At 42.1% G+C, this 60,948-nt stretch overlaps 1 protein-coding gene and 1 pseudogene across 1 annotated transcript; one reads left to right on the forward strand and one right to left on the reverse strand.

The window, feature by feature from the left end:
- Positions 1-12,855: 12,855 nt before the first annotated feature.
- Positions 12,856-57,857, forward strand: TMED10 (transmembrane p24 trafficking protein 10). The gene is made up of 5 exons (XM_067730017.1): positions 12,856-13,373; positions 31,728-31,839; positions 37,125-37,198; positions 54,149-54,275; positions 54,712-57,857. Exons 1-5 carry the CDS (start codon positions 13,149-13,151, stop codon positions 54,831-54,833), a joined length of 660 nt encoding a protein of 219 aa, XP_067586118.1. The 5' UTR covers positions 12,856-13,148; the 3' UTR covers positions 54,834-57,857.
- On the reverse strand, positions 20,350-20,910 carry LOC137220496 (aurora kinase B pseudogene; annotated as a pseudogene).
- Positions 57,858-60,948: the final 3,091 nt, after the last annotated feature.

Genomic DNA, 60,948 nt, shown 5'->3' on the forward strand with positions numbered 1-60,948 from the left:
CTCAGTTTCTTTATCTGTGGAATGGGGACAATAACACTGTCCCCCATCTCCAAGATTCTGATTCCTTTGGTCCGTGGTGCCTGTGGATTATTGGAATTTTGCTATGAGGATCAAACGTATGAAAAGCCAAGCCTAGTGCCTGGTTCTGAGTCTTGTGTTCCATAAGTGTTCCTTTCCCTTCTCCTCCAACACCCTCTTCCCTAGTAACATCTGTTAATTTCCACTCTGGACCTCTAATCACATTATATACTGGTATATGTACATAAAAACAAGTGATTTTAATATATAAACATATTCTATCTACATATTCATTCATTTGTTCAACAAATAGTTATTGAGAATCCATTTGCGCCAGGCACTGTGATTAAACCAGTTAGACAAGTTCCCTTTTCTCATGGGTCCTACTTTCTAGGAGGGGAGTGATGTGACAGGGAGGCGTAGGTGTGGCGGAGGAGTGCCACGTGGACTGGGCAGGTGAGGGAAGACTTCTCTGAAGAGGGGGCCTGTGAGATCCAGAGGGCAAGGAGGAGCCAACCTGCAACCAGACCAGGGAAGAGCACCCCAGGCAGAGGGCAGAGATGTTGAAGTGGGAAAGGAATAGGATCCGATTTTATGTTTAAAAAGTATCACTCTGGCTGCTGTGTCTCAGTGGATTACAAGAGGCCAGGATGGAAGCAAGTCCACGTGACTACAGCACATCACCCCGGACACGTGGACTCCCAGAGTTAGAAAGGAGGGCAGAGGAGCTCTGGCCCAGAGATGCATATGCAGGAATGACTGGGGGGCTCACCAGCCTGGGGAACACAGGTCCTCATCCCCACCTGCACAATCAGCTGGGGGCATTACTAACAAAATTTCAAGGATCCACAGCCACCACTACAGGCCAAGAGAATCAGAATCTCAAAGATGGGGCCAGGTTAATGGAATATATATATATATTTTTTTTTAACAAAACTCCCCGGGATATATTCAGAGTTGAGAATCATTGTGGCTGGGTGAACTCTCCAGGGCCCAAGCTCTCTCTGCTCCCTGAGACACCTTTCCAGTGTTGGACATCCCATTACTATGATGTTCTTTTTCAGAGCGGGCTAAAAATCAGCCCCTGGGTAGCTTCCCTGTACACCCACTCTTGGGGGGCCAGTCAGCAACTCTCTTTCTTCTACCCAACCCCCACCTTCACCCCCATTGTTGCACGCCACACCCACCATCACCCAAGGCAAATTTTGGCATAGGGGAGTGAAGGAAGTACAGAAACCTTGGATAGGAAAGAAGGAGTTGTCAGGCTTCTGGGCACCCTCCCTTCCCACCCCTGCAGGGGCCCCATCTAACAGGCTCTTGCACCCAGGGATACTGTGTAGGCTGCTCAGAGCCCAGCTTTGTGGCAGCAGTGGCGAACACGTGACCGGGAGGTGAACTGATGACTGTCCTCTCCCACCCAGTCCACACGTGCTACCAGAGAATTTGAGAACTGGAAGGGGCTTTAGCATAAGTAGCTTAATTCTAACTTAACTACCGGTGGGTGGGGGAGGGAGCAGACACTAAATATAGTTAGTTTTGTATTTCTGGGGCATTCCTAGAAGCTTGAGAAGGGGGAAGGGAACTTGATCAACTGCATTCTGGCCGGCTTTGTGTTCTATAATTTACAGTCCTCACAAAAGCTCCATGGAACAGATGCTGTTCTTCTCATTGAGAAATTAGGCAACTGAGGTTCAAAGAGGTAAATAACTTGGCCAAGGTCACACGGCAGATCAGTGCCCAGGGCTCAGCCTTCATCTACCACTGTACCATGCTCCCTCTTGGTGTCCTTCTCTAGAATCTTCCTTCGGTAGACGGATAATCAGCATCACCTTTTCCCCAAGTCACCCCATTTGAGGCCAGGAGCCAGCTCTCCAATTCCTGCTACCTATTGCCCATCACTGTGGCCTCTGCCCCCTGGGTGCCCTCTACCAGTGCCCAGCCTCTTCTGGCCCCTCTTTCCTCTTCCTCGACCATATTTCCAGAGCACGAAGAAGCCCTAAAGTATTCAGAAAAAACCCAAACATGGAGGTTGAAAATTTGTCCATTTTGCTTGCATGTTTTGAAGCAAGGGCTTAGGGAGGGAACTGCTTTCACTCCTGTTTTGACATGTAGCCCATCGCTTTACCAGCATTGCTATGATTTTGCATGCTGGCTCCTCAGCCGTGGGAAATTTCCCAGCTGCTCCAGGCCTCCAATGATCTCTCCTTTAAAGGCTCTGCCCACAGTATTAGCACTTACCTAGGAAATCAGCTTATCCTGTAATGTTCTCTTTCTTTTTTCTTCTAATTTATTTATTGAATTTATTTATTTTTGGCTGCGTTGGGTCTTCGTTGCTGCGCGCTGGCTTTCTCTAGTTGCGGCGAGCAGAGGCTACTCTTTGTTGTGGCACGCGGTCTTCTCATTACGGTGGCTTCTCTTGTTGTGGAGCACGGGCTCTAGGCGCGTGGGCCTCAGTAGGTGTGGCATGCGGTCTCAGTAGTTGTGGCTCTCGGGCTCTAGAGCACAGGCTCAGTAGTTGTGGCTTGCAGGCTCTATAGCGCAGGCTCAGTAGTTGCGGCACACAGGCTTAGTTGCTCCACAGCCTGTGGGATCTTCCAGGACAAGGGCTCGAACCCGTGCTCCCTGCATTGGCAGGCGGATTTTTAACCACTGCGCCACCAGGGAAGCCCCTGTAATGTTCTCTTGTCGTTGCATATGGACATGTTATGACCAACCACTGCCACCAACTCATGTTAAACTGAGGGAGGATGTTCTATACTCCATCTGTGTTCCCCAACATCTGAGTTACTATTGAGTTCTTGTTGACTAACTGATTGGCTGATCTGTATACCAGGACCACTCAAATGAAACCTGAAATGTAGCACCACACCTATTCCTAGACCTCAAAAGAGCAGGGACTAGAGAAAGAAGCCATTCTTTATGCTGTTTTGCTTTCACCGCAGAACTCAGTGCCTGGAGGAAGCCATTCCTATAACCACGATCCTCTCCCACCTGAAGGAAGCCTCCTCCAGCTCCTGGCAGAGCCTTTTCACCTCCCGCAAGATCTCAGGAGCTAACGTCATTATCTCAGGGGCTCTGCCAGGCCTTTTTATCTTAGTTAATTCCCACAGCCAGCCTAGGCAGCATTATTCCCATTTCACAGCTAAGAAAACTCAGGATCACAAAGGGTAAGTAGCTCACTCCAAGGTACGTAAGGACAGCTAGTAAAGAGCAGAAAAGGGATCAGAATCCAGGTGTGCCGGGCCACAAAGCATCAGGGCACCTGATGCTCCTCTGTGTGCTTCATCTTGACCAGATTCACAGCTCTTCAAGGTGGAGACCAGGTTGGGGTTCCCCACAAGCCTTAGCATAGAGCAGGGGCGTAGTGAGTGTTTGCTCAGTAAATTGTCAGAGGAAGTTTACCCTGATTACCTATTGTGTGAGAAACAGCATTGGGGGAAAGAGGAAGTGTTTGCGTAGTGATAAGGCCTGTGTGCCTGATGGTAGCCCCAGGCCCTGGGCCAGGGACAAGAAGTGGACGGGTGGGCAGCAGAGTGGAGCCTGGCGAGAGGCGCCTCCCTGACAGCGGCTGAAGGGAGTACTGGGGGGGAGGCCAGAGACCTAGGATTTAGTGGAGGACGGGAGCAGCATCCCAAATGTTGACTGGCTTTGCTTCCCTGGCATCCAGGTCTACAGGTTTCCACCACCTAAAGGGGCTACAGAGACAGGGAGGGAAGAGGGAGGCATGCTCTCAGTGGACACCAGGGCCACCTGGGGGTTGAGGGAGTGGCTGTGTGTGAGGCAAGGGATTTGGGTTTGGGAGCTGCTGGGGGCAGATATAATGCTTTGAAGGTACTCCCCAGGAAGATGCAGGAGAAATATGGTTTGATCCAACACCTCTGAGGAGAAGATATTTTCTTGGAGGACCCCAGACCAAGGAGGCAAAGCATGCAAAACCATGGTTTGGAGGGATCAGAAAAGGTGGAGCTTGATATGGGGAGCTGGTTCCGAGAGATAGCTGGGCCTGATGAGGGTACAGGGTGTGCCTTCGGGGGGACCACAAAAGTAGAGGTGCAGGGGAGCAGAGGGACTGGGGACCCGAGCGGATGCTGCACATCCTGGCCTCACCGTTCACTGACTGTGGGACTTTGGGCAAGTTACATAACCCGCCTGACCCTCAGTTTCCTTATCCATAAAACGGGAGATAATAGTACCATCTGCCTTATACCATTGTTGAGGGGGTAAAATGAGATATGTACTGAGTTTAGCACTGTGCCCAGAAAAGAAAAAGATTCAATAAATGTTAGCAGTAGTCGGTGATGGTGAGGTATGTTCCCGGGAGGGAGGAAGCTAGGAATACAGTGAAAAAGTAAGCCACTGCCAGCCTATTCTGTTTCATGACAACTTAAATTTACTGAGTGCGTACTATGTGCCAGAAACTATTCTCCATGCTGTAAATATTTTATTTCATTTCATCCTCATCACAGGCTTAGGAGATAGACACTATACTTTTCCTCATTTACATGAGGAAGCAGAAGCACAGAGAGTTTGGGTAATTAGACTGAAGTCACACAGTTAATGGGTAACAGAACTCGGGAATTCTGATTCCAGGACCACACACTTACATCCTGCCTCTCATCTGCTTAAATAAATGTAAGACATCTAGAGATACAGCAGACAACTGGTCATGGAGTACACAGCAAGGCATGGGGCTTCTCAAACCTCTGCTGTGCCAAAATCTCCCAGGGAGGTGATCTAAATTGTGCACACCGGGGCGCCATGCCCAGAAAACCTGACTCTGGCAGCAGTGAGAGTGGTAGGGCTGGGGCAAGGGAGACTCCGTAGGTGATTCTGATGCAGGTGGTCTAGAGGCGGGAGGGGAGCGCATAGACAGTGCAGCGAGTGACGTGGTGGCTTCACCTTTGCGAGCCTGCGAGTTCTCCACTACGTTTTGGACGCATGCTTATAAGAAGTCAAAGAAAGGCTCTGTTCTCAGTCTCTGGCTTCACATTTTACAAAGGATGAAGTCAACACCTAGATGGTGTAATTTCTAGCCCCAGGTCGCCCAGTGAGTGGGTGGCAGGGCAGAGCCAGGACCCCTATCTAGAGCACACACCTCTCGTGGGAAGCCCAGTTCATGGCTCTCAGTGTGGGCTTGCCAGGAAGCCCTGGTTATTGTAATGCTGGAATGTTGTTACTTTAATTTCACTCCAAAAGAGTCGATTCTCTCTAATGATTTTGCTTGGTGGTCAGTCTCTTTGCCCCTGACCAACATGTAGGTAGTGGCTTTTGACCTCTGGCTTAGAGACTCTGATGGTTCCCTTCCACACTGCTGGGTCTTCTGCTTTAGGGATGCAAGTTGAGCTATCTTCAGAAGCTGCTATCTGAAATTGCAGAAGTTGGCCATCTGTAGAACTGACAGCACTGGCTGTGGTCTGTGAAACACCAAATCTTGGAGAAGTACCTCTTTAGAAAGGTTATTAATACTTCCTTTGCCCACGTGCCACAATGATTTTGTGCAAGAAAGAAAAAATAAGAGCCTCCCTCATGTGCCTGCGGAGAGAGCTTCCTCCTCATCTGAAGCCCTGGCTTCCCATTCCTCCCTCTTTGCTAACACTTGAGCTGGCAGAACGTGGCTGGCCCAGGAATGAACCTTGTCCCCAAGCTGGTGTTCCAGATACTCTCCTTACCAGAGGTCTAATTTCGTGTCATGTTCCAGGAGAAAGGGCAGCAGTGCTTGAGCAGGAGAAACAGGGATGTAAGTCAGACTGAGAAACATTTATTGAGTGCACGCTGCTTGGAAGGCGTGGAAAGGTTAGGTATTGAAATAGGAATGGCCACGGGTTAGGTGGAGCATCAGTTTTCAACTCGGGATGCAGGTTGGATCACAGAGAAGTTTTAAAAAATCCAAATGCCCAGGTTGCACCCATACCATTTACATCAGAATGTCTGGGAGGGTGTAGTGGAAGTAGCCAGACATCAGTGTTTATTAAAGATCCCCAGATGGTTCCAGTGTGCAGCAAAGTTAGGGAACCACTGAAATACGCTATTGCCCTGGACAAGACCCAGATATTCTGTTTTCAGTGGTCTGCATTGGGTCCTAGGTGGGTCCTAGGCACTGGCAGTCTTTAAAAAGCTGCCAGGTGATTTCAGTGTGCAAAGGTGATTCAAGTAAATAATAAAGGGAAAGGCATGTGGGCATTATCAAGATGCCCACAGCTGGTGGTCTTTCCCCATCTATATGGTCTGTAATCGCTCACAAGATGGAGATTTTGCGGAGGGAGAAAGAGTTTTGGTGGATTTCAGAGACAGCTGGTGATGGTAGACACCAGATGCTGACCACTTAGTAGCCTATCAAGGAAAATGCACTGGAGAGAAAACAAAATTTCCTTAGAACCAGGAGTGAAGGCCAAAAATGGTGTAATCCTCTGCTCTAGGTTACCAGGCTTTAAGGTCTCAAAACAGTTTTGAAGTAATCCCAAGTGCTCTTAGGATCTGCATGTGTACAGGCTTCAGGCATGGCTGTTTCCAGGGGTTTGGGGGTAGATGCCATTTGGCTCTCTATTAATCCTCCTTTGGAGAGCCTCAACTCTGAGGCTACTTCCACAAAGCACTGAGCAATTTCCCCATTTCTTTCTTTCCTTCTCAATACTTTTATTTCTTCTCAGAAGCATAAGTGGCTACAGACATAAGGTAAACATGGGGTCCCTGCAGTTCCCATCTTACCTCCCTGAACCTACCTCCTTCCCCCACTAGAGTCTCATCTTCACAGCTCTTCTTTTTTTGTGCCTAGGTTCTTCCACTCCAACTGGTCCAGTAGATTTCTTTTCATCTCATTCCTGTCTTGGGATTCTGCCTTCCTGGCCTCCAGGACTTCATCTCTCTGCCCTGGGCTCTGGGGCTGGTGTTCTCCATAAGCAAACAGTGCTGATGGCGCAGAGGTGACACCTACCTTCTATTCCTGTTCTTTTCAGCTTTGGTTTGCTCTCAAGACATGTGGGTAGTGGTGACAGTTCATGTCATGGTTCTTATGTTTTCTGGAACTTCTTCTTTGGGGACATATTTTTTATCTTTTGCTTACATCATTTCTAAAATTCTTCCTCGTAATTTTTTATTAAATCCAGACTTAATGTTCTCAGCTCATATATATCACTAGAAGAACTTTGATCCTGGCAATAAGGATTTACAGGCTGTAACTTAAAGGCTGGGTCCTGATAGTTTAACTCGACAATGTTCTAGAGACAACACTGATGAAGGGCATTAATTGTGATGGAGGGTTGGTGAGGAGGTCATGCTTCCTACTAGGAAGATAAAAATTCAGCATCATGGGAATCTGGAGAGGAAGATAAATCTTGTTTTTTCAAGCAAAGTGAATTGAGGGGAGACGCTAATTGATGCTACAAGTTTTGCATTAACTATTAACATCTTTATGGATTTTCTGAAAGACTTAAGTTTACTTAAACCCCACAAAAGTTGTATTTTGAATATAAGTGAGGGTAGAAAAAGAGAATCCAGAAGAATCTAAAACTTCTTAGTAGAGTGGGAACTAAATAACAAAGATCATGTTTTATCAAATGTAATTATGTCTGAAAACCGGTCTGCAGTTAGGAGCTCTCATTTCTATTCTCAGCTCTAACACTGACTCATCATATGGCTTGAAGCAAGTCACTAAACAGCTTTGGACCTCAGCTTCTCCAGATGAAAAAATGACAATTAAAGTACTAGATAGAGGAACTAGCATTTATGGAGCAACTGCTCTATGTCAATGTGCTAAGTGCTTTATATTATGTTGCAGTATTTCATTCAGCAAATATTTGTTGACCACCCAGTGTGTACAGGACATTGTGCCTGGCCTCAGGGAACAAAGCAAAGACCTTGCTCTCTTAGAGCTTAAGTTCCATTCGGGTTGGGTGATAATAAACGAAAAAGAAAGAAAGAAAGAAAGGAGGAAAGAAAGAAAGAAAGAAAAGAAAGAGAGAGAGAGAAAGAAAGAAAGAAAGAAAGAAAGAAAGAAAGAAAGAAAGAAAAAAGAAAGAAAGAAAGAAAGAAAAAAGAAAGAAAGAAAGAAAGAAAGAAAGAAAGGGAGAAAGAGAGAAAAAGAAAAGAAGGACAAGATACTCTCAAATAGTCACAAGTGCTATATAGATAATAACACCAGATCATGTGATAGAAAGTAACCTGGGGACAGGGTTACTTATGTAAGGTGGGAGGTGACATTGGAATTGGGACCTGAACAGCAGAAGCAGTTTGCAGAGCCCAGAATCCATGGGACAAGATGTGGAGAAGAGAGTTCCAGGTAGGCATTAAGTGCGAAGGCCCGATGCAGGTAGGAGCTTACATTGTTTGGAAGGCCAGGTGACTGTAGGAGAGTGAATGGGTGGGTGGTAGGAAGAAGTGATCACTGGGTAAGATGAGATTAGAGAGGTAGGCAGGAGCCCGACTGCAGTGGCTTTGGGGCTGTGGAAAGGTATTTGAGCTTTATTCTGATTGGCCTGATTTATATTTTTTAAAGAAAATCACTTGAGGTGTATTAAGGAACATGATTATAGTGGTGCAAGAATGGAAACAGAGACAACAGTAAGTAGGGAGGCTGTTGTCTTATCTAGGTGAGAGAAGAAACGTTTCTGTAAAGGGTCAGATGGTACATATGTTAAGCTCTCTTGCACACATTCTGTTTCTCTTCCTCACTCTCCTGATCCTCCTCCTTTTTTTTTTTTTTTGCGGTACGCGGGCCTCTCACTGTTGTGGTCTCTCCCGTTGCGGAGCACAAGCTCCAGACGCGCAGGCTCAGTGGCCATGACTCACGGGCCCAGCCGCTCCGCGGCATGCGGGATCTTCCCGGACCGGGACACGAACCTGTGTCCCCTGCATCAGCAGGTGGACCCTCAACCACTGCGCCACCAGGGAAGCCCCTCCTCCTTCTTTTTTAACAACCCTCTGCAAATGTAGAAACCATTCTTGGCTCTTGGGTGATACAAAAACAGGAGGTTGCCTGCTGGATTAGGCCTGACCAGCTGGGCAGTAGTATGCCGACCCCTAGCTTAGAGAGAAGTAGAAACTGATCAGCATATATTTAGGACACAGAACTGGTAGGACTTGCTGATGAACTGCTCTGTGTGGGGTAGGGTTAAGAGAAAGAGGAAACAAGGATGGCCTCAGTGAAGTAGTAGAAAGTGGTGTCATTTACTAAGATGGGGAAGCAGCAGATTTGGGAATAGGGGGAGAGGGGATATCAAGAGTTAAGTATGAGTTGCCTATTAGTCATTCAAGTGGAGATGTCAAGTAGGGAGCCTGATATAGACTCTGGAGTTTAGGGGAGAGGTCAGGGCTGGATATTCACATTTGGGAGTTATCGGTCTATGGATGCATTTAAAGTCATGGACTGGATGAGATCACACAGAGTGCAGTGCAGAGGTTCCAGAACCAGCTCCTGGGGGACTCTAGAACTTAGAGGACCCATAGAAAAGGTCCTTGGAATCACTCTCTGGGTCAAAGAGTATGACACATGACAAATTGTTTTCCAAAAGGGTCTTTTGCCTCTTCACAGAATGCATCTTGTTTTAGTTATTTAAATACACCCTGTGAGTGGGACTGTACCAACGAATGGACGGGGGCACTGGAGTTAGGAATCCTTGACAGCTTTTGCGTTGGAGCTGGGGATCCTCAAGCCACACCAGAGGATTAGGCTGGTTAAAGGAGGCATCAAAGGGCCATAGCTCTTCCAGGGACTTCCAACCACAGAATTGCCCAGCAAGGTTATTACAAATGCAGATTTTTAATAAGAGCTTCTGATTCACTGTCTGGAGTGAGGTGTGTTTTAAACAAACTCCCTCTCATACAAACAAAAGTTTGCGAAACTTGTGGCTTAAGGATAGACTGGGTGGAGGGTGTGTCCTAGTGACATCTCTTCACGTCCACAGTCTGGGGGGTGGGGGGGTGGGGGTTCAGGAATCTTAGGTGAGACTGGCTGGGGAAGTTTCAGGATGATGAGATGGCAGAGGACTGTTAGGCCAGGAAAAAACAGTTTCTCTAGTTGAGGGACACTTTCCATTTGCTCTCCAATTCAGAATGAGGCCTTTTCCCCAAACAGATGTAAAATGGTACCTTGTTTAATGCTGATGCAGAGTTCAAAAATTCTAGTTCCCTAGGAATATCTACTCTGCCCTCTAGTTACACAGCACAGAGGGTAGATTTTTTTTTCCTCTGTCCTTATATGGAAACAAGATCACATTTTTTCAATTAAAAAAAAAAAGATATGAGGACTTTCCTGGTGGCGCAGTGGTTAAGAATCTGCCTGCCAATGCAGGGGACACAGGTTCTAGCCCTAGTCCGGGAAGATCCCACAACTAAGCCCGTGTGCCACAACTACTGAGCCTGCACTCTAGAGCCCACAAGCCACAACTACTGAGCCCACATGCTGCAACTACTGAAGCGCGTGTGCCTACAGCCCTTGCTCCATAACAAAGAGAAGCCACCGCAACAAGAAGCCCGTGCATGGCAATGAAGAGTAGCCTCCACTCGCCGCAGCTCGAGAAAGCCCGCACGCAGCAATGAAGACTCTACGCAGCCAAAAGTAAGAAAATAAAAAAATTTATTTAAAAAAAAATGCTCATTGTTGGTGAAACTGAATTAGTACCTACATTTTGGATACATTATGGATTAAATAAATTTGTTTGAAAACAGCTAAGGAATAATGGAAGAAATTTGCTGTTAGACCTTCTGCTAGGAGCTAAGGAATTAATCTTGCATTCATTGAACCATTATTTATTGTGCCTTCTAAGTGCCAGGCACTATTTTAGATTCAGGAAATAAAGCAATGAATAAAATAGACAAAAATTCCTGCCCCTGACAAAACAGATATCCTAGTTAGGGAGACAGATCAATAAGTGTGATAAATAAGTAAAATGTATGCAGAAACTAGATAGTGATGAGTACGAAGGAGAAAAATATAAAGGAGGGAATGGGGGACAGGAAAGAGCTGGGGGCCAGGATAAGCGAGAATATAGAACAGGAAAGGACTTAAGAGCTGTGACTGCGGAAAGTAACTCAATTTCCCTAAGTCTCAGTTTCTTCATCTGTAAAATAATATGTAATAGCACCTTTCTGAAGATGGTTCAGGCCCTCAGACTGACTCTGTCACTTTTAAACTATGGGACTTTGGGTACAAAATTTCTCTGGCCTCTCAGAACCTCAGTTTCCTCATCTGTAAAATCAACAGATTTCCCCAGCCTATGTCCCATGGGTTTTGAAAATGCCAAATGAGATCATTAATATTTGTGAAAATATTTTAAAACATATAAGCTATTATTTAAATGTAAGAAATTTAAAGAAAACACACACACAGGTATTTTATGGGTTGCAGATCTCTTGCTGATGGTCAGCAGAGCCTCAGGACTGAGAGTAAACAATGAATTAGATAACGGCTTGGTTCTGATTCCCTGCACTGGCAGGGAAAAGGCCAGTGCAGATTATCAGGATGTAGTGAGTAGATGAACAATCATATCTTAGATCAGGGATAAAATAATCAAACTAAATGTTCGTAAGTAGACACCTCATAAGGTAATTATTATATGACATTTGTCAAATTTTAAAATGCTTTACAGCTCCTTTATGTTTGTTCTTGTTTTGTTTGTGGGACTTCAGTTCCAGGAAAAGACTGAAAGAAGTTATAAATACAGAACAATTATTTAATTTACTAAGAACAGACAGTCCATCTTCTGGGTATTTCTGTAGATGCTCAATAAACATGAATCAAAGTAGATAATTCTAAACATAGGCTGTGGAGTACTCCTTTTTTAGCTTCCTATTTTCTTCAGCCCTGAATATTTGATAGCATCCCCATAATGGTTTGTTAAATCAATAAACATGTCGGTATGCATGCATGCTATAGTGTCTGGCACACAGTAGGTAGTCAATAAATATGTGTTAAATGAAAGCATGAATGATTACCATGTAAATTTTCTTACTATAGACTAGTCAATTTGATCCCTAAAGTAATTTAAACATTTAAAACACACCAATACTTGCTTTCCCTGCATAACGCTTATCTGGTAAACTGCATTAGGTTCATCTCCCACAGTGGGCTAAAACAAGGTTTTATTCAATTTAAATACAGAATCCAAATTTAGCTTGAATAGTACCTAGCAGAGTAGGTGCTCAATGTTTGCTAACTAAGATGCACATTCAGAAATCAGTTATTCCAGGGGGACTTCCCTGGTGGCGCAGTGGTTGAGAACCTGCCTGCCAATGCAGGGAACCCTGGTCTGGTTCGAGCCCTGGTCTGGGAAGATCCCACATGCCGCGGAGCAACTGGGCCCGTGAGCCACAACTACTGAGCCTGCGCGTCTGGAGCCTGTGCTCCGCAACGAGAGGCCGAGACAGTGAAAGGCCCGCGCACCGCGATGAATAGTGGCCCCCGCTCGCCGCAACTAGAGAAAGCCCTCGCACAGAAACGACGACCCAACACAGCCAAAAATAAATAAATAAATTTATTTTTAAAAAAAGAAAAGAAATCAGTTATTCCAGCCCAAATACCCGGCTCAGGAGCATGAACTGGACACCTCCAGCTCACATTCACCAGGTGACCTCTACCCCTTCTCTGAGGTTCTGGCCCCCGCTCGCCTAATAGCCAAATTAGAATCTTTTCTCAGCCTCTCGAAGTCTTCCTCTCAAGTGCTCAATGTCCCAGATGTCACCAAAGCGCTGGGACAACGCACCCTCTGCCCCACGTCCGGTGCGCCTGGGAGGTTGGTGGGCGGGCCCAGCGATGGGCTTTGTGGCTGTTTCCTATTGGGGCTTGGTTGCTATGGTATCACCGACCTTAAAACTCGCGGGCGCTACTTCCGGATGTTCAAGGAGAATTGCTTCCTGGGCTGCCCGTACTTGCTATGGTCGACTGGGCGGTCACAGAGCTTAAAAAAATGAAACTTTTTCCGGAAGCTTCTAGAAAACCTCATTTAACCACTTTAATTTGAAGGCATTACATGGTATCATACGCCTTCTTCCCTTTAAAAAGATTCACTATACATTTTTCATCTATTTGCCAGCCTCCAAAATGGCGCCGGCGGCATTAGAAGGTCAGAGGTGAGCTACGTGATCCCTCCCGGTTCCGGCGCGATAGAGGCCCAGGGTGGTGAACAGTCTCCGGCACGATGTCTGGTTTCTCTGGCCCACAGGCCCAGCGTGGCCCTTGCCCGTTAGCGTTGCTGCTTTTACTCCTGCTTGGCCCCACCTCGGTCCTCGCCATCTCCTTCCATCTGCCTGTTAACTCCCGCAAGTGCCTCCGCGAAGAGATCCACAAGGACCTGCTGGTGACGGGCGCGTACGAGATCACCGACCAGTCTGGGGGCGCCGGCGGCCTACGCACCCATCTTAAGGTGAGGTACTGGGTGGGGCGGGGAGAGAAGACTGAAGGCGTCGGCGAGTAGCTGAGGACCCGAGAGTCCGGCGGGCGGAGGCCTGGAGGGCGGTCTGGCCTCCCGGAGCGCGGTCTGGCCTCCCGGAGCGCTAAAGGGCGAGCTGTCGAGACCGCCCCCTCACCCCGCTTGTTGGCTGTCGCGGGGCGGGGCTGGGCGCCAAAGCTGGGAGCCCATTGAAGGGCCGCCCGGCCTTGGCGGATGTGGTGACAGCTGAGCGGCGACGGCCTTGACTTTGGGTCCTTGTCACGGTCCTATACCTGTTTTGGTCTTAGGTACCTTGAACTGTAACTAGGGTCTCCAAAGAAGTCTTTGGATGCTGATTATGTGTAGGGACCGGCATCTTAAGACACATGGATGCCTGCAGGAAAACGACGGAAGCACTGAAGCTTACTGCGAATAACAAAAAGCTGTTATTTCTTGAGCATCAGCTGTGTGTCAGGTCCTGTGCTACTGTACACATATTACCATTTAGTTCATACACTACCCTACGAAGTAGATACTGTTAGCCTCATTTTACACACGAGGAGACTGAGGCTCATAGAGGTAATAGAACATATTGGTGTCAGAGCTGGAATTGATTCTTAGTTTGGGAGTTAAGTAAGGTGACAGAAAAGTGCTGCAATCTTATTCTCTTTTTGTTTTTTATTTGTAATTCCTGTGATTGATTAAAGTCGATTACTGGTCACAAAACGGTTTCAGTCTCTAGTCCTTTCCTTTTTGGTACCCCAGAGTCTGGACTTGGCCAAGTTTTCAGTAAATTTCAGTGATATTCTTGGATGGTGACAACTACTACTATAGTGCCGTTTGGTCCCATATTACATTTAGGATGACCGGGCCTGATCTTTGAAACGTTAATATAATTTGATATGTGTCAAGATTCGATTGTATTTTAGGTAATTTTATTCATTCACTATAAGCACGTGGTTTTTGTTTTTAACAGAATGGGTCTTGAACTAAACAGGAAGAAACATTTTTACATTTTAATAGAGCTTCAGGTATAATAAGACCATAGTTTATTTTTAAGGTATTGGAACCCAGTAGTGGTAACAGATGCAGTTTATATAAACTTTATTTGAGAGATACAAACTATTTTCAGTGCTGTTGCACCATGAGCCAGCCTTTTGTTATTCTCTTCAGATACCAAACACCTTTGGCCAAGAAAGAGATGATGGCATAATTTTATATGCTTAGATACAACATTTTGGGGGTCGTGCTTCTGGCTCTTCAAAGGATGTGTAGTGCATAGAATCAGAGAATTTGAGCAATGAGAGTTTACTCTCATCTTTAGTGTTGCCCCCTCTGATTTGTACTTATGTTTTAAAACCCTCCCGTGGCTGACTATTCTTCATCTGGTAAAATGTAAATTTCCCAGCGTACTCTGTAGCGTTCTTCATGACCTGTTCCTGAAGCTTTGTATGCTTTGTCACTCCTCACTTTGCATTTTACATATGAACCTCCCTGAACGGTACCCTAAACTCACTTATTTTCATCATATATTGTAATTACTTATATTTATATCTTGTCTTCCTCATTAGACTGTTAGTATCCTGAGGGCAGGAATTATTTTCATGTTTGTATTTTTCAGAATGTCAGGCATACTGCCTTGCTTCTAGTAAGCACTGAATACAGAAAGCATATAGTGTAGCATAGTCTTATGGGAATTACATCTGTATCCAAGGCTGCTGAAGGGACCTTGACAGCAGGACTCTGCATCTACGCACTAGCATTTTACCATCACACAGTTGCTCTCCCCATGTCTGCTCTGTTCTCTTGCCACTAGCCAGCTTAATCGGACTACTCCTGGGGTCCTTAACCTAAACGCCAAGTAGGTGATGTAAATGAATGAATTGGGCCAGCTATAAGAAAAACAGTGGTGATGTTAAATGGGAGATAATTGGGAGTAGTGGAAACTGTCAGTTTGAAGTAGCCAGTACTCATCTCTTGATGAGGGCCTGTTGCCACATCTGATTTTTCAAATGAAGTCAGAAATCCAGATTTTTATGTGAAAGCTCCTGATTTTAAAATGTCACCAACTAATTCAAATCAATTTTGGCATTTGTTTATTTTCAGTTTTATAGAGAAGAGTGCAGTCAGTCCAGTGTGTACACATTACCCAGATTCAACAGTTATCAGGTTTTTGTCACACTTGTTTCATCTTAACTATTTCTCCCTTCTCATTTTATGCTGAACTGTTTTAAAGTAAATCCTAGATATCTGGTATTTCAGTCCTTCATACTTCAGGATGAATCTCTTAAAAATTATGAACTTAATCACAATGTTATGTGACTATAATATACCTCGCAAAGGTAACAATAATTCCATAATACCATCTAATAATACCCAATTCATATTCAAATTTCTCCACTTGTCTCAAAAATATCTATTTAAAATTAATTTGTTGTATCACTCAAGTCTCTTTAATCTATAGCAGTCCACTCTCCCTCCCCGCCCCCGCCTTTTTTATATGCTTGAAATTGTATTGTTGGAGTCAGAGGTCCTTAAATCACGTCCTACATTTTGGATTTGTCTCTGCTTCCTTGAGGTGTCATTTAACGAGTTCTTTCCCCCATATTTCTTGTAAAAGGAATCAGCTGTAAAGATGTAACTAGATTCAGGTTTATCTTTTGGTGAGGTTACTTTAAGGGTGGTATTGTGTACCTCATGTGGCATCACGGCAGAGCACACAGTACTTTTTGTGCCCCTTAGTGCTGCGAAGATAGATCAGTGGGTTCAGTTGGGTGTATTAGTGTCCAACTGCTGCTATAACAAATTACCATGAACTTAGTGGCTCACAACACACATTTATCTTACAGTTCTAGAGGTCAGAAGTCCTAAAATCAAGGTGTCAGCAGGACTGTGTTCCTTCTGAAGGTTCTAGGGGAGAATCCATTTACTTGCCTTTTCCAACTTCTAGAGACCACCTGCATTCTTTGGCTGGTGACCCCTTCCTCCGTCTTGAAAGCCAGCAGCATAGTATCTCCAAAACTTTCTCTTCCTTTCTCCCACCCAAACCTGTCTCCCTCCTCAGCTTCCATCATCTCATCTACTCTGACTCTGCTGCTTCCCTCTTTCCCTTATAATGACCCTTAATTTAATCCACATCTGCAAAACCCCTTTTGCCACGTAAGGTAACATATTCACAGGTCTGGAAATTAGGCTATGGACATTGCCTGGGGGGTGGGGACATTATCCTGCCTACCAAGATGGTAACAGCCCGAAGCCTCCAATGTAAAACTTCCAATTAATCTTTCACTTAGGAAGCCATTGATGACTTATGTAAATTACTTGTTTCATTAAGGTTGTGAAATGATGATTTTCTAATTGTTGTTCCTTTCATATTTATTAGCTGGAATTATTAAAGAATTCATCACTTGAGGCCATTTGGTTACCCTAAAATTTATAATTCAGGAAGGAAAGTCGGGGTAAGTGCAGAGTTTATTCCTTCTTATTGACAGTTTTCAGAGTAAGGAAGTTGCCCGTGTCATTTCCAGTGTAGTCTGAAGAAGGTTGTTTTAAGTATTATACTGAGATCATTTTTTATTGTTGTTTATTTCAATTTTTGGAGTCACTGTTTCAGTCATTTGCATTCGTTCTCTATGCTCACTTGTCTCTTCGGCTCCTGTATCCTTTTGACACAATCCTATTAGACTTTGATAGCTGCCCTGTTGTGTGGAACAACTAGGTGCCGAAGGCTCATCTTTTGTATGTCAAACCCCTGACCTGGATGCAGCTATTCCTCCAAGAAGTTGTGGTCCCTTTTTGTGAGAAATGGTATTTTAGAGACCGTTAAGTTGGGTGTCATTTTTAACAGTTTAATATATTGTGCAGGCCACAGACCTATCTGTGGTTTGATCCCACTCCTTAGCATAGTTTGCAACTTTTTCATAGCCTCTGTCCACTTAGTTCTGCTTTGTCTTAAATTTTGACCACTCGTGGCCCAGACTCTGCCTCAAGGATTCTCTCTATGCATCATTTCAGCTTCTGAGGTGTGACTCCAGAGTGCAAGGATCTCATTGGTTCAGCTCCTTTTTTATATCTAAGTCTCTGAACAGCCTGTTGCTTATCTTCTCTTTGGTCATATATCCACCCCTGGTTTAAGCAGCTGTGGTTTGGGTTGAGGTTTGGAGAACTGGACACTTTCTGAAGTGCAAAACTTGGCCAACTGGGCTTGGCATTTAGTTATTGCTCTAATTGAGGCAGTCTCTCTTAGAAGGATCTTTGTGAGTGTAGTGCCTTGATAGACCTGTCTCGTTCATCATCTTCCTATCAAGGAGCACCTTAATGTCCAGTGAATACATCAGTGTTATCATGTATCACACTGTGTTGTAGTTTTGTATTTACCCATCTCCTCAGGTAGACTTTAAGCTCCTTGAGCAGAGGCTGTGTCTCAATCATCACTGAAATGCCTGTGTCTAATACAGTGCCTGGTACATAGTAGGACTTCAACTTAAGGAATGAATGAACAAATGAATTGACACTGTCCTAGCCTCATCTCTGATCTTTACCTCTTCCTTCCTCTTCACCTCTCTCCTCCTGCCTCTAGCTGTTCTGAATACCTTGCAGTTCTTTGAACACAGTGTTCTCTTAACCTGGACCAGTCTTTGCCTGTACACCCCTCTTGTGTGCTTCCATTACATCCTGTTTGTCACAGCTTACTTTGTGAACTCCTTGCTGTCTTATTCATCTTTGTGTCTTCGGTTTAATATACTACGTAGGCATTGTTGTACAACTGAGTTAAATATCTTAGTCTTATTGACCCTGCATCTGGAGTCAGACAGATTTGGGTTCAGATCCCATCAGCTCCACCATTTAAAGGGTGTATGGTCTTAGGGGAATTACTTAACCTTTCTCTTTGGGTCTCTTATATGTAAGATGGGGATGATAGACTTCATAGAATTGTTAGAAGGGCTAATGGAGGTGGTTTCTTTAATTGTTCAGGGCCCATTGTGGTGGGCCATAGATGTTGGTACTCTTCTTTCCTGTCTAGTGAATGAAAATTGAATTGCTTATCTGACTCCCCCACCCTATGTCATTGCAGTGACCAGATAAAGAATATTTTAATGAGAGGAATTCTGAGTTTTTGTGATTCTCGCATTCATTCAATAAATATTTATTTAATACTTAGTATATGCCATACATAGCTGGGGTTATAGCAATGAATTGCAGACAAGGTCCTTGAGCTCTAGTGGAGAACAAAGACAAAATACAAGTTAAAAAAAATACACACAATGTCAGGTAGTGATAAGTACTATAATGAAAAATCAAGCAGTAGGTGGTAAGGCGTGATTAATGGCGTAAAGTATTTGAGTGGCCAGCGAAGGCCTTTCTGAATAGAGAGAGAAATGGATTGAAATGATGGGTGGGACTCTTTCCGCAAAGATTTCTCCTTCAGGCCCATGTTGGGATGTGTTTTGTGTTAAGATTTCCAATTGAGGTTATCCCTTCCCTACTCATTTCATAAAATGAGGCTAAACCAGGCTAAATAGTTTCAGATTTAAAGACTGCTGCACAGAATTGAAGCAGGAAGTACCAACTCATCATTCATAGTGAATGTAGTTTCCTCATTACTTCAGGTCCATAATAAAAGCCCGTTGTAGGGACTCAGAATCTGTGAATTGAAAACCACATTTTCATAAAGACTAGATGATACCATAATAATTTAATAGATTCCAGTACCATTTATTATTTAGAATGCTTGTTAATGGTGAAAATTGGAGGATGAATTAATTTTAGGGGATGAGATGAGTTAGTTATTGCCTAAGGGTGATTTATGTTTTGGAAATACAGAAAGAGAGAAAGCAATTGTGAGGAGATGTCATAATCATCACTGGAAAGGAAAGAAAAGCCTACTGGTAATTTAGATCACTTATACTTTTTTTAACCTCTTCCAAATAATCTTATTGGTCTAAGGTTTATTTTCATTGTCATTCTTCAAGAGTGCTGTTGCTATTAATAATTCATTTTGCTAAATGAGATTATCTTTTATTTGGATATTACACTCAGTTATGGTCCCTGTGTTTCCCAACTAGCTTACAGATGAGAAAGCCAAACAAGATCATTTGGAGAGTTCAGCCTTGAGTCGTACGCTTATCACAATTTAAGCATAAAAATTATCAAGAAGGATCTTGGCAGTTGGGAAACCATTGGCTTATAACATTTTTTCACACTAAAAGCTGTATGAAAAGAGTGTTTGTGTGTGTGTATGCTATAGCTTTTTATTAAATATAAATTTATTTACTTATTTTTGGCTGCACTGGGTCTTTGTTGCTGCACGCGGGCTTTCTTTAGTTGCGGCGAGCGGGCTTCTGATTGTGGTAGCTTCTCTTGTTGTGGAGCACGGCCTCTAGGCACGTGGGCTTCAGTAGTTGTGGCACACGGGCTCAGTAGTTGTGGCTTGTGGGCTCTAGAGCGCAGGTTCAGTAGTTGTGGTGCACAGGCTTTGTTGTTCTGTGGCATGTGGGATATTCCCGGACCAGGGATTGAACCCATGTCCCCTGTATTGGCAGGTGGATTCTTAACCACTGCACCACCAGGGAAGTCCCTATGCTATAGCTTTAATTGATTTTATTTGGAACAGTTACACTTCAGCTCATGATTGCTGTTGTCTGTACTGAGGGCTGATCTTTTTCTGTTAGGAAAAATATGTCTTTTTCAAATTTACATTTGATGTGACTGTTGTCCAGTGGGTTAGAAACAGGTCAATAAATAGATGGTTTAGTACAGAAGGCTAATTGGTACATTAAAATTTAATAATATTAAAATCTAGTTTATTTTTGTATTATATACAGATTTCTAGCTTTAAATTAAAACCTGACTGTGTTTCCTTCTCCATAAAAGTTAAACAATATGTTACTTTATTTATTTATTTAGTACAAAAAGCTTCAGCGTTTATTAAATAAAGGGGAGGTAGAAGATAGATGTGGGAACAGGCCAGGATCCCCTCCTCCTAACTACACATATGCAGACATACAGACACAACTGAGAAAATGACAGGGACAATTCAGGGGACAGACTGAAGGGCAGAGGGAAACAGCACCCTCCGAGAGTGGGCCCGGACCCAAAGGTGGGCTGAGGCCTGGGCCAGCGGTAGGCGTTCTGAGGGTTTATGCTTGAGCAGCTTGTAGATGAGCTCCTGGGCTCCTGCAGGCATGGAAGGGGGGAACCTCAGGTCCACCTTGACGATGCACCGATGCATCTCGTTGTGGGAAGCACTCTCGAAGGGGGGGTTTCCCACCAGCAGCTCATAGCAGAACACTCTGATGCACCACAGATCCACCTTTTCATTGTGCATGCGCCCCTCAGTCATCTCTGGGGGCATGTAGTCCAGAGTGCCACACATTGTCTTCCTCCTTAGGGAGGGGGCGTGCACAGACCAGCCGAAGTCGGCAACCTTCGGCTCTCCGTGGAGCCCCAAGAGCAGATTCTGTGGCTTTATGTCTCTGTGAATCACCTTCTCCCTGTGGCAGTATATCAGAGCATCTGCCAGCTCCTCCATGGTCGTGGCTGTACACTGCTCAAAAGTGCAGCTCTGGGGGCTTCCCTGGTGGTGCAGTGGTTGGGAGTCCTGCCAATGCAGGAGACGCGGGTTCGTGCCCCGGTCCGGGAGGATCCCACATGCCGCGGAGCGGCTGGGCTCGTGAGCCATGGCCGCTGAGCCTGCGCGTCCGGAGCCTATGCTCCGCAACGGGAGAGGCCACAACAGTGAGAGGCCCGCATACCGCAAAAGAAAAAAAAAAAAGTGCAGCTCTTCTGCATGTTCTTGTAGAGCTCCCACCGGGAGGGCATACTCCAGAATCAAGGAGATCCTTGCCAGTCATAGAAGTAGCTGTAGAGACGCAAGATGTTGGGGTGCTGCAGTTGGGCCTGGATTTCAGTCTCCCTGCGTAGCTGGTGCTCCACACCCTCCTTCTGTACCTGAGACTTGAAGAGGACTTGGAGCGCCACGATGATATGGCTTTTCTTCTCCCAAGCCCAGTACACATTTCCAAACTTGCCTTTGCCCAGAGGACTCCCAGTCTCAAAGTCGTCAATTGGGAAGGAACGCATTGAGAAGTGTGGGGTCCCACTGCTGTTCTCCACCACCTTCTGGACAGGGGCACCTGTGGGCTGGGCGTTGGAGCGGCTCATGAGGACAAGTGCAGATGGGGTTACAGGCTCCTTCCGGAGGACTCTCTGAGGCCAGACTGAGCTATCTGCTGGCCGTAGGGCCATGCATAGACAGTCTCCTTATGGATCCTTAGAGGGAAAAGGGGAGGGAACTGGAGCCCATGGCACAGCCCACGCCCCTGGCCACTGGCAAACTGGCAAATGACTGAACCTGCCTCTGTTACTTCATTTAAATTTCTCTTGTTCAACAGTTGTCCCCAGCCTTCTCTCTTTTCAACTGGTCTAGAGAAGGGGGCTGCTTAGAATTTGAAATTGCTATACATATCTTTATGATGACTTCTGAAGACTGAGCCTAGTTTCTAGGAAAAGGGAACAGATTTATAAAGGTAATCTAGTGAGGTGCAGTGACTTCTGTGTTGTTTCTTGTGTGAATTGCTAACTGGTGGTTGATCCTGAGCCATGGCCCCCAAATGCATATGCAGCCTGGCATCCTGGACAGTAGAGCCCTCTGTGAAATCAGCCAGCTGGCCACAGACCAGAATTCGGGCTCTGAAACAAGCCTCCGACTTGAGGGAGTTTGATGTCATCTGCTTTATTCTGTGCCCCCAACCTCATTGTTCAACACAACGTGTGGGAAATCAAGGGACTAGTTGTTAAGAAAGAACAAGGCTTTGTTTGTGCCTGAAAGGGTCACGCTGGAGGTTTTACCGTAAATAACTTTGGAACAGTATGAAAAAAAACATTTGATCTGGCTTCACCCCCGCAGCAGTATTGTTAGGGCAGCAACTGGTCTTTCCTTCTCATTCCCCTCCCTTCCTCCCTCTCTTTCTCCAGCTTTCTCCCCCCGCCCACCCCCACAACCCCCCAGTTCCCACCCCCCCAGTCAAGTATGACGTATTGCCTATGTTGAGTTAATGTCGTAAATGCTGATAGAAGCAGGAGGAGAGCATCTATCCTTTATCATACCAGTACCTGGAAATCTTCCATGTCTAGTTTTCAGTACTTCTATAAGCCTTCTTAAACTACTTCTGCTCTGTGCTCTGCCATTGCTGAATTGTGTTGGAAATTTGAAAGAATTTAGTGTTGCTAAATGCTGCTTATGGCCTTTCTAAGTTTGACTTTGTTCTGGGTAAAATCTAGATGTGATCCTTTGATTTCAGGGGTGCTGTTGGTAGACTTGGTACTTGCTCTTGTTTGAAAGATCAGAGTAAATTTGTTTTCTGCCCATTAAATATAGCTTCTGGGCTGACAGAGTCGTCCATGTTCTTAGTGTGTAGTACTTGTGGTAGTCTCTTGCAAGTATTCTGATGCTATTTTTCTAGTGTAAAACTACAGCATCTTCAGTGATTTGGTGTTCTTTCTGATTGGACCCCACAGTTTAAGATTCACCGTGAACTATTACCAAATGAAGCGTATAGACCCACAACCCCTGATCATTATATATGCACCCACAGTCCTCTCTTCTCCTCTCCCCACACTTAATGTTATTGGGTCCTTCATGTAGTTTATTACTTATCGGGTAAAACGCTTGCAGGAATTGCTGAAGTCATCTGGTATTTCTTTCTATCCCCTGTTAGCAGCTAAAATGATTCGTTGAATACCTGCTTTGTTAGGCATTTTGTATCTCTTCAGTTTCTAAATCTTACTGCTGCTTCCTTAAGGTTTACCTGTCTGTCTTTTCCTGTCTCCAACCATTTAGGCCCTAGTCACCCCTGGGTTTAGTCGATGCAGACTACTTTTATCTAGTTTGCCATCTATTAGCACTTTTAGATTGAAAGTGTGGTTAGTGACCTAATTGTTTGTGGAGTTCTGAGTTATCACTGACAAGCAGTTACCATAATAGCAAAAATGCTAACAGTAACAACAACGATGCTAATAATTACACTTACTGAGTGCTTGCCAGCTGCCAAACACTGTTCTAGGCACTTTACCTTTATTAAATTTAATTTTCACAATAACCTTGTAAAGTACATACTCTTGTTCTTATTTTACATATGAGGCACAGAGAGGTTAAGGAACATATCCAAGGCCTTACAGCTAGTAAGTGGCCCAACTGTGATTTGAACACCAACCTGAGGCCTGACTCTAGAACCTTCAGCCTAACTACTATGCTGTACTATCTCTCAAAAGGAGAAAAGGGTAGGTGTTTCTGTTTTGGTTCATTTTTGTTCAATGTATAGAGCTTCTCCAAGGGACTTGGCTGTTTCTGAATTCCTGAGTTAGTCATTCAGGAGTTACAAGGTTTATGGTTAGCCTTAAAATAATATGTACACATTGTATACTCAGTATTATACCCCAGATTGGTCATAAACCTGAGGAAGACAGAGTGCAGGTAGGAGCCTGTGTGAAGGAAATTACATCTTCAGAGTTTCACTGAAGCTGCAAGCTGATTGACCTCTGCTGCTATGGTAGCACACCCAGAAAGACGTGGATTTGGCTTTTGGTTTTTAACATATTCTTGGACTGGTGGGGTATGGAGCTGATTCAGCAAATGAAAGCAATGTGTGACCTGTGACATTAGAAATACACAGACTTGCCACCTCCCCCGTAGATCGTATGTCATTTTATAAGGGTAGGTGTAGACTTGTCCAAATTAACTATTTGTATTTACAACATAAAAAGTATATGAAAATGTTTATTTACTTGCTTGGCTTTGATTATAAATTTCTTGAGAATCTGGAGGTGTATATGTGTGTGTGTGCGTGTGTGTGTGTGTGTATGTATGTGTATGTATGTGTTTGACTTCATCTTTCTGAATAGTATTTTTTTACATAAGCTTTTTATCTTAGAACAGTTTTAGATTTACAGAAGAACAGTGAAGATAATACAGTTCCCATATACCCCACAGCCAGTTTCCCCTATTGTTAATATCTTATGTTAGTATGATACATTTTGTCTGTCACAATGAACAAGTATTTATACATTATTATTAACTAAAGTCTATACTTTATTCAGATTCCCTTAGTTTTTACCTAATGTCCTTTTTCCCTGTCCCAGGATCCCATCCTGGATATATTAAATTTAGTCGTATTTCTTTGGGCTCCTCTAGATTATGACAGTTTCTCAGATATTCCTTGTTTTTGACAGCCGTTTGAGTTTTGAGGAGTACTGGTCAAGTATTTTGTAGGATACCCCTGTATTGGGATTTGTCTGATGTTTTCCTCATGATGAAACTGGAATTAAGGGTTTTGGGGAGGAAGACCACAAAGGTAAAGGGTCATTTTCATCATATCATGCCAAGGGAGCATATTGTCAACATGAATTATCACTGTTATATTGACCTTGATCATCTGGCAGAGGTAGTGTTTGTCAGGTTTGTCCACTGTAAAGTTACTCTCCCCCCCGCCTTTCTATGCTGTGCTCTTTGGAAGTCACTATGTGCAGCCCACACTTGAGTGGGGAGTATGCTTGACCTCCTTGAGGGTGCTTTTTCTAAAATCTCATAAGTTAGCTGAGAGTGTTCAGCATGGGAGATTTTCTTCTCTCCCAGCTTGTTTGTTTGTTTGCTTGTTTAATCATTTATATTATTATGGATTCCTGGGTATTTATATATTGAATTACAATCCAATACTGCTGTATTTTGTTGCTCAAATTGTTACAGCTTTGGCTGTCGGGAGCTCTTTCATTTGGCTCCTGTGTCCCTTTGACAAACCCCTGTTGTTTTTTGTCTTGTTTTGTTTTCCAGCGCTTCTTTACTTTCTGGCACTACAAGATGCCCCAGGCTCATCTTGTGTATTTCTTGTCCCAGTCCTGGGGTCAGCCATTTCTCCAAGGAGCCCTGGTTCCCTTTTATTGGAGAATGGTATTAGAAACCAAGATCTGGATGGGTAGTATTATTTTTAAGGTATCTTTTCCTGACACTTTTTTTTTTTTTTTCAAACACACTTGTGGTAGCAGCAAGTGGCCAAAAGTAGTCCCAGCCTTCTTGCAACTTTAGAGTAAGGCTGAGAATTCCCTGAGCAGCAAGAGGAGCTAGGATGGGGAGAGAAGTGGTGCTAAAGAGCAGAGGCCCGCGGTTCGCGAGCGTTCATCCAGTTCCTTCAGGTCCCACCTCTGCGTTATTAGGTCAGGCAGATTGTTATGGAGGGTCACTAAAAGCATCCATGTGAATTGTATTTCTATCTTTAGCAAGGCTGTGGTTGAAAGTGGAGAGTCTAATATTGGTCACAGTCCTTTCACAAGAACCTTCCTGATAAACTGTTCTTGTTTAGTTCCAGGAAAATTATCTCTGAAGATAAATTTGTGAGCTTTCATCAGGAAACAAATGATGTGTAACCCAACTTGTTTCTGTCTTAGTCTCGGCTTCCAGAAAACTGAGAGCCAAATTTATTATGCACATACCATTTGCTTAGTTCAGGTTCTTGATAGTGCCTATTAGTTTCTTCCTCCAGGTGAACTGTATTCCTTAATTCCTAATTGCTTTATTTGCCTAGTGTTTGGGCCTAAGCTACTTAAAGATCCTTTTGAAGTAGGCAGGGTATTACCTTGAATGTGTGGTCAAGGAAGGGGGGCAGGCTTCAGGAGCAGAAGAACTGCTCAAGAACCTGTTTTCTCTGGCCACTGCCTAGAATCGTCCAAGAAAATCCAATTCTAAATAAGTCTTGTTTTCCCAGTGGACCTGTATTCTCACTTATTTGATGGTTTTGGTGTGAGTATTCACATATTCTTGACATCAGCTACTGTGCATATACATACAATTAACACTTTCTTCCCTACTTTGTAAGTTGTGAACTTTGGTTTGCTTTTCTTCAGAAGGTGTTATCTAGAAAGAAGTCTTTATTACTTCCCATTCCTTGATGTCATATGGGCAAATTTTATGCCTTGATATTACCTTTGGTTAAGAACTTTACAGTAAGTTTTATGTTTTTATTGTTAAGGGGGAATCCTTTAAGGGTTTGCTGTTATAGTAGGTGAAAGTGGCAGTTATCATATTACCAAGGTGGTTCTGTAGTAGAATTTAAGAAGAAAAAATAAAATCTCTTAATTTTTGAGAAACCAGATGATCTTTTAAAGTGATCTGTAATCAGAACATTTTAATTAAAGAAATTTAAAACCATTATTTTGGCCTATTAGACTTTGCCGGCTCTGGCTAGTCACTGAGATTTGCCCAGTTTTTTTTTTTTTTTTGCGGTACGCGCTCCTCTCACTGTTGTGGCCTCTCCTGTTGCGAAGCAAGAACCCGTGTCCCCTGCATCAGCAGGCGGACTCTCAACCACTGCGCCACCGGGGAAGCCCTTTTCTTTCTTTTTTAAGGTCAGTGGCTTGGCTGCTTAATAACTGCAAAGTTATGAACTACGTGGGAAACCTACTGATTTTCAGAAAAATTCTGGGATCTGTTAGAATCCCCAACTGTCTATAAGAGCCTAACATGAAGGTTAAATTGTCAAGTTGCCTGTCTGGATTTCCAGATATCTGGATAGATACCCTTATATAGTTGTGTCATCTGAAGGTCATAGGGAGTATAGAAATGTGGAGACACTGATGGAAATGTGATCATTATCACACACTATTTCCAGGAGGTAAATTTCATGCTGATAAATGGTATAGGCAGTGATGGGTGTTTTGCCTTCAGCCTCTTGTAAAATATTTGCGTCTTTAATACATTTTCAGATGTCATAGAAAGAACCAGCAATGCAAGTGGTTCTACCATGACTATAGTTCCTCAGTACAGTGTAGAAGAAGACAATTTAAACAATTTTTACTCCTTCCGAGAACCAGTTGGAAGTGTGGATTGTATTCGAGTCTTTCAGAAAAACATGGCAGACTTCTTAATTCATTTTGCAAAGTACTCAATGAAGGATTTTTGCCACTGCTTAATAAGAGTTTTCTGACCTGTACCTAGGATCCTTTGTCATCTAAAGAGGCTCCTGTCCTTAAATAATTTTTTTTGAAGAACCCTTTTAAAATCTTAGGAGAGGGGCTTCCCTGGTGGCTTAGTGGTTGAGAATCTGCCTGCCAATGCAGGGGACACAGGTTCGAGCCCTGGTCTGGGAAGATCCCACATGCCGCGGAGCAACTAGGCCCATGAGCCACAACCACTGAGCCTGCGCGTCTGGAGCCTGTGCTCCGCAACAAGAGAGGCCACCATAGTGAGAGGCCCGCGCACCGTGATGAAGAGTGGCCCCCGCTTGCCACAACTAGAGAAAGCCCTCGCACTGAAACGAAGACCCAACACAGCCAAAAAATAAAAATATATAAAAATAAATAAATAAATTTAAAATAAAAAATAAATAAAAGTATTCTAGGGCACAGGTATTAAAAAAAAATCTGAGGAGAATGCAAAGAGATCATAAGCTATTATTCTAGGAAATAACCTGTTTGGGCAAATTTATGCCAAGTCTTGTAAGTCTGATTAAGTTGAATTGTCCTTTGTTTGGCTTTTTCTTTTAGTTGATAATTCAGGAAAAGTATCACATGAACAAGAGGCCTTTAGGAATTTCCAGGGCTGAATATTCCCATGCAGATTGTTTATTTATTGCTGACTTCAAGGCCTCTACCTTGTGGCTGCCTGCTAATCCCTCTGAGGTGGAGAATGCAGACTGAACAGTGCCATGTCCCACTCAAGAGGACTCTCAGACTCTCTGACTTGCCCCAACCCAAAGAATCCATCAGATTCTGTTAGTCTTTCTTGGCTTCTGTGCATTTCACTTCCTTCAGCCATTCCTGCTGTGGGGCTGCAACATGGAATGTGGAAAGAGCATAGGTTTTAGACCCTGTCTTCAAATCTACCTACACAATTTATTAGCTCTGTGATAATGAACAAGTTACTAAGTTTCTGCCTCAGTAAAATGGGGATAATAAGACTGGCCTCTCTGGGATTGTTGTGAGGATTAAAGACTATGTAGGTAAAGTTTATAACATAATTCCTTAATCCCCGTATCCTTCCAAACCACTCAGTTGTAGACCCCAGACCTAAATCATATAATACTTTTCTTTGCTCCTGCATCCTGGCTGCTAGGTGCGGCCACTAGAAATCCATGGTCCCTGATCTCAGCTCTCACCTCAGTGCTGCCCAACAGTTCTTTTGTGTGATTTTAGCCAGCTTTCTGCCCGTCCTATGCAGAGGTCAGATATCGGTGGCCCAGAAGTTGTTTCTATAGACATTTTTTTTTGGCGGTACGCAGGCCTCTCACTGCTGTGGCCTCTCCCGTTGCAGAGCACAGGCTCGGGACGCGCAGGCTCAGCAGCCATGGCTCACGGGCCCAGCCACTCCGCGGCATGTGGGATCCTCCCAGACTGGGGCACAAACCCGTGTCCCCTGCATTAGCAGGCGGACTCTCAACCACTGCGCCACCAGGGAAGCCCCTATAGACATTTTTTGTTTGGCCTTGAGATAGTTTTTCAAATGTTGGGATTGGTTGTGAGGATTTAAAAACTAGGAGATTTCAAATAACAGTTAAAATGTTTAGGTTCTTTTGGAGAATTAGATTGTCTGAAAAGCTGGCATGCCATGGTAGTAATTGGTTTCTCCCTTGAGACCGGCCTGTCTCCTGTCTGCCACATTGTTCACCACACCCCGTGGACTTGTGCTGGCCCGTTAGACTCAGTGTATGCTGCTTGCTTGGTCTTTGTGGGCATTCACTTTTTGGTCTTGTCCTGTGGGCTCTCCGGTTTTTTTGTTTGTTTGTTTTTAAGTATTTATTTAGTTATTTAGCTTGCGCCAGGTCTTAGTTGAGGCGTGCGGGATCTTCGTTGCGGTATGCATACGGGATCTAGTTCCCCGACCAGGGATCAAACCCGGGCCCCCTGCATTAGGGGCGCAGAGTCTTACCCACTGGACCACCAGGAAAGTCCCTGGGCTCTCTGTTTTTATTTTATTTATTTATTTATTTATTTATTTTAATTTATTTTTTTTCTCCATTTTTAAAATTCCTCAGATGTGGCCCCTTCTCTCCATACACAAAGCCTTCATCATCTCTAACCTGGAGTACTGGGTTAGTGTCCTAACACATCTTCTTATCTCTAGTATTGTCCCTCTTGAGTCTGTCTTCACAGTGTTATCAGATTTATCTTTCTAAACTGCAAGTTGAATCGCATCACTCTGATTTCAAATTCTTCATTGCCTTTTCCACTTTGTGCGCAATAAACTCCTTAGCATGATGTTGTAGTTCTACATGATCTGGCTAGTATCTCTCCAGCCACTTAACCTCTCTGTGCGTCAGTTTCCTCCTGTGGAACATGGGAGAAAAAATACTTGTTACCTGTAGGGTTATAGTGAAGATCAAGTAAAAAATGCATATAAAGGCCTTGGCACAGTGCTCAGCATTTAGTAAGTGCTTAATAAATATTAGCTATTAGTGTTACGATGATACCATGTTTTTGTTCTGTTTCGTTTTTCTGGACCTAAGCCTTCATATTTGCTGTCTCTTCTACCCTGAATGTCTTTACTCCTATTCTTCCCTTGATTGCAACTCATCCTTCATGACTCAGCTCCTGTGTCACCTCCTCCACGATACACTCTGTGACCCTCCATAATCCCATGGCACAGACGCACTCTCCACACTGCAGCGAAGTTGTCTCATTTCTCATTCTTCTCCTATTTATACTCTTAAGCCCTTCGAAGATGGGAACCATCTTCCACATCCTATTTCTCCAGTGACCAGTGCAGATCCAGGCATCTTAAATGTTTGACAAATTAATGAATGATCAACATCATTCATGGCAGAAGATACTTGGTTAATATTACTGCTGTTACTCTTAGGGAATTTAGATGTGCCATGAAACCTTTTTTATTAACCCATCATTTCAAATTTGTCTATCAGTGGTAACTATTCTTTTGTTATGTTTTTCTTCACAAAACTGAAATAACTTTATTTCTGACCATAAGTGATACATGCCTTTGTAGAAAAAAAAATTATAAAGAAATCTCACTGCTCAGAAATAACTAGTGTTATTAAAGTGCTTTAAATATATAGGTTTATATGTATACTATTCAATTTTTATATTTAAAATCTCATCTATAATTGAATCTTGTTTTACAAACATCATTAGAACGTCCAGTTTAATGTAATTAATCCACTATTTTTGTGTTCTACATTTCAAGTAGCTTCCTGTCTTAGGTCATGAAATGTGCCTTCTGCCAAGACAACCATGTGCTCTAGAAAAGAAGCCTGAGACCCGGTCTGTCATATTACTGTGTCAAGCCCTTGCTTTATATGCGACCGTTCACTTACCAATATATGCCGCTTCGTCTGTGCTTACAGGCCATTCTGTAGGAATGGAGCGGTTTAAGTTTGGAAAACTAGAGGCAACAACCTGGAAGACAGGAATTATCATTTGTGGAAGCCAAAGATGTCTTTTTTAGGAGTAACTTCTTGTTTATCCCCCTGCCTTCCCCCACCCCTTGTAGCCATTAACATAATCCACATAAAATCTGCAGGAATAGCTCTGCCAGATTTTTCCTCCAGGCATGCCTTCTTTTCCTTCACTCCTTGTGTCAGGTGCTCCATTTCCACTCTCCACCCCTCCCCCCAACCGTGTGTCAAGATTTGTTTTAAACAGGAAATGTGTTCTTATGTATCTTTCTCCTTTTTGTATATTCTTTCAGTAATTATCCACTTCCATTTTCCCTTTCTAGGAAATGATACTGATCTACATTCTATAAAGTGAACTTTTGCTAATAAACCCACTTTATATCAACTATTATCAACTGTGTGAAATTTGCTGTATTTGGGTTTCACCTTCTAATCCAATTCCTGTCTTTGGGAATGGTTGGACCATAGTGATCATAACAGACTGTCTTTTTTTTTTTTTTTTTGATAAATTTATTTATGTTATTTATTTGGCTGCATTGGGTCTTTGCTGTGCACGGGCTTTCTCTAGTTGCGGCGAGCGGGGGCTACTCTTCTTTGTGATGCATGGGCTTCTCATTGTCGTGGTTTCTCTTGTTGCAGAGCACGAGCTCTAGGCGCGCGGACTTCAGTAGTTCTGGCACGTGGGCTTCAGTAGTGTGGCTCGCGGGCTCTAGAGCGCAGGCTCAGTAGTTGTGGCGCACGAGCTTAGTTGCTCTGCGGCATGTGGGATCTTCCCAGACCAGGGCTCGAACCTGTGTCCCCTGCATTGGCAGGCGGATTCTTAACCACTGCGCCACCAGGGAAGCCCTAGACTGTCTTTTATAGACAGTGTTTCTTTCCATTTCTCCAATTTCTATAAGTTCTCTTCCCAAGTATTATTTGCTGCCTGTTCTTACTTACTTTTTACTTTTAGATTACAGATTCTGCTGGCCATATTCTGTACTCCAAGGAGGATGCAACCAAGGGGAAATTTGCCTTTACCACTGAAGATTATGACATGTTCGAAGTGTGTTTTGAGAGCAAGGGTAAGTAAATCAGAGTATTTTCCCTGAATTAAGCATCATCTTCTAAGCAAGTTAGAGCATGAACTTTCTCTCTTGGTCTGGGCAAGAAGAGGAAATGAAAACTACATTTGCTGGAGTGCACACACATATAAGTGAAAGTTGGCGCATTGGTAGAGTTTTTCATGTGCAGGAGAAGGCATTTCTTGAATCCTGTGATATACTTGTCTTGAATGATAGAGTTGAATTTGGTATAGATGCTAGAAAATAGTGCATTTATATGCTAGTGACATGTTTTCTTTGGGATTAGAAGTAGGGTCTGTCTGACAAATAATGTATCGTCAGAAGCAGTTTCGATCTCCAGGGCACTTGCTGTTTCCTAGCCCTGATAACTTGCTGTGGCTTCTTCTGTGCATCTCCAGGCCAAGAGTCCTTAGTAACTTTTAGGCTGATTGATTACCTGATGGCTTCTGTGCTCAGTGGTTGGGGACTTTTTCACTCCCTATTCTTCAGCTTCAAGGACACCAGACTCTAAAAGCTGTATGCATTTATACCTGTTATATTACTTGGGACCCTTTGGGGCTGCAGGACACAAAAACATAACTCAAACTGGCTTAAAGAGGAAGAAGAGAAAGACCATGTGACTCTCTGAACAGGGAGGTCTGCAGTGTGGTACTGACTTCAGGCAGGGCTGTATCTTGGGGTTTTAACGGTATCATTGGAACCTTACATTGTTTTTAGTGCTTCCTCTTTTTGCCTCCATTTGACTATTCTCAGGCTTTCTCCGTATGGTAGCAAAGGGACTCCTGGCAATTTTACATTTATAGAATGCTCAGAACATACGATCCTAGAAGAAAAGCAAGCACCTTTGCCAACACCTCCAACATATTCCCAGGAATAGCAAAAGAACCAGCTGCTTTTAACAGTTAACCAGAAATTGACCCCTGATCTAAAGTGGGTCAGTTTAGCCTAAAAGCTAAGGGAGTTTGCCTGAAGTAAATGGAATAATAGGTTAAGAATAGAAAATTAAAAGACTGTAATAGTGATTTCATGACTGATACCCTTCTTCCTGCCCCCACCCCTGCCAGTTCCAGGATGTCTCAACAGTATTCTAGACATTTCCACATGGTTGTGCTATTCTTACCTCAAAACTCAGATATCTAAGACTGTATTCATGACCTACTCTTTCAAATTAGTTCCCCTCACTCATCAGTATTAACACCATCCTTCCAGTTACTTGGGCTCACATATTTGAAATTACATACTTTTGTCTTTTCCAGTCTGTCATCAAGTTATGCTGATACTTCTTTCAAAATACCTCCTGTATCTGCCACCACACAGATCTGAACTCTAATCTCTCAAATCATGGATCTTGTCATTAGCCTTCTAACTGATATCCCTGCTTTTAATATATCCAAATACTGCCACCAGATTTATCTCCTAAAACACATCTTTCATTATGTCAGTCCTTTTTCAAAAGCTTTCCCTTCTTTGTAGTGGCAGTAATATTCCTGTTCTATAGAATGAAACACAGAATCATGAAATTTTCAAGCTAGAAGGGATTTTAGGCATCATGGCTTTTAATAGTCTTTATACTCTTGCTCCATCCAACCTTATCTTCCTCTGCCCATCAGGCCCCAGTCATTCTGGTTTGCTCTGCCTTCTAAACATGTCACATTTATTCATTTGTTGGAATGCTCTCTTCCCATATGAACATAGGTTTACCTTTAGTTTTGGGGTTTTTTTGTTTCTCTTTTTTAATATTTATTTATTTGTTTGTTTCGGCTGTGCCAAGTCTTAGTTGCCCCACGTGGGATCTTTGTTGGGGCGTGTTTAGTTGTGGCATGCAGACTTCTTAGTTGCAGCATGTGGACTCTTAGGTGCGGCATGCATGTGGGACCTAGTTCCCCTACCAGGGATCGAACCCGGGCCCCCTGCATTGGGAGTGTGGAGTCTTACCCACTGGACCAAAGGGAAGTCCCTACCTTTAGTTCTTTTAGAATGCATCCCTCAGCCGTTCTAGTCTGCTTGATATCTCAGTCAATTGATTGATTCATCCATCACTGTTCTAGGTGTTGGGGATATAGCAGTGAATAAAACAGAAGTCTCTGTTCTCAGTGGAGCTTACATTTTCATTGGAGCAAGCAGACAATAGACAAATATAAGTCAAATGGGGGCTTCCCTGGTGGCACAGTGGTTAAGAATCCATCTGCCAATGCGGGAGACACAGGTTTGAGCCCTGGTCCAGGAAGCTCCCACATGCCGCGGAGCAACTAAGCCTGCGCGCCACAACTACTGAGCCTGTGCTCTAGAGCCCGCGAGCCACAACTGCTGAAGCCTGTGCGCCTAGAGCCCATGCTCCGCGATAAGAGAGGCCTTGCGCACCACAACAAAGAGTTGCTGCAACTAGAGAAAAGCCCGCGTGCAGCAACGAAGACCCAATGCAGCCATAAATTTATTTATTTATTTATTTAAAAAAAAAAGAAGTCAGATGGTAATGAGGGCTTTGGAGAGAAAGCAAACACCTTAAGATGCTGAGCATGTCTCAGAAACAGCAAGGAGGTCAGTGTGGCTTCCTCTGAATAGTGCATCACTTACTGATTGGATTGTTTATTTAAGTATTTGAATATATATATATCTCACACACACAGCCTTGTGTTGTTTAAGTGTCTCGTGTCTATATCTTACATTCCCAATTTTGAACTCTTTGAAGGCAGAGATTATCCTTTGTTCTGAATTTCTTATATGCTGATGCCGTGCATGTAAATGCCTAGGAACTAGTTCAAAAATGTCTGTGTATATATGTATAAATGTATGTGTACACACACACGTTATAGCCAGCGCTCAATTTCTAGTTTCATTTGTGTTTATTCAGCTGTTTATTCTGATGTGGAGACCTGATACCTTATAGTCTTTGGAGCACCTTTAAAAGACTGTCTATTTGTCAGGCAGAGAGAAATTTCAAAGGGTGTTTTTACGAAGGAGACCCTTTATGGCCATGATGTCAATTAAGGGGATGGGCTGGCTGTTCTGTGCAAGAAATTGTATGGTCTGGACTCAGATGGTCTGTGGTTTTGTGGTTTCATTCGTGTTTGAATAATGCTAAAGCTGTGCTGTGGCAAACAGAGATAGCGAGAAGAGTCTGTTAGGAAGAGAATATCTTGATCATTCCGACCAGGCGGAGCTGTGAGCTGCTTGGATTTCACAACTTTTCAAGTGAGGAAGGAGAAGCAAATATTTGCATTGAATCTCTTACGGGCAGTGCTGTGATCAAGATTGCACATTAGATTTGGGAGAAGATACCTCTCTGGGTGTCACTTTTTGTTTTGCTTTCTTTTTTGGAAAGCTAATTGGTTTAATGCTCAGAAGGTATCTGTGACTTGGCTTAGTTTCTTTCTTTTTCTTTTTTTTCTTTTTTAAATAAATGTATTTATTTATTTTTGGCTGCGTTGGGTTTCCATTGCTGCATGCGGGCTTTCTCTAGTTGCAGCAGGCGGGGGCTACCCTTTATTGCATGTGCAGACTTCTCATTGCGGGGGCTTCTCTTTGCTGCAGAGCACGGGCTCTAGGTACGCGGGCTTCAGTAGTCGGGGCGCACGGGCTTAGTTGCTCTGCGGCATGTGGGATCTTCCCGGACCAGGGCTCGAACCGGTGTCCCCTGCATTGGCAGGCGGATTCTTAACCACTGCGCCACCAGGGAAGTCCTTGGCTTAGTTTCTTGATCCTACCTATTCAGTCTTATAAGCTTTCAAATTGATCTTTCTAGTCTATCCAAAAGAACTTCTTTACTGTCTTTTAAACATGCCACAATCCTTTCAATAGCTGTCTTTGTTCATGTGTTCCCTTCTGTCCAGATAACTTTGTCTGCCGTCAGGTGCTAGCTCTCAAGTGAAGTCTGTCCACAACTAATCTCTTCCCTCTTCTAACCTTTGCTCCATAGCTGGGATTGTCTGAACCATTTTTGTTTTTTCCTTAAAGTTTTATATGCTTTGCATTTTTACTGTAGCTGGTATGCATATTTATGTCTTAGATGCCCATAGAATTATTTGAAGGCAGAGATTGCAATCTCTGTTCTAGCGCCTTGTGAGTTCTCAATGAGTAGTTTTTGAATTGACGTTTCAGAAAATCTCCAGTGTTTCTCAGGGTACAGTACCATTCTCTATGGCTTGTGGTCTCAGGAACCACGATGCTTAACTGGCAATATTTCCCAAAACTCCTAATTTCATGCAGGCAGTTTTTAATTATACAAGTAATCAGGTGAATTCCAGGAGATTGAGACTGAGCAGTTTTCTGGGCCTCTTTTGAATCTTTCCCTTTCTCCTACTTGATGATGTAAGAATAGAATTAATTCCTTTTTTTTTTTTTTTTTTTTTTTGCGGTACGCGGGCCTCTCACTGTTGTGGCCTCTCCCATGGCGGAGTACAGCCTCTGGACGCGCAGGCTCAGCGGCCATGGCTCACAGGCCCAGCCGCTCCTCGGCATGTGGGATCTTCCCAGACCGGGGCAGTGGACTCTCAACCACTGCGCCACCAGGGAAGCCTGAGTAGAATTCCTTTCGATCAAGCTGAATCAGATTATCTTTTCTAATATGAACATTGCTCTGTTGGTCCTACTATCCCAAATGGACTTTTCTGTTTGTAAGAAGTATCCCTGAGAATTTTACTCTTACTGTTAAGTTTCTTCTTGGGCTCTTCTAAAGGCTTTGTGGGAATAGTCCCATAACACTTTATTTACCTATTGAAATGGCCTTACATTGACCAAAATGTTTGAAATAAGTGGAATAGTAGACAAATCCTGTGTACTTTTCAGTACTCATATTTGTATTAAGTAAATTCAAGCTTAGCGTATACCGAGTAATCCTTCTCTCAGAATTTCACAGGTCAGCCTTTTCAGATGTGGAAATGTTCCTTTTCAGCCTAAGTTGGTGCCCTCTACCTATTGGTCTATATGCCACTCAACTGTATGCTGTTGTGACTTTCATTTCCTAATCCAGTGAGCCTGTGTGTTTTCTCTTCCCCTGTTCTGTTCCTCTGTAGTACCAGCTGCAGTATCTTCTGTCCTGCTCCCTCAGAGATGTTTGCCAGCAGCATGTTCTTGTCACTTTCTGGCACCCCACACAGATAGAGGCTTTGTCTGGAATGCTTGTGATTTTTAGCCAGAGCCAGGAATTTTCTGCAGCTGAGTAGGGGGAGGAGTTGCCGCTGTTTCCCTCTATTGAGAGGGTAGGGCTTAGGGAGAGGGAGGGTGGGTGGGTGATTTCCCGGAATTTTAAACATTCCGCACAATGAATCCTTTGATTTCTTTCTCAGGAACAGGGCGGATACCTGACCAACTCGTGATCCTAGACATGAAGCATGGAGTGGAGGCGAAAAATTACGAAGAGGTATGTCCTGCTGTAACAGCCAGTAGAGGCAGTAGCTTGCTGTTCTGTGAGGTTTCTGTGACCTAGTCAGGCCAACAGGCTGTGCTTTGCCCAGGAGGCTGTGGTTTTCTCAGCAGTCATGTGATAACCAGCTTGATATAAAAAGTTATGTTAACAGCCTTGAATAATAATTCTGGCTGTGCTGTCAGCCAAATGACTGGACCAACTGTCCCGTAGAAATGTTGGTGTGATAAAATCCAAGCATATGCCATTAGTGCTTTTGAGTCGTCTGAAACCAGATATATGTTTATAATTTTTAAAAGCTGGAATTCATTTATGTTAATGTTCAAGGTTAAGAAAAGTGATTTTTAAAAAAATTCCTATGGCTTTTATTCCCCGACTGACAGCTATGTATATAGCTAGGGCATAGATTCAGTGCTGTTTTAGACTTGAACAGTTGTGCTGTCTTTGAGAAACACAATAATCAAAAGTAGCTTTTAGTTAAAATAATTTCAAAGAGAGAGCAAGATGGAAGAAAAAACTGCAAGAGACTAGCAGTTTTGCTGACAGGAAGTGTTGTAGAGAATAAAAATAGGCATTTATTTGGGTGGTAGGGAGGTGGAAGTGTGCATAGAATTAGGGGAAGGGAGACCAAGCCCTTTTAATCTCAATTATTGTGAGAGACTCTGGGGGCAGCACAAAATGGTTCTTCAAATGAAGAGCACCCTTGAAAAACCACAAGAACTATTTAAGACTGGAGGATTGATCTTTACAGAAAGATAAGAGTGTTTGTACCGAGATCAGTCTTTTTACAGCAGTACCTGAAGGCATGAAGAAGAGGTGGGGTACAGGAAATGTAAATGGCTTTTGAAGAATGTAAACTGAATAAACAAAGGAAAGTTGTTTTAAGTGATTTAAGAGAATTTTCTAGGAATGTTGGAACAGGAGAAGTTATTCTATCTTTGGTCAGAACTTGGAAGGGAAATATCCTAAAATGGAAGATTGGAAGCGACTGGCTGGTTCTACCACAGGAAGTAGTACTACAATGATTGCAGCTCTCCAGGTCTTTCCTCTTTTTTTCCTAGTTCATGTGTGTGTTCAACTGAACAAAACTAGACTGAGTTATTGGTAGGGAATAAACAGGAGCAAGTGATGCAGTTGTGAATGGAAGACAATTCCTAGTGGAGACTTTGATTTGCTTGTTTCTGTCTCCAGGCTAGTTTAAGTAAAAGAAATAAAGCAAGAGCTTCTTTGTTTGATGAACTTAAGAGTAAACTGAAAAATCCAAGAATCCTAATTATATCTAAATAAGATCATGTAAGTTAAAGCACTGTTGTACGGTATAAAACACTAAGAAAAATGTTGTATTATCTTGAGGTAGAAGAATAGGTAAAATGATTTTCAGTTTTTGAGTACTGCTGCTATATTCTCAACCTCAGATTGCATATTAGACATAGCTTGTTTTTCTCTAAAACAGATGGTATTATTGTGAGTTTACATATAGAATGATGTGGACGTCACTATCGTATGGCATTTAACTTTTTTATTATTTTTTTAATATATCTTTATTGGAGTATAGCTGCTCCACAATACTGCGCTAGCCTCTGTCACACAACAAAGTGAATCAGCCACATGCGTGCATACATCCCCACGTCCCCACCCTCTTGAGCCTCCCTCCCACCCTCCCTATCCCACCCCTCTAGGTCATCACAAAGCACCGAGCTGATCTCCTGTGCTCTGCAACTGCTTCCCACTAGCTATTTTACATTCGGTGGTGTAGATATGTTGATGCTACTCTCACTTCGCCCCAGCTTCCCCCTCCACCCCGTGTCCTCAAGTCCATTCTCTATGTCTACGTCTTTATTCCTGCCCTGCCACTAGGTTCATTAGTACCATTTTTTTCTTAGATTCCATATATATGTGTTAACATACAGTATTTGTTTTTCTCTCTCTGACTTACTTCACTCTGTATGACAGTCTCTAGGTCCATCCACCTCACTACAAATAACTCAATTTCGCTTCTTTTTATGGCTGAGTAATATTCCATTGTATATGTGTCACATCTTCTTTATCCATTCATCTGTTGATGCACATTTAGGTTGCTTCCATGTCCTGGCTATTGTAAATAGAGCTGCAACGAACATTGTGGTACATGTCTTTTTTTGAATTATGTTTTTCTTAGTATATGCCCAGTAGTGGGATTGCTGGGTCATATGGTAGTTCTATTTTTAGTTTTTTAAAAAACCTCCATACTGTTCGCCATAGTGGTTGTATCAATTTACATTCCCACCAACAGTGCAGGAGGGTTCCCTTTTTACCGCACCCTTTCCAGCATTTATTGTTTGTAGATTTTTTGGTGCTGGCCATTCTGACTGTTGTGAGGTGATACCCCATTGTAGTTTTGATTTGCATTTCTCTAATAGTGATGTTGAGCATCTTTTCATATTGCCTCTTGGCCATCTGTATGTCTTCTTTGGTGAAATGTCTATTTAGGTCTTCCACCCATTTATTTTTCTTTTTTTTTTTTTTTTTAAGCAGAGGTCTTCTTAGAAGCCCATATGATTTAAATTTATTTATTTATGGCTGTGTTGGGTCTTCGTTTCTGTGTGAGGGCTTTCTCTAGTTATGGCAAGCGGGGGCCACTCTTCATTGCGGTGTGCGGGCCTCTCACTATCACGGCCTTTCTTGTTGCGGAGCACAGGCTCCAGACGCGCAGGCTCAGTAATTGTGGCTCATGGGCCCAGTTGCTCTGCGGCATGCGGAATCTTCCCAGACCAGGGCTTGAACCTGTGTCCCCTGCATTGGCAGGCAGATTCTCAACCACTGCACCACCAGGGAAGCCCCTTCCACCCATTTTTTTTAAAATTTATTTATTTATTTTATTTAGTTATTTTTGGCCGTGTTGGGTCTTCGTTTCGATGTGTGGGCTTTCTCTAGTTGCGGTGAGTGGGGACCACTCCTCATCGCGGTGTGCGGGCCTCTCGCTGTCGCGGCCTCTCTTGTTGCGGAGCACAAGCTCCAGACGCGCAGGCTCAGTAATTGTGGCTCACGGGCCTAGTTGCTCCGTGGCATGTGGGATCTTCCCAGACCAGGGCTCAAACCTGTGTCCCCTGCATTGGCAGGCAGATTCTCAACCACTGCGCCACCAGGGAAGCCCCCTTCCACCCATTTTTTAATTGGATTGTTTGTTTTTTTGATATTGAGCTCCATGAGCTGTTTGTATATTTTGGAGATTAATCCTTTGTCCGTTGTTTCATTTGCACATATTTTCTGCCATTCTGAGGGTTGTCTTTTCGTCTTGTTTATGTTTCCTTTGCTGTGCAAAAGCTTTTGAGTTTCATTAGGTCCCATTTGTTTATTTTTGTTTTTATTTGCATTACTCTAGGAGGTGGGTCAAAAAAAGACCTTGCTATGGTTTATGTCAAAGAGTGTTCTTCCTATGTTTTCCTCTTAAGCGTTTTATAGTGTCTGGTCTTACTTTTAGGTCTTTAATCCATTTTGAGATTATTTTTGTGTATGGTGTTAGGTAGTGTTCTAAATTCATTCTTTTACATGTAGCTGTCCAGTTTTCCCAGCACCAGTTATCGAAGAGGCTGTCTTTTCTCTTTTGTATGTTCTTGCCTCCTTTGTTGTAAATTAGGTGGCCATATGTTCGTGGGTTTATCTCTGGGCTTTCTATCTTGTACCATTGATCTATATTTCTGTTTTCGTGCCAGTACCATACTGTCTTTTTTTTTTTAATTTATTTTTTTATACAGCAGGTTCTTATTAGTTATCCATTTTATACATATTAGTGTATATATGTCAATCCCAATCTCCCAATTCATCACACCACCACCACCACCACCACCCCCGCCACTTTCCCCACTTGGTGTCCATACGTTTGTTCTCTATATCTGTGTCTCTATTTCTGCCCTGAAAACCGGTTCATACTGTCTTGAATACTGTAGCTTTGTAGTATAGTTTGAAGTTGGGGAGCCTGATTCCTCCAGCTCCGTTTTTCTTTCTCAAGATTGCTTTAGCTATTTGGGGTCTTGTGTGTTTCCATATGAATTGTAAAAATTTTTTTCTAATTCTGTGAAGAATGCCATTGGTAATTTGATAAGGATTGTATTGAATCTGTAGGTTGCTTTGAGTAGTATAGTCATTTCCACAATACTGAGTCTTCCAATCCAGGAACATCGTCTGTCTCTCCATCTGTTTATGTCATCTTTGATTGCTTTCATCAGTGTTTTTAGTTTTCTGAGTACACGTCTTTCACCTCCTTAGATAGGTTTATTCCTAGGTATTTTATTCTTTTTGTTGTGATGGTAAATGGGATTGTTTCCTTAATTTCCCTTTCTGTTGTTAGTGTATAGGAATGCAAGAGATTTCTGTGCATTAATTTTGTATCCTGCAACCTTACCAAATTCATTGATTAGTTCTAGTAGTTTTCTGGTGGTATCTTTAGGATTTTCTACGTATGGTATCATGTCATCTGCAAATAGTGACAGTTTTACTTCTTCTTTTCCAATCTGTATTCCTTTTATTTCTTTTTCTTCTATGATTGCCGTGGCTAGGATTTCCAAAACTATGTTGAATAAGAGTGGCTAGAGTGGACACCCTTGTCTTGTTCCTGATCTTAGTGGAAATGCTTTCAGTTTTTCACCATTGAGTATGATGTTTGCTGTGGGTTTGTCATATAAGGCCTTTATTATGTTGAGGTAGGTTCCCTCTATGCCCATTTTCTGGAGAGTTTTTATCATAAATGGGTGTTTAATTTTGTCAAAAGCTTTTTCTGCATCTATTGAGATGATCATATAGTTTTTATTCCTCAGTTTGTTAATGTGGTGTATCACACTGATTTGTGTATATTGAAGAATCTTTGCATCCCTGGGATAAATCCCACTCGATCATGTTGTATGATCCTTTTGATATGTTGTTGGATTCTGTTTGCTAGTATTTTGTTCAGGAACTTTGCATCTCTGTTCATCAGTGATATTGGTCTCCAATTTTCTTTTTTTGTGGTATCTTTTTCTGGTTTTGATATCAGGGTGATGGTGGCTTCATAGAATGGATTTGGGAGTGTTCCTCCCTCTGCAATTTTTTGGAAGAGTTTGAGAAGGATCGGTATTAGCTCTTCTCTAAATGTTTGGTAGGATTTGCCTGTGAAGCTATCTGGTCCTGGACTTTTGTTTGTTGGAAGATTTTAAATTACAGTTTCAATTGGGAGATTGGGACTGACATGTATACACTGATGTGTATAAAATGGATGACTAATAAGAAAAAAATAAATAAACAACAAAAAATTACAGTTTCAATTTCATTGCTTGTGATAGGTCTGTTTATATTTTCTAATTCTTTCTGGTTCAGTCTTGGAAAATTGCACCTTTCCAAGAATTTGTCCATTTCTTTGTGATTGTCCATTTTATTGGCATATTGTTGTTTGTAGTAGTCTCTTATAATCCTTTGTATTTCTGCAGTGTTGGTTGTGATTTCTCCTTTTTCATTTCTAATTTTATTGATTTGCGTCCTCTCCCTTTTTTTCTTGATGAGTCTGGCTAACGGTTTATCAACTTTGCTTATCTTCTCAAAGAACCAGCTTTTAGTTTTACTGAACTTTGCTATTGTTTCCTTTATTTCTATTTCATTTATTTCTGCTCTGATCTTTATGATTTCTTTCCTTCTACTGACTTCGGGTTTTCTTTGTTCTTCTTTCTCTAGTTGCTTTAGGTGTAGGGTTAGATTGTTTATTTGCAGTTTCTCTTGTTTCTTGAGGTGAGATTGAATTGCTATAAACTTCCCTCTTAGAACTGCTTTTGCTGCATCCCATAGGTTTTGGGTTGTCGTGTTTTCATTGTCATTGGTTTCTATGTATTTTTTGATTTCTTCTGTGATCTCTTGGTTATTCAGTAGTGCACTGTTTAGCCTCCATGTATTTGTGGGTTTTTGGGGGTTTTTTTTGGCTGCATTGGGTCTTTGTTGCTGCGTGCAGCTTTCTCTCGTTGCAGCGAGCAGGGGCTACTCTTCGTTGCGGTGTGCGGGCTTCTCATTGTGGTGGCTTCTCTTGTTGCAGAGCACAGGCAGGCTTCAGTAGTTGTGGCATGAGGGTTCAGTAGTTGTGGCTCACGGACTCTAGAGCACAGGCTCAGTAGTTGTGGCACACGGGCTTAATTGCTCCACGGCATGTGGGATCTTCCTGGACCAGGGCTTGAACCCATGTCCCCTGCGTTGGCGGGTGGATTCTTAACCACTGCGCCACCAGGAAGTCCCTGTATTTGTGTTTTTTACAGTTTTTTTCCTGTAATTGATTTCCAATCTCATGGCATTGTGGTCAGAAAAGATGCTTGATACGATTTCAGTTTTCTTAAATTTTCCGAGGCTTGATTTGTGACCCAAGATGTGACCTATCCTGGAGAATATTCTGTGTGCACTTGAGAAGAAAGTGTATTCCACTTTTGGGTGGAATGTTCTATGAATATCAATTAAATCTGTCTGGTCTGTTGTGTCATTTAAAGCTTGTGTTTCCTTATTTATTTTCTGTTTGGATGATCTGTCCATTGGTATAAGAGGGGTGTTAAAGTCCCCTGCTATCATTGTGTTACTGTCAGTTTCCCCTTTCATGGTTGTTAGCATTTGCCTTATATATTGAGGTGCTCCTATGTTGGGTGCATAAACATTTATAATTGTTATATCTTCTTCTTGGATTGATCCCTTGATCATTATGTAGTGTCCTTCGTTATCTCTTGTAACAGTCTTTATTTTAAAGTCTATTTTATCTGATACGAGTATTGCTACTCCAGCTTTCTTTAGATTTCCATGGAATATCTTTTTCCACCCCTTCATTTTCAGTCTGTATGTGTCCGTAGGTCTGAAGTGAGTCTCTTGTAGACAGCATATATATGGGTCTTGTTTTTGTATCTATTTGGCCAGTCTGTGTCTTTTGGTTGAGGCATTTAATCCATTTTACATTCAAGGTTATTATTGATATGTATATTTGTATTACCATTTTCCTAATTGTTTTGGGTTTGTTTGGTTTGTTTTTTGTGGGTCTTTTTCTTCTCTGTGTTTCCCACCTAGAGAAGTTTCTTTAGCATTTGTTGTAAAGCTGGTTTGGTGGTGCTGAATTCTCTTAGCTTTTGCTTGTCTGAAAAGCTTTTGATTTCTCTGTAGAATCTGAATGAGATCCTTGCTGGATAGAGTAATCTTGGTTGTAGGTTTTTCTCTTTCATCACTTTAAGTATATCCTGCCACTCCCTTCTGGCCTGCAGAGTTTCTGCTGAAAAGTCAGCTGATAACCTTATGGGGTGTCCTTTGTATGTTATTTTTTGTTTTTCCCTCACTGCTTTTAATATTTTTTCTTTGAATTTAATTTTTGTTAGCTTGATTAATATGTGTCTTTGTCTTTTTCTCCTGGGGTTTATCCTGGATGGGACTCTCTGTGCTTCTTGGACTTGGTGACTGTTTCCTTTCCCATGTTAGGGAAGTTTTCCACTATAATCTCTTCAGATATTTTCTCAGACCCATTCTTTTTCTCTTCTTCTGGGACCCCTATAATTCAAATGTTGGTGCGTTTAGTGTTGTCCCAGAGGTCTGTGAGATTGTCTTCAGTTCTTTTCATTCTTTTTTCTTTATTCTGCCCCTCGGCAGTTATTTCCACGATTATGTTTTCCAGCTCACTTATTCGTTCTTCTGCCTCAGTTATTGATTCCTTCTACTGTATTTTTCATTTCAGTTATTGTGTTGTTCTTCTCTGTTTGTTCTTTAGTTCTTCTAGGTCTTTGCTAAACATTTCTTGTATTTTCTCAATCCGTGCTTCCATCCTATTTCCAAGATTCTGGATCATCTTTACTATAATTACTCTGAATTCTTTTTCAGGTAGATTGCCTGTTTCCTCTTCATTTATTTGATCTTTTAGGCTTCTACCTTGATCATTCATCTGTGACATATTTTTTTGCTGTTTCCTTCTTTTTTTTTTTTTTTTTTTTTTTTTGGGTGAGTGGGATTGTGTTCCTGTCTTACTGGTTGAGGCTTTCAGCACTGGACTTTGTACACTGTTGGGTAAAGTTGGGTCTTGGTGCTGAGATGAGGACCTCTGGGAGACCTCACTCCGATGAATATTCCCTGGGGTCTGAGGTTCTCTGTTAGTCTGGTGGTTTGGACTCGGAGTTCCCACCACAGGAGCTTTGGCCTGACCCCTGGCTCGTGAACCAAGATCCTGCAAGCCATGCAGAGTGGCAAAAAAAAGGGGAGGGGGGAGAATGATGACAAAGAAAAAAAATAAAATTAGACTAGGAAACTAGCAGATATGTTAGAAAGAATATAAAAATTAAAATATAGTTGAAACAACCAGAAGGTAAAACAGAACCACAGTAGTAAGAAAGGAGGAGAGGAAAAAAAAAAAGAAAGGTGGAAAAGGCCTTGGCTGTGGAGGGTGGGACCTAAGCAGGGGTGGGGTTTGGGTGGTGGGTGGGACTTATGCTTAGGACTTATGCTTAGGGCTGGAAAAGGCCCTGGGGGGGGGGGGCGCTTAGGCTCAAGGAACAGAAGGGGCTCAGAGGGTGGGGGACCCCACCTGGGAGCTCAGCAGGTCTCCGGGCTCAAGTGGGCAGGGCCATCCCAGAGGGCCCCCTCCCACCTGCCTCTCCTGATCTCCCTGGCCTCCCTTCTATGCCCCCAGGACCCTCGCAGCCCCGAGGGGGCCTCTGAGGGCGTAGGACCCAGCCCGAGAGCCAGGCAGACTTCTGCCGATTGGGCAGGGGATAGCATGCTCCCCGCTGATCCGAGCCCCCAAAGGTCCCACCAGGCGTGGGAAACCCTCCCCCCTCAGCCACCCCTCAGGAGCGCTGGTCCTATCTGGCCTCCACTTCTCCTCCCCTCTCAGTCCCCCCACATCCTACCAGTTCGCTTGGGGTTTCCTCCCGTCACCTTGGGCGTGGAGGTCCCCCACCAGCATCCTGCAGGCACCCTAGTTTTGGGGAGACGCAGACTCCACGTCTTCCCACACTGCCGTCTTGACTCCGCCCCGCCCCCCCCCCCCACGTGGCATTTTAGAATCCCCATACCTCCTGGAATTTCCATCATCCTTGGACTTTGTTGACACTGGGAAAGGGCCTTTATCTTTCCTGACCTTTTACTTAACCCAAGAGGGGAATCCCTAGCAGAAAGGAAACCACAGTGCTTCCTTTGCCTGCTTCCTGCTTCGGAAGTCTGGCACGTCCTAAGCCTTTCTTTACGCACATGGTTACAACACAACTCTAAATTCTCTTTCTTAACCAAGAAACTCCTCCCACTGCTTTCTTCGGTGGTCTACCTCCCCACTCCCCCACCCCACAAAAAACAGATCAGACTGAGACAGAGGAGGACAAGTGGTTATTACACAGGCCAAAGACTAGCCCTTTTCTCAGTCTGTGGCTAGACTGCCTTAAACCTTGCTCAGAAATAGCTATTAGTTGTCTCTGGGCTAATGCCTGTGACAAGAACATGGATAATAGAAGCACTTATTGAGTGGTTAATTACCAGAGAGCACTGAGCCTATGTAGAGGTTTTGAGGCATTTAATTTCAGGCCCTTGAGACAAGGGAGAGACTTTATCTCCAGAGGATTGCGGCCCTTCAGCATCAGTATTTAGATTCAGGAAGGTGGCACATTTCTTTTAATGTTTTTTTCACATCACAGCTCTCCCTCACATTTGCGGACTTCATAATTCTGAAATCCCATGTGGTCCTGTAAGATTCAGTAGTGATCGCTGTCTAAATAGCTGGACAGAGTACCACACTACCTACTAAATTGTTATGGAGGATTAGTTAATGCATGTGAATTGCTATGTAAACACGATACAAATGTAAGGTGACATTATTTGAAGGCAGAATGGTTGCCATTTTGTAAAGAAGCATAAGCTTGTAGTTTGAATTCTTTAAAGAGAAAGAATGTGTATTTCCTCAGAAATAAAGCACTTTTGATTCCCTCCATTGTATTTTAAGGACCTCTCACCCCTATCAGAGGGTGGCATTTGCCCCTCAGAGGGTGGCATTTTTGTAGAATCAGTATGTGAATTGAGCCATTTCTTTTTAGTTTGTGGTCTGTGAACTAGAACAGCGGTTTGGAGGGACTTACTGTCTAATCTTACAGTTGTGGGAATGAAGGCAATTATCCCACCAAGAACGAGCTGTCTGACATATCCTCTTAACTCTTGGGCTGTGTATGTCCCCTCTTGCTTGGATGTCCACATTTTCAACTCAACTAAAGTCATGTTTTGCCTAGGGGTCTATTAGTATGCCATTTGCTACCAACAAATACACCAAAAACACAGTTGCACTTGTTGGAGCAACAGCTGAAGGCTTTCCAAAGGTTCTGTTTCTCTGAATGCCCTCATGAAGGAGGAACTCTGGTTTTATATACTTGATCCAAAATCCGTTTCTTGACATAAGTTAAATGAAATAACATGGGTAAGGCACCTGACACATAGGTGATCAGTTCAGTAGATTTTAGTTCCCTTCTCCTACCCCTTCTAGAAACTGCCAAATGGCTAAGACCGAGTAAATAGGATCTTTCTAAATTTCATTCATTTAGCCCTAAGGTTGGCAGTATTAGCGGGACTTATTTTGCACATTGTTGACCTTTTGACCTTCGTTGAAGAAGCCTGTGATTCACATGCCCCCATGTATAAGTAGACTTGCCTTTGGGTGTACAACTGTCTTCATTATCTTGATTGTGTTAGACTGGATGGTCTCCACTTTTATTGCTATGCTTCTAAAATTTGCAGGGGCTGTGGAGTGGGGTGTGGAGATAACAGAGTCATTTGTCTGAATCTGGCTCTCCTCAAGAAGCTTCTCTCTTGAGTTTCTCAGTGTTCCACCAAGGGAAAGAATCTAGTGATTCTCTAGAGGCTGGTTTCACATGTGTGTTTGAAGAAGCAGTCTTTCAGATTTAATACCTTTCCTTGGTACAATTACATAGAACTCTGAACTCTTTAGATTCAGATCATCATTAGAGGAATGGAAGATTTAGATATGGTTTAAGAAGAGTAATTTTACGGTTATTTTGGACGTGTCGTAGGTACACAGGGAAAGCTTTTCCAAGCAATACCTACCATTACAGATGAAGAGTGATAGATATTGTGGTAGAGAGAACTTTTTCCTAGGCAGTGTGCCTGGTGAAGATGAATGCTGAGTGAAAGTAAATGCAGAGTGCTCTTAACATACAGGGAGTGTGTGCTTCAGGGGACCAGCAGCACATAGCTGCTATGAGAAAGTTGGCTCCTTAAAGAAGGCATAGAATGGACCTAATGGGTTAGCTACAAGTGTGTACCATGTATCAGGCATATGGGACTACACAAGGTATATATCATTCTAATTCTGTTGAGTTCAAGATCCAAACTAGTGTGGGGGAAAAGGATAAAATGCAAAAACAATGTGAATATGACAGTATATGATTGAGTGTTAATTGTGTGACACAGTCTGAGTGTTGTAGGGCATTAGGGAAGAGGGAATCAGTGTTAACAGTGGTGGTTAAAGGAGGCTTCATGGTTAAGGCTGGAAAGATAGGTACGATTTGGATACACCGAGTGTGTACGCTTTTGGAAGTCAGGGATTCATTTCTGCTTACATTTTACAGCAGAGCTTTGCAGTTTTGATGCTAAATGCTTTGGTGACCCTGGTAGGGAGTCAAGAGACCGTGGTACTGCTAGTCTTGGTCTTCCCCTCAAAGGACTGAATAACTTTATGGAATCATGAGTTTCCTCATTTGTAAAATGATGTCTCTGGTAGCTCTGATATTTTTGATTATTTAATGGTTAAATGCAGCCTACAAGGGGAATGCTACCTCCTAGTGGAGAACCTATGGTACACATTGTCAAATAGGGTTTGCTTTTATCAGACTGTTGGCAAAACACACATCATCCTTCCAACCTTGGAAGAGAAAAGTAGACCAGAATAATGGCCTGCCTTCGTGAGATGTGTAATTTCACATTCTTACAGACACTTTGAACATTGAATCAGATGTTTTGAATAGCAGAACAACAGTCAGTGGGGATATTGATAGAGGTTTTCTTATTAGCTTTTTGTACTGACTGATATAAAGTCTTGATGATACTCTTATTATTATTATTTATTTGGCTGCATTGGGTCTTAGTCGCAGCATGTGGGATCTTCGTTGTGACGCTCAGGCTTCTCTCTAGTTGTGTGCAGGCTCCAGAGTGCGTGGGCTTGGTAGTTGCAGCGCGTGGGCTCTCTAGTTGTGGCGCACAGGCTCAGTAGTTGTGGTGCACGGGCTTAGTTGCCCCGCAGCGTATGGGATCTTAGCTCCCTGACCAGGGATCGAACCCGCGTCCCCTGCATTGGAAGGCGCATTCTTAACCACTGGACCACCAGGGAAGTCCCTTGATGATACTCTTTGAATGCTTAGTCCTGGGCAAGCGAAGAGGGTCTACTTTAAAATACTTAGGATAATTTGTTTTAAAATTTTATTCTATTAGTTATAAAAATTAGAGTAATGCAGTATGAAACCTATGGAGCTTGACTGATAAACTGGACAACTTACCCAGATCCTTGTGGCCTACTATAGCACATTCACTTCACTTTTGATCCAGATAAAACTTAGTCTAGTCATCTGGTTTTCTTCACCAAATTTTTTGTTCCTACAGAATAAAATATAAACTCATACTTGGATTGCAATTCTAGCTCAACCAAGCTCTGAGACCTTGGGCAAGTTATTTAACACTCTGAGCCTTAATTTCCTCATCTGAGAAATTTAGGAATAATAATATTCACCATATATAGGATTATGTTATGAGGATTAAGTGAGTATAAGATATAAAATACGGATCACATTCTGGGTATATAGTAATAGGTCTAATTCATTATATTACCTTCTTCATCCTCATCCTCAATTTAGCTCCAGCCTAACTTTTTTTTTTTTTTTTTTGTGGTACGCGGGCCTCTAACTGCTGTGGCCTCTCCCGCTGCGGAGCACAGGCTCCGGACACGCAGGCTCAGCGGCCATGGCTCACAGACCCAGCCGCTCCGCGGCATGTGGGATCCTCCCGGACCGGGGCACGAACCCGCGTCCCCTGCATCGGCAGGCAGACCCCCCAACCACTACGCCACCAGGGAAGCCCCAGCCTAACTTTTGAGGCTTATATTTGCTGTTACCCATCACCCACCCACAAGCTCGCATGCGCGCACACACACGCACATCTACCTACTTTATGGCTACTCATGGCCTCCTAAGCAGGGCCTGCACTTTCTTCCCTACATGTTTTGGTTTGCAGGTTCCCCTCAGCCTTAAATATCTGTCTCTCCCATCTCTTAAAATCCTGTACACCTTGTATGACCCAACTCCCCCACTTCCTGTTAAGCTTTCCTTTATTCTTACAATTGTAATTAAGTTCGCGCTACTTTCTTTGCATTCCACTTTCAATGTGTACCTTTGTTGTAGAAGTTAATACATAGTGCTTTATATTATGGTTGTAGCTTTTTAGGTGAGCCTCTCCACGAGACTGTGAGCTTCTTAGGAGCAGAGATCATAATTTATCTTGGTGCCTTGCACATAATAAGCCCTCAAAAAAACACTGTTAGGGTATTAACATGTTAAAAAACAAAACAGAAAAACCTTTTTACATTTGTTTTGATTTCTAGGTTTAGATTAAATGTAGAAATATATTCATTATTTTTGTTATTTCCACTGAGTATCCATGATATGTTAGATGGTTGAAATAGCAAGTTGGTTTTCAGTATTGTTTTAGTCTTTTGGCAATTCTTTACGTTCGCTGGATTTTAAACTAATATCAAGAATAAAGGTAGTTATCAGGCAGAGATGTTTTTTAGGGAAAGAGACCTTCATCCCACTCAGGAAGTCTGCAAATAATTTACTGAAATAAGGGCAGGATTGAGTAGGAATTTCATTGAGAAAATGAAATCGACTTGGATGATATGTTATGAATAGAAGTATAGAGTCTACAGTAGGTCCTATACTAGAAAAGGGGTTAGGAAATTGAATGATTAAGTAAACAGTGGCCCATATGCCATATGGAGTACTATGTAGCAGTTAAGAAGTAAGTATGAGGTGAATCTACAAGCACTGAAGTTTTTGCGGTAAGCGGGCCTCTCACTGTTGTGGCCTCTCCCGTTGCGGAGCACAGGCTCTGGACGCTCAGGCTCCGGACGCGCAGGCTCAGCGGCCATGGCTCACAGGCCCAGCCACTCCGCAGCATGTGGGATCTTCCCGGACCGGGGCACAAACCTGGGTCCCCTGCATTGGCAGGCAAGACTCTCAACCACTGCGCCACCAGGGAAGCCCAGCACTGAAGTTTTTGGAAAGATTTTATTAAATGAAAAGAAGGAAGCCTTAGAACAACATATACATTATGATCGCATTTATAAGTATTTTTTAATTATATTTTCCTATGTACATTTATATACATACAAAGGCGTAAATAGTGTGTTATCTTCTGACAAGGTCTAGAAAGATATACACCAAGTTCATAACCACCTCTGGGAAGGAATGTGTGGATGTGGGGATCGAGGAGCTGTGAAGATGGGCCTTTTGTTTTTGTTTCCTTTGCTTCTGAATAATTTAAATTCTTTAGTAAGGGGACATATTTATATGTTTCTTGTATAGCTAAAAAATGAATGAAACACCAGAAAGGAAAAGGATTGGGACAGGTTTGGGGGACTATATTCTACAAAGACTATTCTCAGTACCAAATTTATTTTCATTCCATCCTCCTTTTTGAGGTTTTAGGCCTTTGGGCTATTGTCATTTAAACAAAAAAAGGGTGGGGAGTTAGAAGTAGTCTTCAAAGTAATTTTTAAGAATATTATTTTCAGCTGGCAGAGAGAGGTACAGCCATAGTTTCACTTCTAGTTCCTTTTATAAGTTTCTATTTAAGGAGCCTTAAAGCACTTATCTCTAAAGATGTATCATGCTGTTGCCTTCATACTATCTCATTCAAGAAGCTTTGGAGGGGAAAGCATATACCAGGAGGGAAAATGTTAAAAAGCCTAAGGTTCAGCTTATTATATATGTCTTGTATCTTTTTCCTGGGGGGATTTCTTTGCTCTGCACCTCTATATGAAATCAATTAACAGATATATATTGTAGGTTAATGGCAAAACCTGGTGTTTGGGTATTCAGCTAAGAGTGTTAGCTCAGTGTATTAACTAACCATTGTAAATCTTATACACAGTTAGCTTTATTCTGTTCTGTAGCTAGCTGTCAGTCAAGCTATTAACTGTATCCAACATTTTACAATTGTAAGAAAATGTACATCCAGTGAAAGAAAACTTAGGTGGATCATTACAAATCCATCACTATATTTTAGGTACCTTAGGACTTCCTTGGTGGCGCAGTGATTAAGAATCCTCCTGCCAATGCAGGGGACACAGGTTCGTGCCCTGGCCTGGGAAGATCCCACATGCCACGGAGCAACTAAGCCTGTGCGCCACAACTACTGAGCCTGAGCTCTAGAGCCCACGAGCCGCAGCTACTGAGCCTTCGTGCCACAACTACTGAAGCCCACGTGCCTAGAGCCCGTGCTCTGCAACAAGAGAATCGACCGTAATGAGAAGCACGCACACCGCAATGAAGGGTAGCCCCTGCTCGCCGCAACTAGAGAAAGCCTGCGCACAGCAATGAAGACCCAGTGCAGCCAAAAATAGATAAATTTTAAAAAATTAATAAATTAGGTACCTTAAATATAAACTCAATTTTTATATCCCTATCTTAACAGCAGTTTTTAGTTTTCTTTTATTTTAAATAACTATGTCTTGTTCTTCACAGGTTCAATGAAGAATATAGTTTAGTGAACAGAACACAAGAACACCCTCAAACTATTCCCATTCATCCCACATTAACTGCTATTAACATTTAACAGAGGAAAATAACAAGGAAGGTGAATTGAACAGAAGAGAAGAAAAAGTGGGGAGTTGTATAGAGAATGTATAGGGAGTAAAGAAGCAGATGTAGAAATATTTTTTGAAGAGTTCTCTGTGGAAAAAATGTAAGAGCAACTGGTATATGAATTTTAAGATCTGAAATGCCCTGGTGTTATATCCCCATTTTAATACAAATCATAATCTAAGATTGATAAAGAAAAAACAAATAGAATATGAAATCCTTTCTCTGATCATATATGCCTTTAGTTACTAGATACTCTTGGAGGTTTCACAGTGGTCTGGGGTGAAAAAGGAAGACCGTTTATTTCTCATACCCTTCATTCCTTAGCACACAGTGATGTCCTTGGAGATTTATTTTGATAACTGGCTGTGTAATTAAAAACAAAACGCATGAGGATATATGTATACATATAGCTGATTCACTTTGTTATACAGCAGAAACTAACACAACACTGTAAAGCAATTATACTCCAATAAAGATGTTAAAAAACAAAAACAAAAAAACACTCAGTGGATTTTTTTTTTAAATTTTTAAGCAGAGCTAGGATTCATCTGGGTTCTAGAGCTCTGTTACAAACCTTAAAGCGTTGTGGGATTTAAATGAGCAAACCAGAATTCTCTAATTTTGCAGTTTGAGTTATTATCTTAATGTTATAGTTATCTGTACTCTCTCATTCCTGTGCATTCCCTATTGGGAATTTGGTGTGTTTTCTTCTCAAAACCACATTTGACTAATACTATGACGCTCACACTTATGCTAATAATATTGCTTATTTCTTAGACAAAAGTGGAAAGGCAAAGTAAAATGCTTTATTAAAGTCAGAAATCTTGGAAAAATAATATATCTTATTTTATAGGCTACCATATTATAGTACTACTAAGGAGGTTTTAATCAAAATTAAAGTATAAAAAAAGTCTGAGATGGAAACATATAGACAGTAGGGAAGGGAAGAAGCCCAAATTTTAAAATGTGTTAGAATGATGACAGAAGAAATTTTAAGTTTGGTGAAACTTTTAAAAAGACTCCTCTGTTATGTTGTGTTCTTGACTGTAGCAGTTTTTTTAGGGAGTGTGTTCATAATTCCTTTCTTTTCCAGATTGCAAAAGTTGAGAAGCTCAAACCTTTGGAGGTAGAGCTACGACGCCTAGAAGACCTTTCAGAATCTATTGTTAATGATTTTGCCTATATGAAGAAGCGAGAGGAAGAGATGCGTGATACCAATGGTGAGGGGAGGGAAGCTCTTGTTTCTCAGTACGTGCACCGTAAAGGAGATAGATCCCCAAACTTTAAATTCTGGTGTACCTTTTTCTCAGATTTGCCAAAGGGGGTTGTGTGGAAGGATAATTGCTTACTTCGGTGTTGTTGCTCTACAGGTAAATGAGCCTTGTTAGATTTTCAAGGGAATAGCAGTTTTTTCTGTGATAAGCAGTTGACCATATTCTCAGTCAGCTCATAGTGTATCAAACTAATAGTACTAATCTTTGTAATTTTTAACATTTATGTATAGGATAATGAAAATTTAAGAAAAAAACTTATCTGAGATCCTACTGTAAGGCCTAGGGGCAGAGTGAAGCTAATTAATTGCCTTTTCCCCCTGGCCATTTAGCCTACTGAGCCTCACTTCATTACATTTACACTGCTTTTGCTTTTTTTTTTTAGAGTCCACAAACACTCGGGTCCTGTACTTCAGCATCTTTTCAATGTTCTGCCTCATTGGTCTAGCCACCTGGCAGGTCTTCTACCTGCGTCGCTTCTTCAAGGCCAAGAAGTTGATTGAGTAATAAAGCCCAGTCTCCTCCCACCTTGTATCTTAGCCAGCAGAGCATCGCTGGGATGTGCGTGGCCTAAGACATCCTACCAGCAACACCATCAAGGCACGTTGGAGCTTTCTTGCTAGAACTGATGTCTTTTGGTGTGGGAGGACGTGGGTTACCACCTACACCCAATAAGTCAAAGAGGGACTTCTTTTTAACTTGGTAGGATTTGGACTGGTTTTGCAACAATAAGACTATTATTAGAGTCACCTATGACAAAAAATAGGGGTTACCTAGATAATGCCAAAGCCAGCATTTGTACTGGGTTTCCTCGTATGATTTGTTTGAACCATGTTTTCTTTCCTTCTCCCACTTGCTCACCAGCTTGGGCTTCCACTCTAGTTCTTTTACCAACATTTGTATGACCATGTTGAACTTGTTTCATTCTGATTGTCCTCTTTGGATTTCTGTGTGACAATACCATTAACTTTCTCTTGACCCTTAGCTGAAATGTTTAGATAGCTTCTGGTGATACCCTTTCACAATTTTATGTCTCTTAAAAGTGTAATGGATGTGACACCTCATAGAAATGAGCTTTGAACTGTAGATGACTCTTAAAGAAAATTTCATTTTAGAGAATTAAAATATTTGTGCTCAGCCGCTTGAACTTCTTTCTTTTTGTGTATTTATGTGTGTTCAGTTCTATGCAGTTTTATCACATGTATGGATGTGTGACCACCACCACAAGATGCACAACCGTTTCATCACATGGATCCCTTGGGGTACCCTTTTATAGCCACAGTCACCTCCTTCCTTAACCCCAAGCCCCAACCTCTGGCACCACTAATCTGTTCTCCATCTCTCTAATTTTGTAATTTTAAGAATGTTATATAAATGGAATCACATAGTATATAACCTTTTGAGATTGACTTTTTTCACTCAACATAGTGCCCTTGAAATCCATCCAGGTTGTTGCATATATCACTAGTTTGTTCCTCTTTATTGCTCATTAGCATTTCATGGTGTGGATGTACCACAGTTTAACCAGCATCTGAAGGACATCACTGTTGTTTTCAGTTTTGGGCCATTACTAATAAAGCTGCTGTGAACATTCATGTACATGTTTTTATGTGAACATAAATTTTCATTTCTCTGGGATAAGTGCCCAAAAGAGCAATTGCTGGGTTATCTGGTAAACACATGTTTATTTTTGTAAGAAACTGTCCTGCTTTTTTCAGAATGACTGTGTCATTTTACGTTCCCATTAGCAATGTATGACCAATCCAGTTTCTCCACATCCTCACCAGTATTTGCTATTTTTTTTAAATTTTTTTAGTCATTCTGAGAGGTGTGTGTAATGATATTCATTGTGGTTTTAATTTGCATTTTCCTATTAGTAAATGGTGTTGAACATCCTTTCATGTGTTTATTTGCCATCTGTATTTCTTCCTGGTGAAATATCTGTTCCTTTGCCCATTTTATGATTAGATTGTGTGTTCTTTTTACTACTGAGGTTTTTTTTTAATTGAAGTATAGTTGACTTATACTATTGAGTTTGAGGAGTCCTTATATATCCTAGATACAAGTCCTTTGTCAGTTATGTGGTTGCTTAAATTTTTAACATAACTTATACAAAGGAAAATATAAGTAAAATTTACGAAGTCTTCTTACATGGCAAGTCACTGATTTAATTTCTGTTCTTATGTGTTCCATCTAGACAATTAAGACATATGAAGTATTAAAAGGTAACACATCTGGAAGGATCATGAATCGAGTAAATACCTGAAAATATATGTTATAAAAGCAAATCCAATAATCACTTTGGGAATATGAGGTGCCTAAAGGCCAATACTAAGGTAAATAAGAGAAAGAGTGGACACGAATGATCATGTTCATAAACAACAGTGAAAAAATAACATCACTTGATATTTTCCCCACTTCTCCCAATAAAGTGGGTGGGAGTTTGTCCTTTCTGTAATCTCTTTTTTTTAACCCTGCTGACTGTTACAGGGCTTGTCCCATCGCAATGACAAGCATTACAGGACTTAGGGCTCTGCGGCTTGCAGTTAAGAAGCAGCATGTTGGAATTAACAGAGAACAGTGCTGTCATGACCTGGATAAAGTACAAAGGGGAAAGAGGGAGTGAGTTATGTTGTTAAACTCCCAGGCTGTTCTGTAAATGTTCCAGCTATTGTGAACCCAAAAGCCTTTTTTCCCCCCTCTTTTGACTCCCTCTGTGCATTCCTCTGGTGTGGCATAAAAGTAGTTCTGTCATTAATTTGTGCAACATTGCCATCTGCTGTTAAGAATTGATAGATACTGTTTCTGAGAACCTGGCAGCCAAATCTCACCATAAGGGCAGCAGATGTTGAGAAAGTCTATCTGTGGTATTACATATACTAAACAACAGAGGATACATCCAAGCAGGGAAGAGAATAACCAAATTTGTGAGTTAAGATCCATCCTTAGACATTTAAAGGTGAAATACTGTTCTGTACCATTAGCCTAACAAGAAACTTTCATATTTCTGACTGGTGCCTTTTCCCTTTTTAGAAACAATGAAAGCTACTCGGTTGTAGTCTTCTGTTCTGACAAAATGTCAAAGAAGAAGATAGGAGAGGAAAATACTTTATTTGGCTGATGTTTTGTTCCCACATGTGACTTTGTGAAACTGAAATTCTTTCCTGTCCTTTCCTTTTACTCATGCCAAGACTACAAACTTAGAATTTGTGCTTTTGGTTTAAAGTTCATTGATATCACAGTTTGATTTTATCTAAAAAGTAAAATTATTTGCCTTTGATAAAAGACTAGTGCAAGAGCAAATCAGCTTTAAAAACCTGTTATTCAACAAAGCCTGTAAATTATTGATGAAAGTGATAGTTTTAAGTAAGCTTCGTTATACCATTGTCATAAACCCCTGTCATAAGCTGTTTTTATGTTTGTTTAATGGAAAGAGGCATGTGGGATTTATGGATTTATACAGATTCACTTGTAAGTGTTGGATTGGGGATTTTTGTGTAAATTTTCTCAAATAAAGGCTAGCAGAAACTATTTTAGGTGTATTTTTCTGTTACTCGAGTATCTCTTTGTCTGGATTGGCAATAATTCCTCCATATTCCTCAGTATTAAAGTATGGCAAATTATATGTGACGAATTAGAGAAAAAATGTTTATAATTTACTCCAGATGGTTAAAGTTTATGTGAGCTAGTAAAAGTTTATTATACTTTATATATAAATGTATAAACTGTATATAATATGTATATTAAAGTAATAATAATTATACATGTTCAGAAAGACCAAATAGGGTTCTGTAAGCCAGGAATTCTCTGTAGCTTCTCTGTTTTAGAAACTGCTACTGGAATTATTCCTACAGAGGGTCTTCTCCCTTTCCCTCCATTCTTTAGAATACCCCTCCCAATTTAGAACCCCCCCAGGACTTGCTTTTTTGACCCATCACATCTATGCAAAACCCCACTCCAGCAGGTAAAGGCCATTTTCTCCGTTCCTTTTACTTGCAGTTGAATCTTTTCCATAAAAATTCTTTTTTAAAAAAATTTTTTTTGTTGTTGTAGTTTTGGTTTTTTTGGGTTTTTTTGTTTTGTTTTGTTTTTTTGTCTTTTTTGCGATACGCGGGCCTCTCACTGTTGTGGCCTCTCCTGTTGCGGAGCACAGGCTCCGGACGCGCAGGCTCAGCGGCCATGGCTCACGGGCCCAGCCGCTCTGCGGCATGTGGGATCCTCCCGGACCGGGACACGAACCCATGTCCCCTGCATCGGCAAGCAGACTCTCAACCACTGCGCCACCAGGGAAGCCCTTTTTTTAAATTTTTAATTTAATTTTTATTTTTGGCTGCGTTGGGTCTTCGTTGCTGCGCGCGGGCTTTCTCTAGTTGTGGCGAGAGGGAGCTACTCTTGGTTGCTTTGCGCGGGCTTCTCATTGTGGTGGCTTCTCTTGTTGCGGAGCACAGGCTCTAGGCACGTGGGCTTCAGTAGTTGCGGCACACAGGCTCAGTAGTTGTGGCTTGCGGGCTCTAGAGCGCAGGCTCAGTAGTTGTGGCACACAGGCTTAGTTGCTCCGTGGCATGTGGGATCTTCCCGGACCAGGGCTCGAACCCGTGTGCCCTGCATTGGCAGGCAGGTTCTTAACCACTGCGCCACCAGGGAAGCCCCATAAAGATTCTTTTTAAGAGTCAACCTGAAGTGCTTTACACATTGACTAGCTGGCCTCTTATTTACCCTCTACCTCCATTCTCCCAAAAAACAGTTAATAAATTATGTCAGTGAATGTGTAGTTTATAAAGTAGTGGTTCCCAATGTTTAAGTGTAAATACTTTAAAATCAAAAATGTCTTCTTACTGATATTTTATAGAACGTAAATAATGAATTCAGCAAAATGTGTAAGTGAATTTAAATTTAATTGTCCCAACAGTATATATGTTGAATAGCTGTACATGTTCTACAAATTATTAGCTATTCAGTCTGCTACAATGATATCTCATATAGCATGAGCCCCACGAATAATATGAATTTTTCTAGTACCACATTTAAAAAGTAAAAAAAAAAGTTGAAATTTATTTTATTTTTTAAATAATTTTTATTGGAGTATAGTTGATTTACAATGTTGTGTTTTTCTGCTGTACAACAAAGTGAATCAGTTATACCCATACATATATCCATTCTTTTTTAGCTTCTATTCCCATATAGGTCATTACAGAGTATTGAGTAGAGTTCCCTGTGCTACACAGTAGGTTCTCATTAGTTATATATTGATATTTTATATATAGTAGTGCATGCATGTCAATCCCAATCTCCCAATTTATCCCTTTCCCCCTTGGTAACCATAAGTTTGTTTTCTACATCTGTGACTCTGTTTCCGTTGTGTAAATAAGTTCATTTGTACCTTTTTTTTTTTTTTTAGATTCCACATATAAGCAATATCATATGATATTTATCTTTCTCTGACTTACTTCACTCAGTATGACAATTTCAGGACTTCCCTGGTGGTCCAGTGGGTAAGACTCTGTGCTCCCAATGCAGGGGGCCTGGGTTCAATCCCTGGTCAGGGAACTAGATCCCACATGCATGCTGCAACTAAGAGTCCACATGCTGCAACTAAGAAGCCTGCATGCCGCAACTAAGACCTGGCACGGCATGCATGCATGCATGCATAAATAAATATTTTTTAAAAGTACGACAATCTCTAGGTACATCCATGTCACTGCAAATGGCATTATTTCGTTCTTTTTGATGGCTGAGTAATATTCCATTGTATATATGTACCACATCTTCATCCATTTATCTGTTAATGGACATTTAGGTTGCTTCCATGTCCTGGTTATTGTAAATATTGTGAAATTAATTTTAACAATACATTAAGTCTGATATATCCAAAATAGAATGTCAACATAAAATTCAATATAAAAATGTAAAAATGACTGAGATATCTAACATTCTTTGTTCCATATAAAGTCTGGTGTGCCTTTTACGGCTACAACACGTCTTACTTCAGACTAGCCACAATTCAAGCGCTCGGTAGTTTCGTGTAGCTAGTGGCTACCACATTGGACAGTGAAACTATAGACTTTGCTAAGTACTTTGGTAGTTTCTTTAATATTACCAGTAACTCTATGGCCCCTGGGAATCATCCATTCACAAGTGAGAACTTCTGCTATATAGCATCCTAACTATTCACTTGTTAAAATATAAAATGGAAATACTGTTTTTTACCAGAAGCACTTTGAAATCAGTTATACCTTTAAAATGGTGGGTATTTCTGGACTTAAGAATATTCCAAAGTCAGATATTTAGTTTCATTTTTATCTAGTACAATGAAGTGCTGAACTTGAGTTTCTGTTTTGTATTCTCTAAGATGGAACAGGATAATTGCTAAGCTTTTTATCTATGCGTTATTAACTAGAACATAATATCAGGCTAACCAAGTTATAGAAAACTGTCTAGTTCCATATTGCAAAGATGCCAGAAAAGTGAATTTTTAAGCTTTGGCTGAAAGCTACTCAGCTCCTCTGAATGAAAGTCAGCACTTCTAGCTATAAGTAATTGTTTTTTCCATTCAACTCAAAAATCACTTATTGATCATCTATTCTATTTAATGTGCTGAACTAAACTCTGGAGTAGACCCAGA

This window comes from Pseudorca crassidens, chromosome 1, assembly GCF_039906515.1.
Source record: "Pseudorca crassidens isolate mPseCra1 chromosome 1, mPseCra1.hap1, whole genome shotgun sequence".
NCBI lineage: Eukaryota > Metazoa > Chordata > Mammalia > Artiodactyla > Delphinidae > Pseudorca > Pseudorca crassidens.

Excerpts from the sequence above, each read along its gene's own strand:
- TMED10 (XM_067730017.1), top strand. The coding sequence starts at position 13,149 with ATGTCTGGTTTCTCTGGCCCACAGGCCCAGCGTGGCCCTTGCCCGTTA. Across the intron at positions 31,840-37,124 it reads AGTGTGTTTTGAGAGCAAGG|GAACAGGGCGGATACCTGAC; the intron begins GTAAGTAAATCA and ends TTTCTTTCTCAG. Across the intron at positions 37,199-54,148 it reads AGGCGAAAAATTACGAAGAG|ATTGCAAAAGTTGAGAAGCT; the intron begins GTATGTCCTGCT and ends TTTCTTTTCCAG.